Raw genomic sequence first — 72089 nt, 5'->3', positions numbered from 1 at the left:
GACAGATAAATTCACTTAATCAAAATTAAAAATTACACGTTTGCTAACATTAGCAAAATTAAAAATTTTTCAAAAAATGATTTTTTGTTAAATATAACAATTATTTATTAATAATAATGTATAAGTTGTAAATGTTTACTTACAATTTTAATTGTTCAAATTGTAAACTTTCTTGATCACTACAAATTTTATATCGCTGAAATAAATCTGCAAATCCCCAAACACAAGCCCTTATTTGAGTCAATCATTTTAAAGTTTTTTTCTCTTAACTTTTAATTGTTTTAATATCTTATTTGTGTGTGTGTATGTGTGTGTGTGTGTTTATTCACCCATTCAAAAATAATGATCAATGAAAGCAGAAAAAAAGTTGTATAGTCAAAAATATTAACAGAAACAAAATAGGCATAAAATAATCATCGATATAGACTTTTTTCACAATAAAATCATCTTTATTAGCCAGTTAATATGAAAAATAACGTAATTTAAAGTAATTTTTTCCATTATCCTTCCCTAGGTGTATCTGATATTAAACAACAGTAACACAAGTTATCTACAGATTGTTTTTTCATGTTGTATCTAGTTTTCAATATTTATTTTTGTATGATTTTTTATTTTTTAAATATATTAACTGTTTTAGTGATTATCCATTGTATCCTAATATTACTTAGAGTTACCACTTTAAAGTTGGAATGCATCTAGAGTTGTAACTTTTGTGATTTAGTTTATAAAATATATATTTGCTCGTTTCATAAAGCTTTATTTAATATTTTTTTTTTACTTTATTTTAAAGTTGTTACAGAAACATTCTAATTATTCAGTTGAACAAAATGAATTATACATTCTTTCCCAAGGACCTGAATTATAATTACTTTCATATAATTTATAACTTAAGGCTTGTTTTGTGACTTTACACTTGTGCAGTTTGTGCTTTTTGAACCAGGTTTAATTTCTGGTTCAAATCAGTTTCTGATTTGAACCATCAAATCAGTTTGATGGATTACACATTATAAAAATATATAAACCTATTTAAAACAAAGACTGATAGAAAGATACAGTTTTGTCTGATTTAGAATAATAAACATAACAAATAAATAGTAGAACAAATTTTTTTCTTGGAAATAAAAATTTTAGGGTAATTTATTAAAAAAAACTGGAGTATTTACATATGATTTCTGTGAATTATATTTGACCAAGAAACTATAAATTTAATACAGATATGAAAAATGAAATATAATATTCTAAACTAAGCAATAGACTTGGCATTCTGTCATAATTTTATTTAAATACAATGCTGTGTAAATTAATTGGGGCAAAGTAAAAACATCTCTTTTGCAAAAAAATAATGCATGTTTTATAATTTATCTGCAAATACCTTCAAATACCCATTGATCTGGAAGAAAAATGTGCAAACAATTGCACATTTTCTAATTAGCCTACAGTTGTATGAGTTTATTACAATAATCCTGAAAAATATCAGGTTGATTAGAAACTGCTAAATAATTTTCCAATTTGCCGGGCCCATTGCAAAATGCTGTAGGCTCTTTACAATGATCCTGATTTTTCAATTTGCCTACGACATATACACTGGTAAATACATGTACTATTAGTATGAAGTATGTACTCCATTATCAGTCGACCTCTTGAAGACATTTTGGCTTTGACTCCACTAGATTAGTGCACATATTCTTGATTTCATCATCGCGGAACCAAATTAGGCATCATGCATTCTTTTGTTGTACGTTCTTTTTGTTTTTTTTTCTTCGTTTTAGGAGTTAAAAATTGTTTTATCATTGGTCTTTGGCTAGCTTCCAGAAGCCTACGGTGCACAATTGAACTACTAATATCAAAACCATTTGCCAATAAGTCTCTGAGCTTAAATACGGTCTGAGCTTGTTTTCTTTGCATTAATTTTACTATTTCTTATTAAAGATTTTTCAGTTCTTGGAGTAGTTTTCCATTTGCACTCACATTTTCCTGTTCTTTTGGAGATAATTATCCAGATTCTTTGAATATTTTCAGAATTCTTGATACACTTGATTTTCCTACAGTGACTGCAGAAGCGATATCTCTCAGTGCCGTAGAAGTGTAATCTTTAAGAGCAATAATTTTTGCACACTTCCTCGGAATAATATCCATTTTTAAACACACGTGTTACACAGAGCACAAAAATTAACATCCGCCTGAGACATTCAAAGGCTCACAACTGAAGCTAAGATGACTACTTCCACTTTAAAACTAGTCAAACTGCTTTCTTATTGTCAAATTCAAAAGTCACACCACCTAAACTCAGATAAAACCGGTTTAAGGTGGTTTCAGACATAACTGGTAATCGCATAACAATTCAGAGAAAAAAATAGATGTCCTAGTTAATTTGCATAGTATAATAAGTGAAAATTACACCAGAATTAAAAAATAGTAATAATAATGATAATAATAACCGCAAGAAAACAAAATATATGTGCTCAGAAAAAAAATATTTGTAGTAATTTATGGCAAATATTTTATATAATAAAGCTTCAATGTGACTAAGTACCTTAAAGCGAAATTAATAGATGTTGTGTAGATATATTTATATAAAAATTCAAGCAAAGAAGTGTATAGATAGTGTTAATTAAATAATAACAAATATAAATACCAAAAAATGGATCTGTGTATTATAAAAATGCTATATATTATATAAACTATGTAAAGTAGATATTGTGTATAAACTCGTATATATATAATATGATATACCATGTGTGGTACATGTTCAAATAAAGTAAAAAATATTGTTTTTTTGTTTGTTTCCTTCTTCATTTATTAGTTAGAAAAACTATTTTTTTTATAATTTTGTCCAAGACTTATTATATTGAAACAAATTAAAAACTTTTTCATCACTTTCTTCAGTAATTTAAATGAAAAATGAATTTCTCAATTCAAAATATTGTTAATATTAATCATCTCTGATTTTTCAGGAAGACATTTATTTATATTTTAGTGCAGCTCAAACATACAACATGGACACTGTTAAAATTCAGTAAACAATAAAGAATTTATTAAAATAATATCCAATATTTTGAATTATAATTGCCAAGAAAAAATGAAATATCCAAGATTCTTCTTTTTTATAAAATATATTAAATAAGATGAGAACTGTCTGGAATTGAAAAAGATATAATAATGAAACAAATAAGAAGATGTTTGGTAGTTTTTTCAGTAATTTAAGAGAAGAATCTAGTAAGGGCACGCATAATTCTTTGCTATGTTAATTTTAGCTATATTGAAGACACATTATATCAGGAACTACTAACACTTCAGGCTTCAAATTTTTTCAACTTAGAAAAAATCTACTATTAGAATCTTGATATTCTAAGATAACAACTAAAAATTAAAAATTCTAACAATCTAAAATAAGTAGATAGATAGCATCTTGCTATCTATTAATATAATTTATAATATTAATTTTTTTTATGAGGTATTTTTTTACAGGTAATTGTTCACATACAGTATCTTGATAATTCTAAATGTACTAAAAGGTATATATATATATATATAGAATAATGACAAAAGAAGTGTTATCTTCAGTGGTTGTTCCTAAGCTAATGGGTCATAAATATAGTAAAATATGTTTTTTTTGGAAAACGGGATTTAAAGATTACTTAAACAAGTTTTTTACCTGTTTTAAAACTGTCCAGCTTCATAATTTGGGTCATCATTGTTAGTTTCCTAACCTTCTAGCTCTAGCTTTTTATTTCTTCTCAACTGTCTTTTCTGCATTTCTTGAACTGTTTTTTCCACCTTGGTTACCCGTTCCTTGTCAACCTTTACAAACTTTTTATGGTATTAAGACCTTTCTTTTCTTTTACATGTTTAGCCTCCGGAAATTACCGTTCAGGTATTACTTCAGAGGATGATATGTTTGAGTGTAAATGAAGGGGTTGTCTTGTAAAATCTCAGTTTTACCATTCCTGAAATCTCTGGTGGTTAATTGTAACCCAACCACCAAAGAACACCGGTATCCATGATCTAGTATTCAAATCTGTATAAAAGTAACTGCCCTTACTAGGACTTGAATGCTGGAACTCTCGACTACCAAATCAGCTGATTTGGGAAGACGTGTTCACCACTAGACCAACCTGGTGGGTTATGGTATTAAGAGCTGGATTGATTCCAAGATGCTGCAGAATTTCACACTTGCTAATGTTTCTATTATTAAATGTTGACACTGCATCAAGTACTCCAAATTCAACTGTTTCATTTCCTACAAATATATTTTTTAGCAACTGGTTCCAAATTATGTGGTTGAGAGACTCGTAGGAGTTCTACGTCTGTCCATGGAGATATTTTATGAACAAATCTTCATTAGATAAACTTTGAAATATTGGCTTTATAGCTTGAAGAACAAGTAGACATTGGGATACATAGAAGTTTTGTGTGAGTTTTTACTGGTAAATTTGAGCATCGTTTGCATAACTGCTGTGATGCAATTTTTTTTTAAACTCATAAGAAATTTATTTAACATATAGTTATGAATCTTATATCAGATGAAAAGTAAGCTGAGAAGAAATTCCGAAAAACGATTATTTTGACTTCTTACTGGTTACGAGTGCCCTAATGAACCTAAGTCTTACACTATTATCTAGGCAGTTACGGTTGACTCTTAAACTAATTTTTAAACATCATTTATTCGACTTCGAAATGCAACATTTTACTTTGAAAAACCAAGTAACTATGGGATATCGGTAAATTAACAGTTCACAAATCCCCACTGAATTCTATCGCCTAATCTCACAAATTGATTCGCATTAGAATTAGGTAAAATTTTGTTCCTTTGTTAGATTTCATCATAACGTTAAAATTACACTTTTCAATAAATTTTGTGAAATACTGAGTGATCATAAATTACTCAGCGCATTTTAAGTGTTAACAGAAAAATAACAAAACAACGTTCTTACATGTGTATTTTATTTTTGAACTGGGTATTTCCACAATTTGTTTTTAACAATTATTAACTTCAAACAATTTCCACATGAGCCCCTGATGTGGCGCGTAAAATGTATAGACAATACTCAAGTTCACATCCTACAATACAAAGAATATTTGGAGTTATTTTATTATTTACACCTTCGATTTTTCTTTTTAGTTCATTGACGTTGACAACCTTCATTACATAGTCTCTGACAAACCCCAAAGAAAGAAATCGAGGAGTGTCAAGGGATCATAGTGGCGAGGGAATTGGTCCACCACGGCCTATCCAACATTGAGGAAATTTTTCATGTTGGTAGTTTCTAACATGCAGAACCCACTATAGTTGTGCACCATGTTAGGTTGTCTAGCCACGACCATGGAAGTTTTTCCCGTGGAATCCTGGGAATTCTTCTGATTCTCCGCAATAACTCATGGAGGATCTACTGCTGCCGACATCAAATGACACTGACTCCGTTGGTGCGGTCAACAATGTTGCAGTCAAGACTCCATGCACGCCCCATTACAGCGTGTGAGGCGACCAAAGTGCTCGCCCTCTCTTTTAAAGGCCTTCTTTCGAAATTTTTTTCTTCTAACATCTTTACTTCCGGTTTCTTAGATCCCTGAATGGGGATTTTCTCAATCTGAATTTTGATTTGCATTGTTTTTGTCTCAGATTTTCTCTAAGTTTTCTCTTCATTTGGTTTCATGTTAGAACTAGTCGACGACCCAATCCTTTGTAGAAAATAAATTTTTTGTTTCAGTAACATCCGCTACCTTCTGCAGTGGTTTATGGCTCGTTTCTTTGACCGGTTTAGTTTTCAGTTTTTCATTAATGATGCGTTCGACCATCATGACTAATGCTGATGCCAGCTCAGATATCACTTCTCCTGTTTTAAAGGGGGCTGCAAGAACTGCTGAGGTTACAACAATCTGAGCATTGTATGCATTCTTCAGCGATCTACTAATCACAATTTTCTTCACATCGTAGTAGCTGATCTTCTGTACAGTCTTCACTTCCTGGATTTCTACTTGTTTTTTAAAAGCTAGACAATTACGAGACCTTGCTGAGTGGTGTCTGTGGCAATTGACGCACACAGATCGATCCCTGCACGAGTCATCAGGGTGCAACGTCTACCACACACTCAAATTTGTCTCCTTGTACATCGCACTGCTATGTATCCAAATTTCTGGAACCCAAAATGCCGCAACGGAGTTGGGATGAATAGATGAACATCCAATCGATGAAAACCAGCTTTTATCTTCTCCGGACACTTGGGTCGGTTGAACGTCAGGACATGCAACGTGAAAGGTAGAACTCTAACGTTGTGTCATGTGTTCAATCTTCAACATGCAACGACTCCTTATGGATGAACCTTTTCAACAATTTTTTTTTTCTGTGCAGTTTAGTAGGTCCCTGCACACAACAACACCCTTGAAAGTATGTGGGACAACTTCAATATAGATTAGTCCCATATTCTCTGCTTTAAGTAGCCGTGACGACTGTAGATCGTTGACAGTTTAACAAATAATACTTTCATGTTTCCTCCAGCTGGTCATCCATCTGCTTCCGGGATATCTTGATCTATTAAGAAAGGGCTAATATTAGAAAAATCGCTCCCTTTCTCTTGATTACAAGATATTTAGGAATCGATCCACCACTCTTCGTTCGATCCTTCTTTTCCAAAACTATGGACACTTTTTCATCATAAAACTCTACATTTTCCTCCTTTTCGCTTCCGATGAAAGAGGTTCTCCAAGAAGAGGGTTTTACGTGGATCTGTGCCACGAAATTTGCTGGTCAATATATAGCAAGGTGCAAGTGGAGATACGGTGTGGCGTTTACCGGATCATGCCTGGGTTCCCCCTGTCAAACCGGGCCGGAGAGTCCAGGTACTGTCTGATCCACGATACCGACATCCCAGGACTCGCAGCTAATAGTAATAAGAACTCCAACGCCCTTGCCCATGGGACAATCCCTGCCGAAATGATTGAGTCCACTGGGCTGACCAAAACTTCAACAGAGCAAGCTCACAGCAGCCCACCCAAAACTCAGCTCCAGAATTGTTAAGAAGGATGAGGACTTCCCGTCTTCATCCCGCCCAGCGACGACAGAACAGATCACGGTCATACCTCCCTGAAGCACCTGAAAAAAGAAACTAAATTAAACCAAAAGACAAGATAGTAGTAACTATGGTAAATAAAGTACACATACCTTTGACGAAGAAAACTTCGTAACTTCACCCCCAAGGGAACTAGAGGCTCGATGTATAGCTTAAAACCTTACCTAAGGTAATACAAATGTGTCCTGAAAATTTGAAAGCAGTCGGTTCTCGCGTGATGCTGTTGCAAACGCACAGAGAGGACCCGCCACGAACTTTCGTATTTATATATTAGTTTTATAAATTTAAATATTTAATAGTTATAATCTAAATTAATTTAACAACAATAAATACGAAACATTTTTAAATAATAAATACATTCAATTTGAAGGGTATTGGTAATAATGAAGGATTTGTCAGCCAAATTGTTAAATGTAGAAAAAATCTGTTATACTTTAAAAGAACGTATTAAAGCTCATTTTCAACAAAATATGATTCTGGAAAATCATTCAAATTAGTATAGAAGGATATGAACTATACATTGAAGGAATTAAATCACACAGAGTATGAAGGTATAAAAAGAACTTGTGGAACTAATTATCTAAATAAATAATTCATTTTTGATAACTTCGAAAAAATAAATTTGTTAAAATTATAATAAACATACAGAATTCGTCAAAAATATGAAAATCCCTTAATATCTCTAAAACCGTTCTAGATAGAAGACTGTATCTTTCAAGATAATGTACCGGTAAACTAGTTCATCTTTTGACAAGAAATAGAATTTCAACCCGTTCTTGGGGGGCTGCCCAAGAACGGGCAGCGTTAATATAAAATATTTTAAACGGTATAACCCTTTGTGTGATATATCATTTTAAAGGTCTCTTTAAGACAAGAAAAATGGTACAAATAAAAATTTGTTAAGACATCTGTACCCAAAATGGCGGCAGGATAGATTTTGGACGTTTAAAAAATTACATCGATAATTTAAGAAATTGTTAAATAAATTTATAAAACTTTGATGTAATGGATATTATCGAATAAATTTAATGTAAAAAAAAATAAAATAATATTTATTAAGCATTCCGTTTGCTTATTTACTTAAATTCCACTTTAATAAAGGCTGGAAATGTCCTCCTGTTTTTTCATAGTGTACCAGTCGGTTGTAAAAGGATGATGCAGCATTATTTAATGATTCCCTAGTGATATTTTCTGCTGATTCTCAAACTCTGTTTTGTAAATCATTGATACCTTGGAGCTTATTATGATAAACAATACTTTTCAAGAAGCTCAGTAAAAAGTAATTCGATGGTGACAAGTCTGATGATCCCTGGACATTCTATTTGACCCCTTCGGCCGATCCATCTTTCAAAAAAAAAAAAATGCATTTAAAATGTATATGAAGACCGAAATCAGGCGGGGCAATATCTTGTTTAACAACCTTTTGAATGTTTGGATTGATATGGTCGAGAAGCAAAGCCTCATATTTCACTGCGTTTAAATTTCCATCGATAAATGTAGGCCCTGTCAATCGTTCACCAACAATACCTGCCCGTACATTTTGATTGACTGGATACTGTGTATCTCCCTCACGATACCAGTATGGATTTATATCATTCAAGTAACGACAGTTAAGATTTATGGAGCAATAGACTGCAATAGATGAAGGACTTCTGGAGCAATAGATTATAGTCAAGCAGTTTTTGGCCGGATATGGTGGTTAGAGGGCCTATCTTTATAGGTTCACCCTGGCCACTCAGATATCTATCCAGCCTGTGATGTGGAAGAAACTCCGTACCATGCCCTTTTCTGTTGTACGAGGTTTCAAGTCGGGCGGAAGTGCATGATGGACGCCTTGGGTCATGTGGATATGTTCAGGTCTGAGGATTTGCAACAAATAATACTTATGGGAAAGAAGCAGTGGGATGCTATTGCAAATTATAACATAACAGTTATGGAAGTATTAAGAAATACAGAAGAAGCTCGGAGGAGAGGTGAGCAGTGAGGCGGCCTGCAAGGGAATGAAGCACCGGTGGATTCCGGGTTGAACAGGTCTGCAACTGAGTCCCTTGGGGGCCCCTCCGATTGTGAGGGAGGGTCGCCTTGGTGCGGTGAGGCCATGGACACTTCGCTTCCGGTGCCTGAGGGCGTTTCTCACATCTTTCAAGATTATGTCCCTCAGACGTGTTGGTAAGTAGGTGTTTGTAAGTTGTTGAATTATATGCGTGTTTGATGGTGTATGTCTGTGTATGATGGGTGAAAGTTTGGTAATTTGAGTAACGTTTTTGTGCTTGGTGGATATTTTCTCTTTGTTGTCATGATTCATGGTGCTTTGTCGTTGATATGTCATGACTTGTCCTGGCTCTGTAAGAGAGAGAGTGTGTGTGTGTTTTACGTCTATTGTATTAAAGAAAAAAAAATTGTACTGTCCGGTGTATTCTTGGTTGTTATCATTCTCTTGGTAACTGTTGTTATGTGTTGTTTTGTTCTGCGTGTTCTGTGAATGGCTGGTTGATGATTGCCTGTGGAGACCGAATGTGTATGAGTGCCTACTCCCCCTCCTGAAGTAATGATTTATTAGCAGTTTTCCAGGAGGTGGGGGTCGCCAGAGGTGGAGGTTTAGTCGGTAAGACGCAGGTATACATACTCACTTTTTAACATTTTGTGGAACCTCTTAGCAAGTCTGACACAAAAAAAAGTATCGATAATTAAGGTGATTTACGTTGCCGTTTAAAATACCTGGAATCATCACTTAAAAACTACGTTGTTTAATAAGTTAGGATCCGCACAAATACTTTTCATCATAATTTTGCAGAATTTAAGTCTTCCATTGCAGTCATCATCATTAAATTCTTACACCGAACGAATTTTAATGGGTTTCAAATTTTCACCTTTTAATGTTCGAATCACTGAACTTTGGCTAATGTTATCGTGTGCTGTTCAAGTCAAGGAATGAGGATTTTCAATGAATTCTTGCATAATCTCTAAAGATTTGTTATTATTTATTGCAGATTTAAGCCTCCCTAGTTTTCCCCTATTATTAATGCTCCCTGTTTCTTTAAATCGTTTGATGAACCTTTAGAAAGGGGTTAGGATTATTAAACGTTGCATTCGATTCACAAACTTCATTATACTATTTTATCACCAAAGTCCTTCGTCGTTAAAAGTATGACCGTCTCTTGTTCACTAAGTGACATTTTTATTGCAATGTTAGCAAGTAGCACAGTAAAAATTAATTCAGTAAAAAATTTACCAAAAAAAGGTAAAATAACATGTAAATAACAAAAGTGGCTTACAAATGCGGTAAAGGTAGATAAACTCAATTAGCCAACCGATCACAGTTAATTCTCATAAGAGACTAAAAGTGTAGTAATGAAACACTCTAAGGCACTGGTTTTCAAACTAATCCGAGTTGCGGCACCCTTTTTCAATTAAAATTTTTCCATGACACTCTACCCTTCCTTTTTCCTGTTTAACCTCCGGAAATTACCGTTCAACTATTTACTTCAGAGGATGAATGAGGATGATATGTATGAGTGTAAATGAAGTCTAGTCTTGTATAGTCTTAGTTCGACTATTCCTGAGATGAGTGGTTAATTAAAACCCAACCATCAAAGAACACCGGTATCCACGGTCTAGTATTCAAATCCGTATAAAAGTAACTGCCTTTACTACGACTTGAATGCTAGAACTCTTGACTTCCAAATCAGCTGATTTGAGAAGACTCGTTCACCACTAGTCCAACCTGGTGTGTTATGGCGCCCTACCCAAAGTAAAAATATGACTACTTGTAAGTAACAGATAAAAATAAATAAAACTCGTGTATATTCATTATTTTTTTATTTCATTAACACTAAATTAATAATTATAAATGTCTTGGTTCAATTAATTATGAAGCTTTTACAATATTTCGTGGCGCTCCTGTGAAGAGACCGTGGCTCCCAGGGAGCCACAGTTTGGGAATCACTGCTCTAAGCGACATTACAAAACAGTAAAGTAAGCTTCATTTTTGCAACAATGGTAAGAGATCAGCATGATTACGTGACAATATTAAATTTAACTTTTAAAATAAATTTTAATTAGATTAGATTAAATTTTAATTTATTTTCTTATTTGAACTTAGTAATAATTTAAAACGTAGGGCTGATCATTTAGTTATATTTAAGTTGCTAATGACTATTATCATTGGTGCGACTATAAATAAATTATGGGCAAAGTCAACTGGGCGGGTTGTCAACATTTTGGATTTCATAATTTCGTTTTTTATTTTATTTACTATAAATAATAATAATAATAATAATAATAATATAATTGTCAAATATTTAATTTATTGCAATATATCACTTCCCATACCAGAATCTGTGAAATGAAATAGGCTTTTAATTTTCATTACTAGCGCAAATTTTTAACATTTTATTCATTTTTATACTCATACCAATCTTGTTTTCTCTGGCTCTGATTTCAGATTAATCGACTTCAGATTGTTTAACATAAATCTTCTAACTAGAAGTCTTATTTTTTTCTTTTTTTTGGCCTCTGAAACCACATTAAGGTATTACTTCAGAGAATATGTATGAATATAAATGAAGTATAGTCTTGTACAGTCTCAGATCAACCATTCCTGAGATGTGTGGTTAATTGAAGCCCAACCATCAGAGAACACCAGTATCCACGATCTAGTATTCAAATCCATATAAAATTTACTGTCTTTACAAGGATTTGAATAAGTCTTCTAGTTAAAATTTAAATAACCACAAAATCAGATTTAAAAAATGTTTTATCCATAAATTTTTTTGTTAAATTTCAATCTTTAATATCAAAAATAAAAAACTGAGTCATATAAAATCGTCAAGATTTCTAAATTCATAAAACGTAATCTCCTTCAAAAAAATTAAATTAACTTTGAAGTAATCAGATGAACACTACAACACTTTTAATCTGATTATCACTAAAAAAAATTAACAATCAATGTTCCAACATCAAAATACAAAACTAATACCGATGTAGAGTCAACAATTTTAAATTCATAATGCTACCGTCATAAAAAATTGAAATAAAATTAAGAAGTAATCAAATGATTATTAAATGGTAATATTAAATCTTAATCTAGATTTATAATCGCTTGATTGTGGCAACCATTTGGTCTGAAACAAGAAAATTTTGCATAATATATTTCTTTTTAAATCTATTTTCTATATTTTATCATAACTTAACACTATCTTTAAATTTAGTGGAATGAATTTCACTCGAGTACAACTGATTAAAGTTCACTTAGCACAATTTACATAAGCCTTTACATAATTGAATGGTTGTTTTTATTTAATGTATTTAAATATCAAGCAATTATTATGAATAGAACTGTTCAAGAACAGGAATAGCTGATGTAACAAAGCACCAATGGATAATTCCAAAAATAACATAAAGGTGAGTCAAATAAAATTTTTTCTATTTTAAAAAATCATTATTTTAGCAATTTTGATATAAATAAAAATGATCTGACTGATTGTGAATATATAAATGTAACTATGTAATTCCTTTTGAAAAAATATCTTTATCATATCTCCTGCCAAGTCAAAGCATTAAGTATTCACTATAGAAAGGGATACATTAATCTATTGTTTTTCATTGTATATCCCGAATTTTCTTATGGATGTGAAAGATATAAAGTACCTTTAACACAAGAAACACCCCAGTCAGGTTGCTTTATCTGAAAGTAATGATGTTCACTATACATCCATCTATGTAATGAACAAATTGATTGAGTCGTTTGTATCGACTGAACAATACTAGCATTTCAGACTGATATTTTAGCATTTTGCTTAGTAAAGAAGGCAACTGGAAACCACTGGACTCCTCACTTTTCCCTGTAATCCTGGCTTATTTTTATTCTTAAAGATGCTTATGTCATTTTTTGAAATAACTTGAGGCTTATAACAGATTGCTTATAACATTTATACTTATGGCACGTAAAATATAAATTTACATGTCTTTACCCTTAGAAAGTTGTTTGATTCATCCTTTATGCTTTGAATAACAAAAATAAACTGATATGTTAATAAATAAATACTTCAATCAGGTATTTATTCATTATAGATTATAACAGAAAATGGCAGACATACTATTTCATAAATAACCACAAAGAATTCCAGAAAGGATGAAATATATTTGTGTAAATCATGCATCAAAGCAATATTACAAAATATAAAATTAAACAAAAAGTAAAAGTAATAATTATAACCCAAAAAAATAATAATTAAAATGTTTTGTTTTTGGCACCATGCAAAAATTAATTTTGTTTTAATACCAAAAGGACTACAATAATTTTTTTTTTTAAATATTTTGTTAATAAATCTATTTCCAACAAAATCAAATCGCATTGTTTTGAGAACCTTAATAAAATTCTAAGCATGTCATTATTATTAAATATCTATTATGTAGGTATATTCCAATTCCAAGAATAATATCATTTCTTGTGGCTCCCTTAAAAATCCAGAGTGAATTTTTAAGATACTAAAACAGGCTGACAGATTATTGTTAGCACATATGAATATCAATTATGTAGACCAATAATTAGAAACTAAAAATGTTAATTTATTCTTTTGTTTATATTTACAAAGGGCACTAGGAAAGTTTTGCAATAAAATGAAACGGATCATCACAAGCACAAGTTACAAGTTAGCACATGTTTAGACAGGTCCCAATCTGCACTGTAGCTACTCTAATCATTGTTTCAGTGTCATTTGCTTTTTAGTTATGTTAGTGAAAAGAGTTAGTGATATCACTGTGATCAAAAACTGAATACCAGACAATTTTCTATTATACTTTTACACATGGGTTAAGTGTTTTTAACTTTTTAGAGGAAAAGACTCCTACATTTGAAGGGGATTGTCCTCATCGTACAACAATATTTACAACAAATTAATCAAAACTTTTTTTTCTTTATGAGTACTTCTGTGTTGTAGCTACACTGCTTGACCAACAACAATTCTTTAAGTTGTTTATGTATTGTGAGGTTATTTTTTTTTTGGGGGGGGGGGTATTCAGCAGTTTTCATGTTATAAATAATGTTTTATGAAAGCTTATTTAATTTTTTATTACAAAATTATATTTTCGTATATTTTATTCTATGTGTCTTGAATATATAATAATGTACATAACTCCAAGAAAGTGTTCAAAAATTGTTTCTCTTTCTGAGCATAGCAGTATGACGCAACGACAGATAACTTCTGAGTGTGGTGGTAGACTAGGGATAGTGAATGCTATTTTAAAACAATTTAAAGAAACTGGTTCCTTTTCACTTCAAAGGAAAGGCAAATATGGCTGTAAAAGAAAGACTACTTCAACACAGGATGAGTGATTGATGAAAAACAGTAGATTTCATTCAAAAATATCTTCTGTGGACTTAAATTAAGAATTAGCAGTCAGTAGATCAGATTTACACATGCCAACTGTTAGACACCAATCTCTTGTGGCTAGATGCTCATTGGCCAGCTAAAAAGAAGCTTTTAATTCCATCAATGTGTAAAAAAAGGCTCTTGAAGGCGATGTTAACCGGACCAAAGAAGACTGGAAATATGTTATGTTTTCTAATGAGTAACATTTATATGTTTTGAGGCAAAGGGTTTCATACATTAGAAATGCATCAGATCAAAATCCAACAATCAGTTAAACATACCCCCAAAAAAAAATGTTTTGGGATTTTTCACATTTAAAAACCCTTGTTCATTACTTCCAGTAGATGATATGTTGAAAAGTCATGGATATATCAATATTCTGAAGGAAAGGGTTGTGACACAACTTCAAAAATAATTCCCACAAGGCAAACTGGGTGTTCTAAAAGATATGGTGCCATGTCATACTGCCAAATAGTGGAAAATGTTTTAGAAAAACAAAATATTAAAGAGCTCCGATGATAAGGCAACTTTCTAAACCTAAAACCAATTGAAAATCTTTGGGCAATAGTAAAAAGCGACTTCAAAAATTAATTGTAGCACAAAAATTCACCTCACTAAAACAATATCATAATGGTTTCATGATGAAGTCAAAAAAATGTGTAGTACACTTGTTGATTCAATGACAAATTATGTACATGAAGTGATTAAGAATAAGGGAGGACATATTATCTAGATATTCACAAATTGCTTTGATTTTTTTCTAAATAAAGTTATTTTTTATTAAATAATATCTGTGTTCAAATTAACTTGTACACTACTGTAAGTGGTACTGAGAGTTTGAAAGAATTAATTTTGGTATTGAGGATGCTCCAAAGTCAGGTTGATCATCTTTGTCTGTGACTGAGGGAAACATTGTTGTAGAAAATTAGGCAGATAGGCATGTGATCTACCACCAAATAGAGGTGTAGAACCTTCTGAAAATAAAAATTTGTATTTAACATTATTTGTTATAACATTACAACAGGTATGTGTATTATAATGCATATAAATAAGATTTTAAATAAATACAATGAAGAAATACAAGGATTAGAATGTGTGAAAAAAATATTTTAGGTTGTAGCATATAATAGTTGTGTTGAGATTGGTTTTGGTATAGAAGAGAAAGTAATGGAAAAATGTATAACATGATAAAGAGAAGAAGATTGCACATTAAGTTATAATTACTAATAGATAAAAGGAAAGTTTTTTATTTAAACTATAAAAATTTCATAACTAATTGTTAGTAGCTTAGTTAAAAAAACCCGCAAAATAGTGGAATTATTCTGGTAACTTTGGGTAAAAATCTATTTTTTCAATATTAGCCATTTTTTACAATACTTTGAAATAGAAGATTTCTATAAATTTAAAATTCACTTATTGTACATATAGAAATTTTCCAAAAATTACTCCTTTAGATTTTTAAAAAGATTTTATTTTATTTTAAACATTATTATAAAAAAATATATATTGTAATAAAAGTTATTATAAAAATATTTCAAAACAATCTTTATTATTTTTTAGTTAATTTGAATATTATTACGCATTAATATTATTACTGAATAATTTTTCATTTTTAACTTTCATTTTCCAACATGATGTTTTTTAATTCGAAATGTGTATGTCTAACCTGATTAAAACTACTGAAAACATGTTCTAATAATTACTTAACCTAACTTAGTGGTAGTCGCATGATGTTATTTCGGCATGCAATTTCAAGTATATTTACTTAATAAATTATCAAAATGACAGTTGCCGATAAATTAGTTTTAAAAAGAATAGTTGGTGGAAGTGTAATTGAAAGGAGACCAGTTTTTACTCCAGACGAAAAGTTAGTAGCTTATTTTATAAACATTAACGACTATCCAAAATTAACATAACCTAAAATTATATGTTTGTGATATTAAAATTATTATTATAATTTATATATAATATGATTATGTTTTTAATTTTCAGAAATTTATTTGTGTTAGAAAAAGAATGTATTCGTTCATATAGTACGAAATCTGGAGAATGCGTTAAAGAATATTTTACTGTCAATGGAGTAGATGATGTTATGGGGATATCAATTCATAATGATATTCTTTTTGGTATTACCTCATCTGGGTGTTTAACGAAATGGTATTTACAATCGACAGGGAAAGAACAAGTTGTGGTAAGTTCTTATTGTCTGTTTTGTATATATAGCATTAAATATAGAAAATAGGTAGATTATTACATCAAATTTGTGAATAATTTTATTCTTAATTAATCTGACTTCTTAGGCTAATAAGTTGTTTTACATAGAAAATAATTGCCAGTGGCAGTTCTAATTATATTATGATATAACTGAATAAAACGTATAATTGGAACTTTCATACCATATTTCAATAAACATGCATTACTAGAAATCAATTATATTAAATTAAAAAAAAAATACTTCCATTATTATTTCTAATCATTGCATTTAATAAAATTGTTAATAATTAGTAGAATATCAATTTGCACAATTTCATGCAGTGTTCATTTTAAGTTTGCCAATATTGGGATCTTATAAACTAGAATTGCCGAGAAGAACTTTAAATTTAGGGGTTTTCATCGATTCTTAAGTGAATTTAAGATACACTAATAACATGTTTAGAATCTTCCATTTAGCCATTCAGTTTTATTTATCCAACTTTTACAGATTTAATATTTTCAGATATAACATTAATTTTGACGTTATGTATTTTACATTTTTTCTTCTAAACGTAATAGCTACACTTGATTTCCAATTATACCTATGGTAATTGTTACAGTTTCCTCCTGCCTCTAAACTCTTTGATATTGAGATATATTAATCTATCCAAGTATGAACAATATAAAAATATTTATATTAAGTTGAAAATCATAAAACATCCATTAATAATTTTAAAATTACCCTTAGAACATTTAGAATCATCTGGCTGCTGCTGGTACTCAGAATTGTTGTTAACAAAGCATGGATAATGATTTGTAGTCTAGATTGAGTAGACAAAACATGAATTCATCCAGGTGGCTGACTGAATGATGCTTTTGATTATCGTACCTAGTGGTTAACTGTAAGTTGGTTGTAACTTTTGAACCGCAAACAATTAAAAGACCTCCAACAGTCATAAATAATAGTATACTTGTTGCTGTTATAGCATATTATCAGGCAAAATGCACCGTTTGATTATTGCTAACAAAGTTTCATTTCTGTGAGTTGGAACTGGAACATAGAAACACTTTTTACTGCCACGGTCAATACCTCTGAAGTATCTCTGTTATATTTTATATGATCTATTTTTGTTTTTTCTATTTCTACAGTTACTCCTACACCACCAATTGAAAAATACTCCTGTAATACAGTGTACACACAAACTTCACAAAGATATGAACTCCAGTCTATATATATATATATAGTAAATCGTGATGTGGTGGTTTTACTGTAATCCAAAACTGTAATCATAATTTTGTTAAATTATGATGAAAAACATAAAAGTATTTATTTTATTTTGTAAGTTATTTAAATATTTTATTTTGTGAGATTGTTTTGTCACAATTTTTTGTAATTTTTTTGTTTGTGAGAATCAACTGTATTAATTCTTTTGTGACAAAAAATGTCCCTTTTTTTCATTTAATGTCATTTAGTTTCTGTAATCTGGACATTTCTTAGATTTTGGTAAAATACCATGTTCATACAAAAACTTATGCAAGGATTCATTATCTTCTGATAAAACAATAAACTGTGAAAATGTAAACTCACATCCATTGCAACAAAAAGCCTAATTATTTATGACATGATGAAGCCATAAACGTAATTAATTATCCACGAACATTGACTTTCAGACTTCCAATTAACTTGTTATTAGATTATAACAAGTTATAATATATATAAAGACACTGGATCTATCAATCCAGTGTCTTTCTGACTCTCGAGACTTCTTTCCTTATTGTTAGCAAACTATTTCATGGAATTTATCTCAGTTTCAATAGAGATCAGAATAGTAAACAATTACCTTTTCTTTTTTTGCATTGAAACATCTAATTATTATAACGTTTTCAGATACAACATAATTTTGATATTTATATTTTTTCTGCTGAACACAACTTCAGAAGTTCATCCCCAGTTATACCTAATGACAATATGTATTTATAAGTTGAACCTTAAGTCCACAGTGATGTAATTTTACTTTATTTTATTGCTTCATTAGTGTTTTTTTTCCATAATATTTTATTATTGTAGTTAACTTGATCAAGCAGTTACTTGATCAGCTTCAAAATAGTTCATACTCTAATATACTACAGTAAGTTATGCTTAGGGTGAGGAAAGATCTAAATGTCTGAAACCAGGTTTGCACCCGTGCAAGGTCAAAATCTGTGCTGCATTATTACTTTAGTCAATTAGCTATAATTTTGTAAGTTATCAATACCTGTTCACATGCTAATCCTTAGTTAGAGGAAAACTAACTTTACCTCAAGGTTATTTATAGGTGAAGTTAGACTTTTATGGAGAAAGTTAGGGATAAATTACAACATTATGGCAATACTTAAAACAACATCCCATAGGACTGATGGCCAAATTTATCTTTAAACAGAAATATAGTCACTACAGAGAGAAAGATAGACTATACTGCATGTTCTGTGCTATTAGTTTTGTGTATGATCCACCAGATTGGTCTAGTGGTAAACTCATTACACAGATCAGCTTTTAATTTCATAGCTGAGAGTTCTAAAGTTCAAATCCTACTAAAGGCAGTTACTTTTATACAAATTTGAATACTAGATCATGGATACCAGTGTTCTTTGGTAGTTGGGTTTCAATTAACCACATGTCTCAGGAATGGTTGACCTGTGATTGTACAAGACCACACTTCATTTACATTCATATATATCATCCTCATCCATCTTCTGAAGTAATACCTTATGGTGGTTCCTAAACAGAAAAAGGCTAAACAAAAAAAGAGAGTATAGTGGACAAAAAAATCGAATCCATTGTAATTTTGTAAATATGTTAATTTGAATTTGTTCATACTTCTGGTATTTCTTAGTTTTGAAATGTGAAGCAGTTGTCATTATTTAATTTCACCTGTATGTACTTAATAGTAAACTTGTTTTGGATTATTATTATGCAAAAAATAAACAATTCATATCTTATATATTAAAAATGTTACTTCTGAAAACCTACTTCTAAACCGTGTGGGCGTTCTATTGGATGGCTCAGGCTGGTATTGATTTCTGTTCGTTCTGCTCAGAATGACTCCCAGATATGTCATCAAGCATCATTGAACCACAAAAATGAGTCTCCTTGGAGAATACCTAAAAAAATGATCATTTATTACTAAACTGATGAATTTTGAGGTAATCGTGTACAGGAATATCACTTTAAAGGTCTATCAATGCCGGGTGATAATATGTGTGAGCCAAACTGAATAAAAAAAAAATGATCCTGATCCCTCCAGTAGAATATCTGGATCATTGATTCTCAAACTTTTTCGCCCACTGCCCACACTGAGAATCAAAAATTTTCAAGTGCTCCCAAAATTTTTAAACTTACCATCTGTTAAAAATAATAATTACAATTATTGTTTTTAAGAATGAGCTCTTAAAAACAGCAATTGCAATTATTGTTTTTAAATGTGCCATATCCTATTTCTGAGTTGAAACTTACATTTTAAATTAGAACAGTTAAAATGCATATTTAATCATATTTGGAAGAGTTTTTATTAAAATTGGTTTCAAAAAAAAATTACAATTGTATCTATAAAACAATTAACAATTGTTGTATCTATAATATTAACAATTATGTTAATATTATAACAATTTTTGTATCTATAACAATAGTGATAGTACAATAACAATAATGATATTCAATATAACAGTACAATAATTAAAGCAAAGCTTTCAGTTGAAAAATTACACTTACATTAATCTGAAGAATGAATTTGATGTGCTTTAACGAGGTTGTTAATATCAGGCTTGAATTTACTTAAAAACAGCTGTAAGTCGCCATGTTTAGTAACATGCACTGATTTCTCTTTTTAGTTAGCAATGTTGCTACAGCTCTAAATCCATGTTCAGACAAATACAACGATGGGAATGGTATAGAAATCTTGGAATAAATCGATGGTCGATTTGTTCCAAAATTTCTATACCCTGGATTATGGTAATCCAGGGTACAGTTGTGGGATTGGGAGGATTGGCTTTTGCAGCTAAAACTCTTGGTAGCCATTCTTGAATTTTATTTTTATTTCTTCTATGTGAGGTCTTTTAATGTAGTGTTGCACTTTTTGGATTTTGTTCATTTTGTGCTCAGATATTGAAATAATTTTTAATGTTTGAGACTGTAATCTTGGGGGTTAAGCTGAGAGTGGGTGATACATTTTGCAGTTTCATCTTTAAAGATTTCAATACCTCGGCACAAAATAAAGAGAAGCCAAAAACTGCAATATTACATTAAAGACCTTGCAATTAGAAAGCTAGATCAGGTAGATCAAAACCCTTTAATTTCCATATTGCTTAGATTGTGAGATATGCAGCATTTAAGACAAAAATGGCCTTTTCTCTTTAAAGTGGAATATTTTGCTTTAGAAAAATGATAGATATATAAAAAAAAGAAATTAAAACTGAAAACTTAAGCTTTTAAACGAATTTAATGCAGTTTACTGAAAAACATTTATTTTCCCTCGTGCACTCAACCGAACAAAGAAAAGCGTTAAAATTTTTAAAACTTCTTTCACTGATTTTTTAATTTTTTATTTGTCTCTAAGCCTCTTTTAGTTGAAAAGTTAAAGTAGTTTGAATACAATAATTTTTTATCATAAGATGTAGGTGTCCCTTTAATTTTTTATACTAGTGTAGTAGATATTTAATTTTAGTTTGAAATATCAGGCAAACGTAATTTTTGCCATTTCTTTTTAATCAGTGATTGCCTTTCTAGACTGTCTGAATGCCCCCAATTTTCTGTAGACCTTACACCGCTCTCCTGAAAGCCTCCAGCACCCACAAGATGGCATTATCGCCCGCTTTGAGAACGAATGGTCTGGAAGGACTGGAAATAGGTTTAGAGCACATATTTTACTTGTGATAGGGAAATAAAGAGAAAAACAAGGGGGTTGGGGGTGTAAATGGAAGGAATATGTTTTAGCCAATCTTTTTAAATATATAACAAAAAAAAAATTAGCCATAGTCATGTCCAACCCTTGGCAATTCCAATTCCTTGGAATCTTCTCGGCAGGTTTTACAGGTGGTTTCTCATTGCCTTCCCAATGTGGTTAATTGAAACCCAACCACCAAAGAACACCGGTATCCATAGTCTAGTATTCAAATCCATATCGCAAGGACTCAAACCTTAGAACTCTCAATTTCGAAAATCAGCTGATTTTTCAATGACAAGTGTTTACGCCATTGCGTCAAGTTGCGTTTAATCCAATAAATTCAAGGTTATGGTTGAGTCTTGTAGTCATTACAGACTTGGTAAATTTATTTTGCATTTTTGTAAGGCTTATCTTATGTGTACTTTTAATATAGTTTGGTTTGGTTTGTTGTTTTAGTTATCAATTTCTCTCAGGCTCCAGTTTGACTTACTGTTGCAGCATCATATTAGTGTCAGCTTATTTCTATCACGCATTATTTATTGCTGTTTAGTCTTAATATATATATTAATCATAAGGGTTTTTGTTCTTACTAATTTTAATGTTGTCAAAGTTCCTAGAAGTCTAATTTTCTTTGTCTGCGATTACGTCATTTCCTCTACTTGTTCGTATTCAGCAATTTATTTATCAGTCTTACGTAACTCTTTTAATGGTCTGCTTGCTTATAAAATTAATCGTTGTTATGTTCTTTCTTACCCAAACTTCCTGTCTCTGCTAATTTCTTTATCTTACCAATACCAGCACACTACCCCTTGTTGTCAACACACACTCTCTTCGGTCTATTGCCTAGTTTTGTTTTCCCCCTCTTCACACCGGAATGAGCACTGGAATGAGCTTTGTTCATTCCAGTTCAGTATTTCATGTTGTTTAGATGCACGGGCTGGTCCCCGGGCGGACACCAGCTTGCGGTTCTCTCTCATATAATGTGTTAATTCTTTCGTCGTCTTCATACTCTCATAAACATTGTGGTCATTCTCTTGTTCTACTCATCAGTGTTTTCGTGATTTCACAGTTTTCTATGTTCGTTTTGCCTCGTTTATTTGTTAAGTTAATTCTCTAATTCAGTAGATATCGACTAGTATTGTAAGTGGTTCAATTACTACAAACCAGCCAATTTTATCGATTCAGAATTCTCTCCAAACTCATTACTACAAATTTTGAGATACTACGTATTATTCAATTTCTATTCACAAATTGTTACCTCTGTCATTTTTGATTCGCCATTGTAGACTACGCCAAGGATAAACTGTATGTATTTATTTGTACTTTAATTTCACGAGTTCATCTTTTACAAATATTTATGTGTGATTAAAGGCAAGTTCAAATTATTCATCATTTATTATATTAAACAGTTATGTTATTAGTAAAATCAGTGGAATACTTTATTAATTGTACATTATGCATTTGAATTTCAAGTTCGGCTTCTTCTTCTTTTTCCTGTTTAGCCTCCGGTAACTACCATTTAGATAATTCTTCAGAGGATGAGTGAGGATGATATGTATGAGTGTAAATGAAGTGTAGTCTTGTACAGTCTCAGTTCGACCATTCCTGAGATGTGTGTTTAATTGAAACCCAACCTCCAAAGAACACCTGTACCACGATCTAGTATTCAAATCCATGTAAAAATAACTGATTTTACTAGGACTTGAATGCTGGAACTCTCGACTTCCAAATCAGCTGATTTGGGAAGACACATTCACCACTAGACCAACCCGGTGGGTTGACCCAATAAAAACTGGTCATGAAGTACTTCACCTGTCCATGCCACTGCTGTATAGACTCAGGTTTCATTCATGTTATTTAAAATTCACTATTAACGAGAAACAATAATTTTCATTTAAAATAGGACTTTTAAAATTTAAAGATCTTCAACTTTGGTTGGATTTACACTCAGCTCCTGATGATTCAGCAGCTCTGTACTGTTCACACAGCTTCTTTCAGATGTACTCGGCTCTTGATGATTCAGTGGCTTTGTACAGTTCACACAACTTCTTTCGGATGCACTCGGCTCGTGATGATTCAGCGGCTGCATACACAGTATATAAGCAGGCTCTGCATTTCATTCAGGCAGTCTTCTACAAGTCTTCAAGGACTCAGCAACTCTTTCACTCATTACATATATTAATACAATAGATTTACATAAAGATTCACAAGTTAATAATGTGAATGATATTTACAGTTCATAATAAAAATAATTATAATCACAAGTACATAAAGACTTAATTTATTTAAAGAATCAGCACCAATTTCGATATACAGCTGCTCTGTCCACAGTCTGAAAAGAGAGAAGAGCCTTGTGGTCTTAGTTCTCTTGCCAAGTGAGGAATGTGTGTGTCATTCTTCCCTGGCGATGGTCTCCTGATCTTTGCCTGCCTGTCACCTCCTGAAGGAGATTGATGATCAACAGATATTACCTTACAAAGTATGCCATCGGTCATCTTTAATGGCTGTCTCAGAGTCTAACTCTTAACAGCTATTAAGGTTTGTTTATGGTTTATTCCTCTCTCTCCACAAAACTATAACCTTAAATTTAACACCTTTCCACAGAATAAATTAGGATTTGAACAGGTTACCATAACTCAAAACTGATTGCGAATTGACTAGATTACTGATAACACAGTGTAAACTTTGACCTTGCACAGACTTTTCTACTTTGTGAGATCTCAACGCGGGCTCATTTACAACAAATTATGTATATCTATGATTGAACTTGATTCTGAAAATTGCACTTGTTTTTTTTTTTTCAGAAATTACAACTACCTAATGAGGAAAACCTGGTAGTGTTTGATATAAATATTATAGACCATGGAACCAGTGAAAGCAAGATATCTTCTGTTGAAATATGTTTATTTTTATCAAATATTAAAGATGATAATAAATTTATAACTGTTGCTATATATAACATATATAGTTTAAAAATGTTAATGCATTACAAATTAATGTAAGTATTTGTGCGAATGTAATAACAGGTTGTGATATTATTAATTATAATAGTACTTTTTTATTTATTTTTTAATTAAAGATAGTGTCTGTAAGTTTTTATCCATTATTAAGTAATAAAATTTATAAAAAATATAATTAATTACATTATCTAATTTCTTGACAGTAGGTTAACCCATATTTTGAAATGCTTTGATGCAATGGTCGTGAAATGATTTAGGTTTATAGATGCTTCTGAATAAAATATATTTTTTTTTGACTCTCAGGTGTATTTATTTATCGATTTATGAAATGTTATGAAAATGCATCTTCAACAGAAAAGGGTGTCTAAATTATCACTAACTGATTCAGCTTACAATTTTTATGAATTTAAATAAAAACTAAACAAACAGATACTAGGATAGAATATAACTGAAATGTTTTAGTTTTATTTCAGTGTACAATGAATACATAAAGTTTATTTTTTACGGTAATCAATAAAATATTTTGTGTAAAGTCCAACTTTACATTACATGAAAATACTGTTGTACTTTTGCATTGTCTATAATGAAAAATGGCCACCGCCATTTCCTCCTTTCTTTGTTATTCAGTGGTTGCTGACACCATTATCCAATGAATCACGTATAGCGATTGTATTACTTGATGAGATTTGGCCATTGGATTGAAATTTTCATTTTTTTTTTTTTTACCTTAGAATACCTTTTCACATTATTCAGAGATTCTGTGGACTGAAAATTTGTAATTAGAATAACAGGAGAGTTATCATTCCATTTTATAATAAAAATTGAATTGGTGGTATCAAATAGATAATCGTACGTCCCACAAGGTTCCTTACACAAAGAGCGAGAATCTTCATAAGGGCAGTTTTGAATTCTATTTTCATTAACTGTTCCAGTTGCAAAATAGAGCCTTCCTTTTTCAGTAAAGTTAACAATTTATACGAACTAATAAATCTATCGATATAAATTATGTTCTTTCCAGGATTGTCTACTGTGCACAATAAATTTTGAACAACTGAAGCACCTAATCCAAGGCTAGGATCTACTTCTGCATCTTTTCTTTGATAAAAAACTTCTTTTCCTTGAAAAGAGAAACTTTGAAAAGGTATCCTTATGAAGAACATAAACACCACACCTTGTAGCCAAAGTGCCCGGGTTTTCCTTTTGTAAAAATTTTACAAAATGTGTTATCGTCTATTCATCTATTGAAATATGGTGATCATAAACAGCTAATTTTGAGTGTGTTTTAGTCAGTGAAAATAATATTGTACATCGGAGTTTATTATACAAATTATTTATAGGCTATCTCAGAAGGAGCAAAAAATGGTTAAATTTAATGAACAATAATATAAAAAACTTATTACCAACAAAAAGTTTTTTTGCACGTTATTTAATAATATGCAAGATTGTTATTAAAACAGTTTACTTAAAAACAATAAAGAAATAATATATCGTATAATAATAATCCAAAACAAATTACATTGTGTTATCACAACTTCAGCTGTATACAGGTTAAAAACAGACTGAAAAATATGAACGTTGAAATCTTAGATTTTTTCTTACTTTTTTCAATCCTGTTTCTTAAAACTTCTTTCTGTTGCCGGTGTTTTACTGCTTTCTCTTTCTATTATCATCTGAAGCACATGTTAGAACAGTATAATAACTTATGAATATTGTTTGCGAACAATAAGTAACACTATGGTTTGATGAGATGAGAATGCTAGATATGGGTAAATGAAGTTTCTTGTACAGATTCATGTCAACCGTTCCTGAGATGCATGGTCAGTCGAATCCAAACCACTAAAGTATTCTGATATTCACTGTCTAGTATTTCAATCTTATAGTAGTAAATTATAATAGTGAACTTTATTAGAATTTGAACCTCAGAACCTTCAACAAAAAAATCAAATCTGTTAATTCTGCAACAATTTATTTTATCATGAGACCTCCCCAGTGAGTTTTATATCTTAAATAATATAAAATTTTTATAATTTCCAGTATCAATTTTTTTTTTAATTTTCTCTTTCATATTGTTTAATTACAAAGGTTTTGCTTTTTTTCTATACTTATATTTATCTCTTCTTCCCTGATAAGGTGTATTGGCCAGTTTAATTACAGAAAATTCAACCATCAAAACTGAACAACCATGAATACAAAAGAAAAATCCGACAAGATAATTGTTTTTGATGCAACTTAATTTAAAATAGTTATCATTTTATTTAAATATAGGGCGATTCAAAGAAACGGGAAATTAAAAAAATTAAATAACGTTAATGAAAAATTTTTTTAGAAAATGAATTTTATTTCATGTAATTGTACAAATGTTGCCATTTTAGGATACATACATTTTAGTTTATTTTTTAAAGATGTCATCTTGCAGGTGACCTCCTCTTCTACGTAAACACTCACGAAGTCTCTTCGTTAAATTGTTCGTGGTTTGACGTAACATCTTGACTGGAATTTCCACAATTGCTTCTCGGATCTTTGCCGTCAGTTCTTCTGTTGTAGCAGGTCTACTACGGAACACTTTGCTTTTAAGGTGACCCCGCAACAAGTAATCGCAAGCTGAGAGATCAGGCGATCTGGTAGGCCATCTAATGTCACAGTTTCGTGGAATGACACGTTGTCCAAACAATCGGCGTACAGCTGCCATCGATATTCATGCAGTATGCGACGTTGCTCTGTCTTGTTGAAACCAGGCTGTGTTAAGAATCGGTGGAAATCTCTTTTGTTGTTCCACAACAAAGGTTTCAAGCACGGCTACGTAACGAGCCGACGTCACTGTAATCACAAGACCGTTGTCATCCTCAAAAAAATAAGGGCCTATAACACCATAAGTTGACATAGCACACCACATGGTCGCTTTCTGGCTGTGCAACGGACGCTGGTGCAGCTGCGTAGGATTTTCTTGTGCCCGGTATCTGAAATTTTGCTCGTTAACAAATTCACTGAGGTGGAAATGCGCTTTGTCTGACATCCACAGTTCGCGAACAAACTCTTTGTTATCATTTATCTTCTGAAGCGTTACATTACAGAATTGTGCCCGCACAACTGCATCGTTCGGTTTCAGTTCCTGGACGATCTGCAACTTGTATGGATGGAATTGCAAGTCCTTCACTAACATTCTTCGAACGCTTGTACTACGCGATTGTAAAGATCCTGAGAGATGACAGATTGACCGATGTGGACTTTGTGTGACAGCATCTTGTAAAGCTTGAACATTCTGTGGTGTACGGATGGTTCGATCACAGCCTGGAGCTTTCTTTTTCATTGCCAAACTGGTTTCCTCAAAATTAGATATCCGTGTTTTAATTGCATGTGCTGATGGAACACGGTCGTACCGTCTCAGATTAAAATGACGGCGAGATTCTCTACACGCTCCCTCCACACTGTCATTGTTTTTGTAAAATGCTTTGATAACAAATGCACCTTGCACACCACTCCAAGGATCCATGACAACTAAATGGCAGGTTAGGTTAGAGAGGCTGGCGCCACTTATCAAATGGTACCAATCGCCCACGGCTACCAACACAACTTTCAAAATTTCCCATTTCTTTGAATCACCTATATAATATTTTTACATTTGCACGCACTATATTTAATTCACATATGTCTGGGAGTACTAGCAGCAACAGTTGGCACTAACTAAAGGAATGTAATTTCACAACTTACATAAAACTAATTTTGCTTGTACAGTTTGCAGACAGGTGTAGCCACGAGGCTTAATGCACCAGGTACCAAGTTAAATGGCTGATCTTTTGAGATTTCAAGACCCAGCTAGATCGAGTTACATTTGTACGCTTTAAATATTATTCATTTATTTAATTCTGCTGCTCACCTGTAATGTCCCAACATAGCAGATGACTACAACAGCTTTTTTTGAAGTAAAGGTGTGATTTTGCAAAGAGATTTTTTTGCAAATATTATTTTTTAATCATTTACAAATGTTGATAAGAAAAATATGACCCTAATTAGGCGAAATCTTTAGATACTGAGAGTGACCTTGCTCTACAGCCTCACCCCCTTGACCGTTTAAGTTGAAAATTTAATGGCCTCAGTACCTCATATGTAGAAGTAATCTCACTCAAGTTTGGTCAATATTGGTCCAGTAGTTCTGAAGAAGGTGATTAGAGGCCAACATCGAACATATGAACATTAACATTGGAAAATTTCCATCCGGTTTTTTTTGGTTCCTTAATTGTCAAAATGTCAAGATCTACATATACCTAAATTGTGAACCGATTACAATACTTTCCCTTCTAGAGCTATATGTCTGCTATAGTACTCTCAAGACCGGAAAATAAAAATGTGAATGAAAAGTGAAATAACAAGAATACAGTGAAACTCCGGTTGAAGAAAATTTAAGAAGTCTGCTTTGAACTTTTAGATATTCATCATTTTATATTTGGAATACTACCTCTAGTTTTCATAGGTTTTCTTTGGTAAATGAGTTGTTTAAATTAAGTGTTTTCCTCTATCAGGATATACATCTAAGATTTTTAAAGTTACCCTTTTCTCCCACTTTCTTTTTGGAAGTTGATTTTTGTTTTGCGCATCAGAAGTTAGTTTATATGACTTATAATAATCAGTCATTCTTACTGCAGACTAACCATGTAAACAGTGAATTCAAAAGGTTTCTTGACATAATTAAACATTAATTCAATTCAATTGTTTAATCTTAACTAATTGAATAATTAGTAAAGAAATAAGGAAATGAAATCTGAACACAAAAAAATTGAAACAGTCTACGTTACACTTTCATACATTTTTCCAGGTTCTATAGTTTATATTTCTTAATAAGGAACAAAGGCAGCCTCAATTTTATATCGTTGTCTTCTGAACCTCTCCAACTTAGATTTGTAATTTATAAGTGGTTTATTTCTTTTGCTAATAAAAATTGATAATAGTGCATTTATTTTTTTTATCATTACAGAGGAAATCATAATATACATAGTATATCAGTTGGTGGTTCCTATAACGAAATGTTTGTTTGCACAATACATAAAGATATTTTAAGAGTACATAATTATAAAAGCAGTAAACCTTGTAACCTGTAAGTATTTCACTTTTTAATTTAATAGTTTTTTTTAATATTTTTTAGTAATTTATTTGCCTTATATTTAAATAAAGATTGACTTCAAAACTGCTTTTGAAAGTAAAAAATAATATTTTTTTTAAATTTTGACTTTTTGAAGTTGATGATAAATACTATTACTCAACAACTTTGTAGTAGTTACATATTGCAGACTACCATAAGTCAAAATTTCAAGAATTAAAATTGTGATACATATAGGCCTTAAAACATTGTAGGAGACGTGTATGCCGTGTTTGACAGTTCATGGAATAGATATTTATGCAACAAAAAAAATGCTCAGCCATAGATAATGCATGCTATACTGCCAAAGGTCTTACGAAGTTGAAATTTGAACCTTTTCCATACCTTCTTTAATCACCAGATTTGGCACCTGCAATTTTCACTTCTTTTAAGAGGAATATTAAGGGTTTTCATTTCACCACAGAAATGTGTAGCAGTAAATGATCACTACATTAAAAAATAAATTTTTCACTAGTAAATAAAGAGTACTTTTATGCCCCATTTATTTTATTAGCAAGGTATGAAATATGCATTATGTGTCAGCAAACCCTCGCATTAATCTACGTTCTCCAAATCAGTCAATGATTTTTTATTTTCTATTTTTATGTTTCCCTATCTAGTCTAAAAAATTTTTAATCATTTTACCCAGCTATTTTGAATTGTACCTTTATTTCAGTTACATGCAAAAATTAAATATTGTAATTTTAAAAAAAGCAATTGACAACACAGTTGTACGACTTTCCCGTCACACGGGTAAAGCTGCATTCTGGGAAAGTTCTACAACTGTAGGTTGTTTCTGATGCACAGCTTACATGCACAACTTAATTTAAAATTTTGTATAGTTTTATTTAAATACAATGTTTTTTAGTTTATTTAATTCTGTGATTCTAAATAAAGCCCATGCTCATACTTTATTTAATTTGTGTGGGTGTGGCAGTACTAGCAGCGATGGTCGGCACTAACTAAGCTTATATAATTTCACAACTTATATAGAACAAATTTCACTTGTACGGTTGGCAGACGAGTAGCCGTGAGGCATAACAAACTAGGTACCAAGTCAACCTGGTGATAGAATTCAAGACTCAGACAGACCAAGTTACTTTTTTTTACAGTTTAAATATTATTCATTTATTTAATTCTGTATAGCTCACCTGTGACTTTACAATATAGCAAATTACTACAACAGCATTTGTTGGGGTTGGGGTATGATTTTACAAAAAAATTTTTTTGCAGATATTGTTATTTTTTATTTATTAACAAATGTGCGTAAGAAAAATATGACCTTAATTAGGCTAAATTTTGAGATACTGAGGGAGACTTTGCTCTACATCCTCCCCCTTAGTTGAAAATTTAGTGACATCAATGCCCTATATATAAAAGTAATCTGACCAAATTTAGTCATCGGTCCAGTAGTTCTGGAGATATAAAGTGATTTAGAGGCCAGCACTGAACAAAAGTGCATACAAACATTAACATTTGGAAAATTTCCATCGAGTTTTTTGATTTTTTTTGGTTCCTTAAGTGGTGACAAAACTTCAAGATCTGGTAAAAACCACATATGTCCAAATTGGACCAATTACACTACTTCCCTTTCTAGATCTATAGCTCTGATATAGCGCTATCTAGTTGGGAAAGTAAAACTTCTTGTAACATTTTATGGAAAAGATAGAAAAATATAATTTAGTTGTGATATATCTGAATCAAACATATAATTTAGTTTTCTTTTTCAGTAGAAAAATATTACATTTATTATTTATTTTTGGTTAATTGTGTTATATTGTCTCTGTACACAATGTCATCACCGTTTTTCACCTGTTTAAAGGTCCTATAAATTTATGCTAATTTGGGGTTTTTTATAAAAGATAGTATATGCAAAATAGAATGAAATCTGAAAGCAGTTGATCTAAGTTTATTTTATGATTTTTATGAAATAAAATTTTATCAGTTTAAAATTTTTTTCAGATTTTATTCACAGAAAGAATCTGAATTTACTGTTGTGCGTGCTCATCCAACTGAAAATTGTGTTGCAGTAGGTAATACTAATGGCCGTGTATATATTTTTTATAATGTTACAACTGTAGGTCGCAACTATACTCAAACGTTATATGCGTGGCATATTTTGCCAGTGTCTGATATTTCATTTACACCTTCTGGTAAATAATTATATATATATTTTTTATTAACATTTAATTAATTTTTATATAATATATTGTTCCTTACTGGCTTTTTTCTGATATAAAAATGAGTTGATTTGTATAATGCTTCTTAAGAGCTACATTTCTTATATTTTTATTTATTTTAATTGAAGAGTAAGCAATACTTTTTCTCTACAAGCTTTTAGCGCCACTCAAATATGATCTAGCAGTTTGGGAAAACATCATTCAAACAGTCCTGTACAGAAACTATGCCAGTGAGAACATACACCATCGTGTTGCCAAATAAAATGTTTTAGCTCATCATGCAGTTGAGAAAAGACCCATGAATGCAGCATATACAAATAAGAAACTCCTGTTACACTTGTATCAGCAATAAAGAACGGATTGTTGACTGGCTGGTGGGATATTGCACGTAAAACTTTTGATTTTGAGGAATCCCGTTTTCATTATAAGAGTATATGAGAATTTCCTGACTTCCCAGACATTGACATTAGGATGAACTGCTTACTCATAATTAAAAAATATAATTAAGAAAGTCATCTTCTTGCTGCAATATTTCAGTTACGAAGACTGTTCACACAGCGTAGTTGATAGGCTCTAAAACTTGTGTTTCAGCTGTAAACAGTATAATGCTTTCCACTATATTTCAGTCCAGTTTTCCCTAAAATTTTATTCTTTTACATTACCTTTGCCTTCTTTAGATTGTATAAGTACAACATAAATGTGTCTGAAAAATCTAATTGTGTGTATTTTTTGCCATAATATAAGACAGATGAGTTCATTTCACAAAAGTTACTTTTTTCTGCACTAAAATATATTATTGCACTAATAATGCATGCAAATTATAATGACTGTAGATAAAGAGATACCTTTGTTTCTGAAGTTCTTAACTACTCTACTGTATTTGGTGGTTCATCTCCCTTTCATTTGGTTATTTCCTTGCCCTTTAATTAGCAGATAGCTGTATTGTGTGTATTTCATATGGGTAGATGAAATCCTTTTCATTGTTTGATATCAAATAATATATAATTTAAACCAAGTGAATAAAGACTTAAGCTAATCTATTTTAAGTTACGAATGGCTGTCTGTCTGAAAACAAGTCTGTTATTGATTGAAGTCTACGATTCTGTATTCCAAGGAAATATTTTTTTTAATCTACATGATGACTTTTTCTGAAGTAAATATTCCAAAGATATAGTCCCCTAGTTGGATCTCCAGCTGGATATAGCGCAAGGAGATCATCAGAAAATAATATAAAAACCACAGGATTCTTCAAGTTGGATGAATAAGGAAAGTTAAGGTTTAAAATTAGAAAGAAGTTTTTGAAATATTTGCTTGCAGTGTGTAATGTTTTGTGGTAGTGAAACATATAATGTAGAAAGTAAAAGAATAGAGGTCTTTAACATAGCGATGATAGCGGAGGATGTTAAAAATTAATTGGGTGAATAAATTCAAAGTAAATAATTCTTATATAATATTTTTTAAGAGATCTTAAAAAGTAGGAGATGAAAAAATTTATGGCAGAAACTTGGAAGATTTAAAAAGAAGTGGACTACATTAAACGTATTAAGGTGTAGTTAATTTGATAATAAAAGGACATATAGAGAAAGATAAAGATTAGACTGAATGATAAAACAGATAATTGAAGAAATGGATTACCAGATTACCTCTCCTCTAAATGATATATATTTATTTATTTGAGATTCAAAAATCTCAATTGAAACTGTTTAAAAATATGTCGTTAAATAATAAAAATATTAATTAAAAGTTAAAATGATAAATATGTTAAAAAAGAATGAATATATATCACAGTAATAAAATATTGGCTAGCCAAAGTGTTGTTTGATTATATTTTTATTATTTGACATGTTTTTTATATGGAATTTTTAACTTTTAACTTAAAATTTTAATTTTTTTTAAATCTTAAATTTAAAAGGAAAAAAAAATTAATTTTAATTCAATTTTGATTTGAATTGATTTTAAAGTTTATATCCAAAGTTTTAACAAATATTGTTTTATTGCATTTATCAAGATCTTGTTTTGCTAATGTGTATTTATAGTATGTAATTTTACTTGAACAGTTAAAAGATGGATCAACTGAAGATGTAAGAAAATTCTAAAAGTACTCTTGTGATCTACCTAATTTAATTGTTATTTATATATATATATATATATATACACACACACACACACACGTGTAGTTATTTGACTTAATATAATTATTTATTTAACTTCTATGTTTGTAGGTACACAGATGTTTACTGGAGGATCTGAATGTGTATTAGTTAAGTGGACAGTTGGTTCACCTGATATAAAACATTTTTTACCAAGATTATCAGCACCTATTGAACATCTTGTAATCTCACCAAATAATACACAAACTGCCATTTCTTTAAAAGATAACAGTAAGTATTTATAAAGTTTCTATTTTATTTAATCTCTTTTCATTAAATATTTTTTCTAATTACAAGCTATTGCTGACAATTCATTGGTTATTAACAGTAATAGGTATTACTGTATTGGTCAAATAGGAATGTCAAACATCAGGTCATTATTGCTATCAAGATTTTAGAATGTACTGAGATAGCCTGGTACACTTAATAGAACAGAGTATAATAATTCATAGGTCAGTTGATAACTAGCCAGCCATAGTTAAAAAACAGTACTAAATCAGTTATCTTTGACTGCTTTACTTCTTTTTGAAAGATTTTTCAAAAGTTGCTGTGCTAAGGTATCAATGTGATGAACAATGTAAAAAGATGTAACATTCAGTTGTCTCTTTACATAATAATTTAGTTGTATTATAGTAGAAATAAACATTTTTGGTGAAAGTCAATTCATGTATATGAAGTATACCCATGTCCAATAAGGTATAAAATTATCTACCATTCATATTACTATTATTTAGAGATCAAAGAGGAATTTATCATTTTCCTGTATATCATTGTATCAAAGAGTCTATTTTATTAATTTTACAATAAAATGATGTGGTAGAAAATTATAGAGGGATTTGATGTTTCAATTATAATTGTAGTGAGATTCTGTTGTAGTGCTATTTTTTTCAAAATAATTTTCATTGCACATTATACAGTTCCCCATCCTTTTAAATCAATTTTTAAAGAGACCCTGCCATGTTTCATCAGAGATGTGGGCACACTCATCATCTCAAGCCCTCAGGAGGTCATCATCACTCATAAAATGTCTCTCTTTCAGTCTGTTCTTTATCTTAGGGAACAGCATGAAGTCACATGGAGGAATATCATTACTGTAGGGATGTTGTTCTTAATAGTTTTATTCCAGTGGTGGCCAAATTCTTGAAGCAAACTTTGGAGTGGTGCACTTGAGCATTATCATGGTGAAGAAAATATATCTGATCAGTTTAGGCACAACTTCTTGAAAGGTTTAACATATTTAGACAGGCATATCTCCATATATCACATCCCTATAACTGTCTTCTAAGTTTCCAGCATGACTCGCTCTAAAACTTTTTTCACAGTAAAAACTACGGCCACCATTCTCTTATTACTGATCTGGATTTTCAAACAGCCTCGCAAGTCCTCTCATATTTAAACACCCACCTTTGTTCTAAGCCTTGGTCGGGATGTCATAGTACAACCAAGTTTCTCTACCTGTCAATACTGTTCGCATAGGGAGATTGCCCATTTTCAAACGTTTTCAGCATTTAACAGCATCATGAAACAAAACTTTCCATCTGGTCATCAATCAAGTTATGCAGCACCAAAAGGGTACAAAGCTTTCTAATTTGAAGATGGTCTCGCAGAATAGCATGAGCTGCTGGTGCAGTAATGCCTAAGAACATATCTCTATTTGGTGGTAGACTCTGTCTTAAAGTCAGTCTGTCTCAAACATTTTTCATACTGCAGCAATGTTTCCTTCCGTCACAGATGAAGATGATCAACCTTATTTAAGACTGTCAAGATAAAAAATTTCTTCTTTCAAATTCTCGATAGTACCTAAATATCTTTGTATGATGAGGACAATCCTCTTCAAGTTCAAGAGTCATTTCCTTTAAACATTGATCAACACTTAACATATGTGCAAAATTGCTTGGTATTCAGTTTTCAACCACAATGATATCATTTCTTCTTTTCTCTAACAGCTAAAAAACAAATGCCCTCTGAAAAAAGTGATGATAGTGGCTAGAGTGCAAGTTGGGATCTGTCTAAATACACACTAACTTATAACTGCTTGGGATGATCCATTCCATCACATTGCAAAACTTTCTTAGTCCCCTTTGTAAAGTTGTAATGTAAAAATTTTCAGTATATTTGTTTTTTTTTCTTTGTTTTTAGGTATACTTTTAATCAATGCACAATCTAATGTGACATGTACAATACAACAATTCACGTGGGGTTTAATTCCCATTCCTGGTCAAAGACTATTTTCAGCTGGAATTAATCAAGATCCCAATTCTGAATGTCTTGTTTTAAATGGACGCCCTGGACATATACAGTTTTTCTCAATAAAAACAAACAGCTTACTTTATAATGTAAGTTTTAGTTTATAATATCAAATATTATAGTAATCTGTACTTTACATTGAAGAACTAAAAGTGTTAACAGATTCATTTTCCATGTTGATATGTGTTGTTAGTTGCTGCTAACATTCAACAAGTGTGTAATTTGTGATTGAGCAGAGGGATTCGCTGCACATGTAGCAGTCACACTGATTTTGCTGTTAATATCTCACGTAGTTAATTGTTAGTTTTGTAAATAAATATCGGTAACTGCCTTCTATATATGAAGTACAAGAGCATTCAGAATGTTATCTACATAGGGGTTATTATGTAGGCAAGCTACATATTAAGATGTCTTTGATATCTATACGTAGTTCATAATATGTGTGTGCTATGACCTAATTGTGATTGAATTTTTTTTACACGTGTTGATACAGTAGTCCTCCAAAGTTAGTAACCCACTTATGACAATGGATTTGCATTAATTGGAGTGTCTATTAGTCATAAAGTTTCTCACCAAAGAAGAGAAATATCTGAAGAACATCCGTTTTAGGATGGTGATAATGTGTATTCACTATACAAAGTGAAATTCTGATCCAAACAATTTAATGGGGGTAGGGAATCCATCGAAGATGATCCTTGTAGTGGAAGACTTGTGGAAGCAACAACACCTGACATCTGCCAGAAGGTGGACAGATTGGTTATGGAATACAGGCATGTTAGGGTTACAATACTTGATGACCATTTACAAATGGCAAAAGTCAGTTCCCAATGGGTCCCACGAAACCTCACACCACATCAGAAGCAATGTTATGCGTAGTTGAGTGCAGAGAACTTGCAGCAGTGTGAAAGGAATCTTACGGATTTTTTCAGCAGTTTGGTGACTGGTGAAACATGGTTCATTACTGGGATCCTGAGACCAACACAGTGAAAACACAAGTATCCCAACATCAAAAAATTCAAGACCCAGCCATCGGCTGGGAAGATCGTGACCACAATTTTTTGGGATAGTGTGGGAATTTTGTGAATTGAATAATTGGAGCACAAGCAGAGTATCACTGATAATGTCTACGCTGAGTGTCTTCAGAAGCTAAGAGCTGCAATAAAGGAAAAACGGCGAGGGAAGCTAACCAGGGGTGTCTTGCTTTTGCATGACAATGCTCCAATGCACTCATCACATGTTGCAAAGCAAACTGTGAGGGAGTGTGGATTTCAAGAACTTCCTCACCCTCCTTACAGTCTGGATCTGGCCTCCAATGATTTTTTCCTGTTCAGAAACCTGAAGAAAAACCTTCAGGGTAGACATTTTCACGACAATGATGAATTGAAAGCAGCTGTTTCAGAATATTTTGAGAAGCAAGATAAAATTGTTTTTTTACTCTGGCATAACCTCTGTGCAGGCTAAATGAAACAAGTGTGTGGAAGCGCAAGGGACCTATATTGAAAATAAAAATGACTATCTCTCCACCACCACTCTTTCTAAGGTTGGTAGATAACCTTTTGAGTGCCCCACGTATGAATGCTTGATACATATTGTACCATGCTTATTGTTTTCTAATGTAGATATAGGTGTAAACATATAATGTCAGAAATTTTTTGGTAGATAGGGAAGTAACATTCTTGTTAAAATATTGAACAGATAATTTTCCTTGTTTGGATGAATTTACATACTATTTTGTAGAATCAAAATAATGTTTCCAAATTTCTTAGAATAATTGAATCATTATGGTTTCAGAGCTTTACACAAAAATCAAGGAACACATTATGTATCCACTTTTGTTTGGAAAAGACAATTTCAGTTATATGTGCAGAATGAGTTTATCTTACTGTAACTGAAACTATACTTATAGAGATTGTTGACCCTAAACTTGAATAGTTATCGATTAGTTTTTCTTCATTTATTTGCTTGTTATAAAGACAGAAGTATGAATTTGTTACAAAATGTTAAATCAGTTGAAATCAGGAAATTAGGATAATTTATAAATTAATACAATTTCAGAAGAGAAATGGTTAAATTACTTTAAGTCTTAATGGACTTCAGGAGAGGGTAGTGTCGTAAACACAAAACGATTACAAATATTAATGATCTGACAATGGAGAAGCTTAGTAATGCTCTAAAGAGCTGTAGAAATAAGAAAGCGCCAGGGCCTTACAAAACGAATATGGAGCTAATTAAATATGCATCATTGAGATTCATGATGAGATTACTGTATTTTTTTAATAGTTGCTGGAAGTAGTTGGGAAATGTACTGGACTCCTGGATGGAATCCCTGGTAATACCTGTTTTTTAAGAGAGGTAACAGGCGAGATTGTTATTGTTACAGAGTACGCTGATTGCTGGATAGAAAATTTATGCTAAAATAATAATGAATAGATTAAAGGGTATTGCAGAAGTGAAGATAGGAGAGGAACAACATGGATTTCGCATAGGACGATCTTGTACAGACTGTGTATTTTTACTGGGATAGCTGATAGAGAAACACCGTGAATTTAATGTTTAAACATTTGTAGCTTTCATTGACTATACGAAAGCTTTTGATAAGGTATCTCGTTTGAAACTGTGGGAAGTTTTAAAAAGGAAAGGTGTCCCAAAACATTCTATTACGATAATACTAAGTCTCATATTAGTATTAAGTTGGATGATCAGGTTAGTGGAAGAATTCATGAAATAAATCAGATAAGGGTGTCCATTGTCATCTGCGTTATTTAATTTATGCATTGACGATGCTGTTGAAAATTGGCAAAATGTTTTAAGAAGTAATTTTATGATTAATGGTTTAACTCTGGGCACGATGTTGTTTGCAAATGACTAGTTGGTTCTGGCCAATTTGGAGACAAATTTGCAATTGGCAGTGTTTAGGTTAAATTCCATACTAAGCCGATACAATTTGGTGATATTTGCTTAGAAGACAAAGGTGTGGGGCTTCGTTTGTGATGAATCCACGTGTACAAAGATAGTGGTAAATAATAAGATATTAGAACAAGTAACTGCATTTAATTACCTGGGTTTATCATCTGTATTTTTTTAAATCACAAGATGTTGAGAATATGCGATACGTCACCAATTAGGAATCAGCAGTATTGGAAGCATGATTTGCAAAACGTGAACAGCAGTGGATGAATCGTATATACATGATGGATGGAAATACGATTCCAAGGATTATGCGGGATAGAAGGTTGGTATAAGAAAAATAGGATGGCTGAGGAAGAGATGGAGGGTGCAGTTGTGAGACTGAATATTAAGTCTATGGCAATGGAACAGGCTATATGGCCTACTCTTAATGTTCATGATTGTGATGATGATGATGATGATGATTGTGAACACAGAAATTATATGCACTTGAATTTGAAGTACCCTATTTCAAAACAAGACGCATCAAAATATAAATAAATTTATTCTGCATCTGATGATGATTTTGCTGTAAAACAGGTAAAGACAGACAGGGTAACTTTAAGAAGAAACTGTTAGGAGCTTTGTGAACTCTACAAACCCCCACAGAATATCGGTACTCTTTAAGCTTCAGTCATAAGAAGACCTCAATGTTCTGCTCATAAACATGCATCAGCTTTGTGCCTGAGGCAAACAATCATTCATTCAATGAATATTCCCCAGAAGTTAGAATTATATTTATACATTGTGTGGCAGTTAATTTTGGAGAAGATCAGTGATTACTTGATTCATTGGAAATTTTTCATTATTGTACAAAGCGCCATTTCCATGTTAATGGGTATGTCAACATACAGAATTTCCGATATTGGTTCCCTCATAACTCTCAGAATTACATGAGTGGCCTTTAAATAGCTCTCAAGGTTACCGTTTGGTGTGCCATACATGGCATGATGGGCCCGTGTTTCTTTGAAGATGAGGGAAGAAATGCAATGACTGTGATATCAGTTCGAAAACTGAAAATTTGGTATATGAACTCCTAATGAAATGTAGTGTAGTTTTAATTTTTAACAATAAAATAGTTTAAAGACATTCTTTAACGTTGATGACGCTTAATTAATTTTTATTGTTATTATGTGTATTAGATTTCATATAATTCTTGAATTTTCAGTAGGAAGCATGATTTAAGAATAAAGGAAAAAAGATTTTTTATAAAATTTCTGTCAACTTTTAAAGGAAAATCTCATAATTATGATGGGACAGAGAGGTTTAAATTATAATGTTAAAATATTTTAGTAAATAAAAAACATTTAATAGTTAAAATTTCAAAATTGTTCAATTTTTTAAAATTTTTTATATGAACTTAATAAATATTTAATTATTATTTTGTTTTATAGTTGGATATAACTGAAACAAATTATCTTACACAAGAACCAAACTCCAAAGTTTATAATTTTGATATAACACAAGTTGCGTTTAGTCAAGATGGTAAATGGTTAGCAACCGTTGAAATACGAGAAGATGATGAAACTAGTATGGAAATACATTTAAAAATGTGGATGTTTAATAGTAAAGATCAAAGGTTTGATATTTAAATATTTTTAACATAAGCTAAATTTGGTATTTGAATGTTAGGTTATATGTTTGAGCATGCATAATTTTATAAATTTCTGCCCAAATATAGCTAAACTAGTTATATTAAAGGGAAAAGTATGGTGATCATATAATAAATGCTGTATTGAGTTTTTTGAAAAGCTTTGTTTTAGGGTTGAACTAGTTCATTTTGAACAAAAAATATACGTTTGTGTGTATGTGTCACACTGCTTTTGACCCTTTATTTGAGGATTTACCAATCTGAGTTTCTTCAAATTTTCTGCCAAATTTGAAGAAAGCCCCATAAAAAATGCCTCATATATGGGGCATATATATATATATATATATGGGGCATTGATCGTAGAATTTTTTCAAAATTTGTTTAGGAGGGGTTATTGCAAAGAAACAATTTAAATTTTCTTGAGGCATTTAAAAAAAAATTGATTAAAGCAAATTTGTTGCCTACAATGCATATATAAATAATTCAAAAACATTTTTTTCAAAAAGATAACCCCCACCTCTTAAAATTTAAATATATGTTTTTTGCTCTTTTGTTCTATCTACCTCCCTTCAGTTAAAATATTTCTCAAAAACATTTGATCGTTTACAATTTTTTAAAAAAATGTTTATAATTTTTTTAAAAGTATTGTTCCTGTACCTAAATGCAGAAACGTTTTTTGAAAATTTTATTTTTCTTGTTTTAGCTTTTATTGAAGGCGGTATTAGATTTAGAGAGAACTTTATTTAAAGGAATTTTTTAAGCTAAAAGCAAATTTTTAGAAAAGTTTTTCTTAAAATCTATTTCCCTTTTCTAAAAATGCATATTCTATTTAAAAAAAAAGTTTATTTTTTTGTATTTTTCTTCGTCTCTTAAAAGGGTACTAAAATTAAAATAACTTTGGTACCTATATATATTATATTACAGAAGCAAAATGAGAAGTAATTTTTTTCATTACTTTCATAAAAGTTATACTTTATTTTTAAACAATTCTCTTTCAAATTAATTTTTTTTTTTGTTAGGTATCACTTCTTTATAAGTAAACTTTTCTTATATATTCCCTACAGAGTAAGAAGGATGCCCCTACAATCAAAAAAATTATTTATTTAAAATTCAGGAATTTTGAAGCTTAATTCTTATTTTGGCTATCATGACTTGACCATTGCAGCCAGGAAAGTCATGCAATACTTCAAGTATTATATTGATGCAATTATTTAGTCTTTTAAATAAATAAAAGTACATTTGTAATTTAATGTGAAGTGCAGTATTCCATAAGAAGAAATCAGAAGCTTTCTATTTATCTATATATTTCATTATTCATATAAAACATACAGAAGTGAAATCAAATCTTATTGACATGTGACTTACAAAAATAAAGAGGTTATGTGTTAAAAACCTGTGTTTGTTAGTTGTATATTAATTTTTATTCATGATATAACTTTAGCTACTTACCATACTATTTTTATCATTTACTTCATGAACTATTACATGGTTAGTTGCTCTTATAAACTAATTTTTGATTTTTTCAATTTTTTTTTTGAGTGACTGAAAGACAACTATAATATTCGAGTAAACTCTAACTAAACTAAAGACTTATTTTCTGAGTGATGAATTAATTCACCATAGAATCTTGTACGTGGAATTATAAAATGGAAATTTGTAGCATATGTAAAATGCTATGGATGACTGGAATTCAAACTTGGGACCTCTGGATGGAAGGTCGAGATGCTACCACTTCGCCACGGAAATTGTTTTCTATTAAATTTAATATTTAAATAGTGATATAATTATATAAAAATTTATCTTTTTAGGTCCTGTTTTAAGAAAAGTTTCCTTCGCGTATTCGTAAATATCTTTGCCACTCTGAAGGTTGGACTTTTTTCAGTACATGTAATCTTTATTGTTTAGAAATATTGATAAGTTATCATCTGTTTATCAACAATTCAATTTACAAAAATAAAAATTATATTAGTGAAATATATGACCACCCAGTCTTACTCGACAAACAGATTTTTTTTCATAAATATTGATAATTGGGATGTATAAACTAATTAAGTTGTAACCGATTCATATATGTGCAGTAAAAGTGAGTGTATCACTTTTTTTTTACTACTTTCTAGCACAAGAGAACAAGTGCTGCTGCATCATTTGAATTAATGGTTTTCTTATTATACTGTGGTATTTTTCTAGATTAATTATAATTCTTAACGCTTTTTTCCCCTAATCTTGTGAGATTTTAATGTAATGCTCATAAGCTTTTTGATAAATTTATTCAATTTTTTTGTCATGTATGTTGTTGCAAGTTGCAAATCAAAATCTAAATATTTAGTTCTATTTTTAGATAGATAGAAATTTCTTAGTTTGATTTAAAAAAGTAATGGAAAACATTGATAGAGTTACATTATATTAAAAAGATTTTTTTTTAGCTGTACAAAAATCTTTATAGTTTTTTCCTGTTGAACCCTATATATTTCCTGTTGGTCTAGTGGTGAACGCGTCTTCCCAAATCAGCTGATTTGGAAGTCGAGAGTTCCAGCATTCAAGTCCTAGTAAAGTCAGTTATTTTTAGATGGATTGAATACTAGTTCATGGATACCGGTGCTCTTTGGTGGTTGGGTTTCAATTAACCACACATCTCAGGAATGGTCAAACTGAGACTGTACAAGACTATACTTCATTTACACTCATACATATCATCCTCATTCATCCTCTGAAGTATTATCTGAAAGGTAATTACCAGAGGCTAAACAGGAAAAAGAAAGTTTTTTCCTGTTGACTGAATTGTAATTATAAAAACAAGAATTCATTTCTTTATCATCTGGTTCAAATATTGTCAGTAATTCACTTGGTTTTTTTTTTCTTTTATTCATTACTATCTTCTCTAGACCATGCTAAGTACTGATTTATTTCTTTTTCTTCTGACCAGATGTTTGATTCTGCTTTCTTTTTCTTTGTGTAGTCTTGGAACCTCTTGATACTCTGGGGTATTTGTTAATTTATTAATCCCTTTTTGTTAATCTTTTAATCTCCATATGATGCTTTCTTAAACAAAAAGTATATATCACAATGTTAAATCTGTTTCCAGAAACAACTCATTGTTTATTACTAGAAAAAGGCCAGGCCTACGGCCTACGACAAAAATGTTATATAGTTTATGTTTCATTACACATGATTTTGTTAAATGTTTTTACCACTTGTAACAAAATAACGTTCATGAATTTAAATTGCTAATAACAACAAAAACTTTTGTTGTTGTTATGAAAAGCTTCAAAATCCTGCACATTTTTAGCTGTTTCTTGAGTTGTGATCTTTTTAACACAGCTCTAACCCCAATGTTTTCCCCTTTTTATCCCCAAAGATCAGTAAATATATTAAAGGTATATGATTGCTCCGGAGAATGTATTCAACACAACCTTTCATATAACCAAAACAATAATTAATCTTTAAAAAAGAAAAGTTAAGCAATATCCTGCAAATACCCTCATGCCCCATTTATTTACTGTATAGGTTGTACCAATTGGTTTTCAAAATAGAAATGTGAGCACATTTGAGCAAAAAACCAACACACCATGGTTCTTTTTTAGAAATAAGAAAGAACCAGTTTCTGTAAACTCCCATTAATAATATTTGATTGAGTTTACAGTTTAGTTTTAATTTGATAAAGAATACAGTTTTACTATATTCAATACAGTAAAACTCTACCAAATATACCATTTTTAATGATAATAAATGACCATATTTTTATTGATGTGGTGATTCTCAAATATAAATACGTTTAAATTTGTTTTTAAATGTTCTATAAATTTTATCTCTGATGTTACTTTTTATTTATTGCTTATTTTAGATTTAAATTGAACACAGTGTGCAAATTACCACATCAGGATAAAATAAACACCGTTAAATTTCAACCACTTTACTCATGGGATAATGAACATCAGTCAGAATATTGTTTAGTTACTACTGGCGATGATAAAAAATTCAGGGTGTGGATTAGTACTATTAATTACATTGAAAATAATAGTAAGTATTTTTAAATTTAAGTTTCTTATCATTATAGAATAAGCTTAAAAAAATTCAGTGCAATATTTCCAGTGTAGTAAATTTTCATCAACTGACCATTATGAAATGAAGTTTACATATTTTATTGAAAAACAAACAAAAAAACTGTTGGTGTCGATTTCTAATCCGTGGAAGTATACTTTCAGAAATTTATTTCAAAAATGTAATGCAGTTTATTCCTAATAGTACTGCAGTGGCACTGTTGTTAATGGCATTTGTTTTAAAGTACAGTGTAGCCTCAGTAATTGAAAATTCTAAATAATCCAGACATAAAAGAAGTGTTGCTTGTATTAATTGGAATTGTGATATTTTTTCCAACATCTCAAGTTGCTTATCTAATTGATCAACAAATTTATTATGCTAAATTATGAAATTCATAAAACTCATAAAAAATGTTTTAGTTTCAGATTTTTCAGTCTTATTGTCTATTTAAATTTGTTTGTTTAATCTATTTCTGCAGTTTATTACATATTCAATTACATAATATATACAAATTATTTTAACGTTAAATGTGCTAGTAAATTTTTTAATTTCTGTTTTTTCCTGTCCCACATTCTTGACAGAATGTGGGATTCCTCAAGACATTCTGTCAAAGGTCAGATTTAGAAGAATTAACCACATTTTATATGTTTGTAAAGTTAATGTGGTAAAGTTGACGATCTGCAACTTATACGGATGGTATTGCAAGTCCTTCACTAACATTCTTCGAACACTTGAACTATGCAATTGTAAAGATGATGCTGAGAGACGACGGATTGACCGATGTGGACTTCGTGTGACAGCATCTTGTAAAGCTTGAACATTCTGTGGTGTACGGACGGTTTCTCTCACGGCATAGAGGTTCCTTTTTATTGCCGAACCAGTTTCCTCAAAATTAGATATCTATGTTTTAATTGCATGTGCTGGTGGAACACGGTCGTGCCGTCCCAGATTAAAATGACGGCGAAATTCTCTACTCGCTCCCTCCACACTGTCATTGATTTTGTAAAACGTTTTGATAGCAAATGCACATTGCGCACCACTCCAAGGATCCATGACAACTAAATGGCAGGTTAGGTTAGAGAGGCTGGTGCCACTTATCAAGTGGTACCAATCGCCCTCGGCTACCAACATAACTTTCAAAATTTCCCGTTTCTTTGAATCACCTGTATATATTAGTAACTTCTGTTAGTGATATTTCAAGTATCATGCAGGTTATATTTGTCTATAATATGGATGATCTAAAAAAAAAGTGGAAGGTATAAGATTTAAAAGTTTAGCTGGAAATAGAGAGAAAAGAAGATGGACATGTGCAAGGGACTTGCCTAAAGACAGACAATCATATGATGCACTTAACTAAATTGAAAGCTACAACCCTCAGTTTTCATTTTTGGCAGTGGTTGCAATAGTGTTGTACATTAGGCTGTTGAAGCATTCCCACAAAATATCTTAAAATTATTAAATTGCCAAATGGACATCAACTATTGGGTTGCACATGACGTAACTCCATCCTGCTGGAACAATTATTTTCATTTTTAGCTTGTGGGAAATTTTTCAGTTTGCACGCTAAATAATTTTTCACCATGGTTACATAGTGAAAATGGAGAAACCCTCTCTATTTTCTCAAAAAGAGTACTTGATGCCTTGTAATTTGTAGTGGTGGAAATTCAATTTGCCTTTTGTACACTGTTAAGGCTTAACTATAGAGACAATACATGTTTTTGTCAGCCTGAGTGGTGAGGCATTTAATAACTTGTTAAACTTCCCCAGTCTTCGCCTCAATAGTGTATAAAACATTTGTATACCATCTGGTAATTTATTTTTTACAGCTGAAAAGTTTTCTTCAAAATTATGATAATCTACATCTTAATTGCATAAAAATATGGTACAATTAGATGGCATCTTAGGTGGTAATGATACTGAAATTCCCATTTTACGGCTGTCAGATTTTTTTCTATTATTAATATAAAAAAAATTTTAAATGTTATTCTAATATATGAATTGAATAAACCCAGTTAATGAGAATAAGCAATCGATCCAATTTAATTAGGATTACTGGGATTTCCCTGTATGATAACAAACCCAGTTTGTATATAGTAATGTAATATAGTTGTTCTGCGTTATCTTTATACATGTTACCTGTTGTGTTTTCATTTGTATACATGTTATTTAAAACAGAACAAGACAAAAATCAGAAATGCACCTCGGGATCAACAAACTTTCATATAAAATTTCCTACATTTTTTGTTTGTTTTCACAAATAAGTGTTGTTGCTTTCAAAATTACATTGTTACTGTAAATTTTGTAATAGATTATGTATTAAATATTATTAATAAATACGGTGAACTTTTTAATAGTTTTAAGTTCAATTATTAATAAAACCTATCTTTTATTTGATATTTAATGCCAAGTATGGTATTATTTTTATCTTTAATCTGCCTAACTGTTGATCTTGCAAATTGTAGATAGGAAAAAATAATAAATTTGTTAAAGAGTAAATATTATTTCTTTATAATAGAACTGTCTACGTAAAGTAAAATCGTTTTGTGCCATTTTATTATTTTAATTTTCAATTGATGGATCTCAAGTTAATTTGGTGACTGCGTAGTAAATTTTAGCAATTTTTTACCAGTAGTTATTCAACATTGAGATATTTTTAATTAACAGTGTATTTGTTTACGTTACAGAATATTTTACTTGGAAATGTGAAAGAATTGGATTTTATAAAGACTTTATTGCTGGGCCAGCTGGATTTTCGTCTGACGGATCTGTTTTAGCTGTTGGATTTGGTCCTTGTCTTACAATTTGGGATTTAGAAAATCACGCATTAGTTGCTTCGTTGACACGTGATAATGAAACTCTAACGTTAGTATATTTTTATACATATGTATTTTATTTATTTTACAAACAACCAAATATAACATTCTCTATATATATTGTATAATGTTTTCAGTATCTTATTTAGGCATCTTCTGTGAATTATACTGTTGTTCTCACCCTAAAATCAGTTGATGTTATTAATATATATATATATATATTAATTTAATGAAATTAATCTTTTTAAAATTCATATTATTCTCTTTACTGTTAAATTATTTTTTTAAATCTGTTAATACAAAACAGTCTAGTCCAGAATATTCAGACAGATCTAAATACTCAAGATATAACGTACCTTAATTTTGTCAAGAAAGTAATTTGACAGGATCCCACATCCTCAGTCAAGATTGAAATATTTATTAATTAAACTGCAAATTAAAAATAATAAAAATTGTGTTTTAATTTATGATATGAGTGCCGCTATTTATTGTAGTTTTTATAAGCTGTCTCCTTCAAACTCTGTCTGATGATTTATATTGGGTATTCTCTAAATGCAGCTGTTAGGAAGCTACAGGCTGATAATTGTAAAATCAAACATGGTGGCCAACTTCATTATTTCAAATGGAAACCTCATATTTTTATTGCATTTTTGGGTAGAACATATTATTTTAAGACATTTTTATTCTTGGTTATTTTTCTCTAAACTTAGCCATTATAAAGCTGTACAACATCTTTTAAGAATGCAAAATGATGATAATTATTCAGAATTAAGATTGTATTTTATTGCGTTCTTAAGTTTTTAATTGTCAGGTCGTATCTCCATAATGGCTGCGTTTAGAGAAACCATTTTATTATTATAATATTATTTTCTACCCAAAAATGATAAAAACATGCGGTTTCCATTTGAAACAATGAAGTTGGCCACCATATTGAAAAAAAGGGTGAAGATTTAAAAAATGTTAATACTGTATTTTTAATTGAGGGGAAAAATCTAGGGAAAATGGGAATATAATCCCATTTAAAGTTTCTCATAAAACTTATAGTTTACCATTACATTTTAAAATGTGTAAATATTTTTTCTGTAATGTTTATAAAACAATTTTGTTCATAGGTTTGTAGAAGTAGAACAAAGGAATTATAGCCATTTAGTGGTTAGCACAAGTTTGTCGCATCTCATGGTTTGGAACCTGTTAACATTAACAGTTCAATGGATCGTACCATTAAATGTGTGTACCCTTATTGCTGATCCGCTATCTGATTTTATGGCTGCTTTTACTAGTGATAATATGTGTAAGTAGTTTTTTAATAGTTTTTTCTTTTTTGTTTATAAAAATTAGATTATCATTTTTGGAAAATTAAAAAAAAAATTCTTACTAAAATAGATCCAGATAAACATAAAATCAAACAAAACATTTTTTTTTTGCAATTTTAAACTTCACCACAAAAAACTTATTTATCTTTTTGGTCCTTTACATGTATTTCATAGTATTTCTTTTCAGTCTTAGTAGTGTAAGATTATCTGCACACACTAATTCTTCGATTACAATAAACAATCATCATTGTTTAAAGTTATAAAGGTTGTATCCCATGAAGAGACACAAATAAAAACATCAGTTTCAGGTAAACTAGTTTTTTATTCATTACAAAATAGCTAGTAAATATGATTAAAATCAGATGATGATTAGAACTAGAATAATTAAAAACATATAATTAGTCATGTTTATGGCTAATTAATAACTTGTTTTATTTTCCTTGGACAACCCATACATTATCTATTTTTTTAATTATTTTTACCAGCTATTTTGTAATGAATAAAAAATGTGGTTTATCTGAAATCGATGTTTTTATTTGAAAGCCACCATTTTATGTCTATATCCTAGAAGATTGAAATTTACACAGAACATTCTTAGAACCTTGATTAAAAGGTCTGTAAAGTTTCTATAAAATTGGTGGAGGAATGGAAGAGTGATATTAAATCAAAATCCCATCTCTTCGTAAGACACATTGTACATAAAGTTCAGTAACAAATAAACTTCATTTTATATTTTATTAAGTAAAATGAGTTTTTTATTTTTGTAGTATAAGGTTTTTGAATGTAGTTTTCAGTTTTGCCACTCTGGAGTTTTTTTTTTGGATTCTGCTACAAATTTCTATTGTATCTTCATTCAATCTTTATTTATTAGTGTTTCACTGCCTAGCTTGTTACATTCACCAACCATCCATATAAATATACACAAGTCTGTTTCGATATAATCTTTTTTCAGTGTATTTATTAATTCTAGAATTTGTACTACGTTCTATGTTATATACTTTTTCATTCATGAATTTAAATATATATTTAATCATTTTTTTCTTCATTTTTAATGCTTTTTTATTTTTCAAAATAAAAACGAAAATATCTTTGCACAACTTTTCCAATTAATTTTTTTATTGTTTTTATCAAAAAAGCTTATTATTTCTCAATTTTCCAGCTTAATTTACATAATTTTTATTCAGATTTTTCATATTTATTCTCTTTTTCAGCAAGCTTACTTGATTCAAATTTTTCACATGACTTATTTCTTTTGTTTTTTTCTTAAAATTTTTGTCCTACAATGACATTTTTCATTCTTCAACAGTTATTAATTCTGATTTTAAGGAACTATTTCAAAAGCGAGCATATTCCTTAATTTTCAGTTTCTGAATTACTAATATTGTTATGTAAATTATTTTTAGATGTTTATCTTATCTGTTGTTGTAGTAATTATATTTATCTGTCTTATCTTATAATTATATCGCTGGCTGTGTACTAGTTGATGCAGTCAATTATTTCATTCTACACTGTGTGTTTTTCCCGTACTATACGTTATTTTCATATGACATTGTTTTGCTTGGCTTAATCCGTTAGCTACCAGATAAACAACATGCTGTTCATTTTTTTACTAGCCAAATGGATTTTACATTGTCCTAGATTTTTCATAGAGTCAAGTGACAGGGAAAATAAATAATTGGTGTTGTGCAAAGGTGAGTTGTAACAATTCTGACGGCAATACTTAACTGCAATCCAGCAAACTGAAATTGGAAGTTGTTTTTTATTTCTATGGAGTAAGGAATATGCCAAGTTTTGTATCGAAGAATTTGATATGGATATTGCCGCTGCAATAGGTTAGTAGAAAAATTTTGTAACAGAAGTGAGTGCAGATAAATTACTCCATAATTCAGTAACAGTTGGTAGAAGTTGTTAAATCAATTTTTTCAAAGTGAAAATACAATGTGAAGAATATTTCATGCATATCAAACAAATGACTTGTGACGAAGTTTTACAAAGGAGTATATTAGATGAACATAATTTCTGATTGTTGAAAGAGTTACGATGACATAGCTAATCTACAAAGTTATAATTTTACAAATCAGACTGTTAATTATTTGATTAACTTTAAAGATCTAATTACAGAGGTTCATTCAAACATAGAAAAGTTTATAGGCAGCAGCAAAAAAAAAAACAGAATCGCAAGGAATGTGGCACATCAAGGTCTATGCTAGATTATTTATGTGAGTTCATATGACACCAATTTAACATCAACGCAGACAAATTCAATCAAAATTTTCAGGATATCGTTTTGTTTTGTTTGTCACAATGATGAATATAAGACTTATTTATGTTTAGGAAATGTCTTTTTAATTTGTTTTATTTGACCAAATTGAGGGGCGTCTTTGAATGTAGGGATAGTGTAAGCAATGAATTTTATAAATACAGATAATATAGTTAACTAATTCTTTTCCAAATTAAGTAATTCTTTCTCAACATTTCAGCAATATTTTTTTTTTGTAAAATCTTCCAACATTCTGATGTTATTACATTTAACGTTATGATGTAATGTTTTGTTAATAAATAAATAATACTTTTTAATCCTAAACAAATAGAACAATTTGTTTCATTTTGTCTGATCTGTAATTAACATTATTAATAATGATATTTCCATTGTAATTATGATTTAATTTTTATTATTGTTTTTTTTTTGTGTTTTATTTTAGTGTTTGTATTTAAACCATCAAATCCACAGCCATTCTATGAGAGAAAAAATATTTGTAAAGATAATAGTAAAATATTATCTGCTATATTTTTACCACATAGTAAACCGATTACTGGTATGCCTAGTTGGATGCATCATTCTCAGTTATATTTTATTACATCTTCACAAGTAAGTTATTTATAATATTGTTTTCTGTAACAGATGCTGCATGAAAATTAAATTAATCTTAGAAAAAAATGTTGGATTATTTCAAACTTAACTTTTTTGTATCATATATCATTTAAAAAATTAATATATGTAATGTAATTTGTTATTTTTAAATATGATAAGGTTACACAAGATGAAAACTAAGATGGGATTGGTGAAAATGAAGATGACAAGAAAAATAAAATCATACGTATTCACTTTCACATGTGTTAATAACCCAAATGGTCATCCTTGCTGCTAATTTTCTAAATTCTTTTTTCTTTACAATATATTGTCAATGATAAACTTAGATACTTACAAATCAAATAATATGGAATTCAGCAGTCGATGAAATTAGCTCCAAGCTACCTTTATATCAATAGAAAATGCTTAGTACAAGATTTATAAAGCTAGGAGGCAATATTTTGACAGTATTTTTTTAGCTTTTTTATTCATGCAGTAAATACTTATTTAATATTATAAAAAAACCCTAGAAAATAGAGATATTAACTGAAATGACTGTTGATCCAGATCATTCTATGAAAACTTGTTTAATTAATAGAACTGTGCTTAAATTCTTGCCTGAAATATAATCTTATAAAGACTTCAAAAAAGTCAAAACAACTTTCAAGTATTCAAAAAAGCTGGCAAAGTACAGCATGACATTTTTAGCTATTAATAATAAAAATTAAAAAGAGTTGGAGATAAAACAGAATGTATGTTTTTTTAGAGGTGAGGAATAAATTTTAAGAATAAGTTTTCCAAAACATTCATATGTAGATTAAGCTTTACAAATTTGCTTAAGTAAAGTTTTCTGTAAATCTAACACTTCCCTCAATAAAGGGTTAAATAAAAAAACAAAATTTTCAAAAAACATTTCTTCATTTTAGATCCAGGGTTTATATATTTTTTTTAAATTGTTGACATTTCTTGATAGCTCATATTGAATATAAATTAAAAAAAAAAAGAATTAGTATTATTTATACTTGCATTGCAGGTAACAAATTTACTGTAATAAAGTTTTCTTTTAAATGCCACTGAAGAAAAACAAAATTGGTTTTTTTTTGTGATCTCCCACCCCCTTAACAAATTTTGAAAAAAATATTAGTATGATCCATTCCCCATGTATAGAAATATTTGAGCCAAATTTGAAGAAAATTGGTAGTCAATCCTGAGATATAAGACCAAAAGCAGTGTGACAAACACATGTACATACACTCATACATGTATATTTTTTGACCTAGATATACTAGTTGGGATATACTATAGATATATAGATACAAGTTATAGATATACTATAAACAGGAAGTGCAAACTGGTGAAAGAAGAGTGGATTAAAGAAAAGTGTTCAGAAGTGGAAAGAGAAATGAACATTGGTAAAATAGACGGAGCATACAGGAAAGTTAAGGAAAATTTTGGGGTACATAAATTAAAATCTAATAATGTGTTAAACAAAGATGGTACACCAATATATAAGACGAAAGGTAAAGTCGATAGATGGGTGGAATATATTGAAGAGTTATACGGAGGAAATGAATTAGACAATGGTGTTATAGAGGAAGAAGAGGAAGTTGAGGAGGATGAAATGGGAGAAACAATACTGAGATCTGAATTTAAGAGAGCATTAAAAGATTTAAATGGCAGAAAGGCTCCTGGAATAGACGGAATAGCGATAGAATTACTGCGCAGTGCAGGTGAGGAAGCGATTGATAGATTATACAAACTGGTGTGTAATATTTATGAAAAAGGGGAATTTCCGTCAGACTTCAAAAAAAGTGTTATAGTCATGATACCAAAGAAAGCAGGGGCAGATAAATGTAAAGAATACAGAACAATTAGTTTAACTAGTCGTGCATCAAAAATCTTAACTAGAATTCTATACAGAAGAATTGAGAGGAGAGTGGAGGAAGTGTTAGGAGAAGACCAATTTGGTTTCAGGAAAAGTATAGGGACAAAGGGAGCAATTTTAGGCCTCAGATTAATAGTAGAAGGAAGATTAAAGAAAAACAAACCGACATACTTGGTGTTTATAGACCTAGAAAAGGCATTCGATAACGTAGACTGGAATAAAATGTTCAGCATTTTAAAAAAATTAGGGTTCAAATACAGAGATAGAAGAACAATTACTAACATGTACAGGAACCAAACAGCAACAGTAATAATTGAAGAACATAAGAAAGAAGCCGTAATAAGAAAGGGAGTCCGACAAGGATGTTCCCTATCTCCGTTACTTTTTAATCTTTACATGGAACTAGCAGTTAATGATGTTAAAGAACAATTTAGATTCGGAGTAACAGTACAAGGTGAAAAGATAAAGATGCTACGATTTGCTGATGATATAATAATTCTAGCCGAGAGTAAAAAGGATTTAGAAGAAACGATGAACGGCATAGATGAAGTCCTACGCAAGAATTATCGCACGAAAATAAACAAGAACAAAACAAAAGTAATGAAATGTAGTAGAAATAACAAAGATGGACCACTGAATGTGAAAATAGGAGGAGAAAAGATTATGGAGGTAGAAGAATTTTGTTATTTGGGAACTAGAATTACTAAAGATAGACGAAGCAGGAGCGATATAAAATGCCGAATAGCACAAGCGAAACGAGCCTTCAGTAAGAAATATAATTTGTTTACATTAAAAATTAATTTAAATGTCAGGAAAAGATTTTTGAAAGTGTATGTTTGGAATGTCGCTTTATATGGAAGTGAAACTTGGACAATCGGAATAAATGAGAAGAAAAGATTAGAAGCTTTTGAAATGCGGTGCTATAGGAGAATGTTAAAAATCAGATGGGTGGATAAAGTGACAAATGAAGAGGTATTGCGGCAAATAGATGAAGAAAGAAGCATTTGTAAAAATATAGTTAAAAGAAGAGACAGACTTATAGGCCACATACTAAGGCATCCTGGAATAGTCGCTTTAATATTGGAAGGACAGGTAGAAGGAAAAAATTTTGTAGGCAGGCCACGTTTGGAATACGTAAAGCAGATTGTTGGGGATGTAGGATGTAGAGGGTACACTGAAATGAAACGACTAGCACTAGATAGGGAATCTTGGAGAGCTGCATCAAACCAGTGAAATGACTGAAGACAAAAAAAAAATACTAGTTGGATCCTAAAACAAAGATTTGCAAAAAGCAGATTGTTTAGCACAATTAATCTATGTTCTAACTTAGGTTAAGTTCAATTAATCTAAGAGTAATATGTCTAACTTCTACATGCTTTTATGTTTACAAATATATGTTCTACCTTCGTTTATATTAAATAAAAGAAATCCACTTCTGAACTGTATTTGTATAACAGCGCAGTAATTTATTATATGTGAAATTATAGATTCTGTTGACATTTTAACAATTATTATTCTATTTAAAAGAATTTCCCAACAATAATTTATTCATAATAAAATAAAAAGATTTTCTTTTACGAAACATGTTCATGAGTTTTTAAATAATAATATTTTTTTTAAAAACCTGGACTTTTCTACATTTTCATTAAATTTGTACAAACAATTTCTATTAATAGCTTCTATATTGCTAACTTTCCTTTCATTTCTAAGCAATACTGGGATAGTTGCTTTTTTGTAACTATAAAATAGCATATCTAGTTTCTACTGATATTTTATGTATATAAGAGGTTATTATGTACTGATTGGAGAAAATTATTTATTTATTTAAGTTCTATTTAAATCGTATTACTATGTAAATTTGTATCTTTAATTTTGTTATTTACGTATTAGAAAATAAAAGGATAAAAAGATATATGCTGAAAAAAGCTTTTCAACCACTTTTGTAATTAACTTTGCAGAGATGCCTGTTCACTATTTTTTTTTCCTTTAACCTTTTCTTTGTCATAAGTTTATGATTTATGTTTTTCTTCAGTAAAGTATTTTTTGTACTCCTTTAATAGGTCAGGATTTTGTACCAGCTCATTCAAATCCTCATTGAAATTTTATTAAGATTGAAGTTTATTTTGGATGAACATCTCGCATGATGATGAAAACAAAAGTGAAATATTTAAAGATATATTTTACTTTTGATGAATTACTTAGTCAGCTCATTTCCTCAGACTTAAAGATTAAAGAAAAAATTTTGTTGAAAAAAAATTATGTATATATACACAGAGTGTGTCATGAAATTCTCCCAAGACTTTCATAACCTATTCTACGCGTAAAAATAATGGAAAACTTTCATATAAACATATGTTCTAAAATGCTTTGTTTGCGAGTTATAGCTAGTGAAAGATTTCATTCAGATTTCAGCTACCCTGGTGAAATTAGGTCAAACTGAAGTTTTTAGTACATTAATTAAGGGGCAGAATCAGTGATTTATTATGGTTTTTGACCAGAAAAATCAAATAAAATAGATCCCAGAACCTTAACTGTAGTCATTTTTGAGAAATGTGGGGATATAAACCAATTAATTGGGTTTTAAAGCAGATCGTTTCCTGGGTGTAGATGTTAAACCGGCTGTTTTATGATAAGGATAAAACTTGTTTAAATGTCCCCCAAACCATTGAATGCAAAACTTAAATTCACTTGGAAAGATATAATGTATGTGGACTGCGCTAAACTGCATTGATAATAATCTTGTCAGTAACAGCATTGTGTTGGATAGATCATTCGTACCTGGTACGAATACTATGTAGTAAACCTTTTTCCCAAAGATTGTAAAAAATCATGCTAATTGTTCTGGGATGTGGAATCCTGCGATTCGGAAAAGGTATTTCATAATCTACTGCAGTAGCTGTAGCATTACCATTACACACCCAAAATGAATACCATATCAGAGTATTCCTTTGTTATATATAAGTATTGCATTACTTCAATGGCAAACCGTTCACATTCAAACTAAAATTCATAGAAAACTTTCACTAATGACAGCACAGTTCACAGTACCCAATATACTTAAATGTACCTTACAGAATGATTTGAACACTAATACAGTATTGAGCATTGTTGATCAGCTATTATTATTTTATTGCCAACTTTGAAATTACCATTTTTTCAAATAACTTATTGTATTTCTGTCATTAATAAAAACATTATTATCTTAGTAATTTTTATTTTGCAATTTTTTTATTTTTTAACAGTGGATTTTGTTTTTACAAGTTTTTCACATCACCAAAAAAGAATTTGGTTTTTAATATAATATAATAATAATTTATTTTCCAAACCAACAATACACTTTTTAAGACAAACAATACAATATCATTTACAATACACAACAGAGTTACAAATTAGACATAGCTTATGAATTATATAAATATTTCTGTTGACCTACAACAGTTTGTACCCATAAGTTCTAATTGCACTAAAACAGTCAAGAGTAACTGTAGTTTCCTAATTTAAAACTGCGGTGCAATAATTTATGATGAAATAATAATTTTTGTGATTTAACAATAGTTTGGAAAATTATGTACTTCTTGAGGACAAGAGTCCAGTTTTAAGAGTTAACATCAATTTATGATTAAAACATTGAAGAATAATAAAGATATATAAATGAGGACAGAAGTGACTGAGTAGATATTTAACAATTACTAAAAATTATAGAAATATTAAAGAGAAGGAAAATCATTCAGTTTGTCATTAGAAGTTAAAACGTGATTCACAAAATGTTTGATTGCATTAAATAAGTACTGTTTCTCAATAAAATCTGAATTTTTCTAACCTTTCTTCTTTCTATTCAATTTATCTTAACACCATTTTGTTCAGAATTAGATTCTTTGCAAGTTTTTTTTTTAAGTTCTATGTGTTTATTACCTAATTAACAAAGTTGTTTCTCATCAAAACATAAAAAACATAGGACCTTTTACCTCAATTTATTGGTTTTCACTCCAGATTTCTCAAAAAACTATTCCATAGTTTTCTCAAAAACTATGGCTCTGAGACCTATTCTATTCGATTTTGCAGGTCAAAAACCGTAAGAAATCACTAATTCTGCCCTGTAATTAACATCCTAAAAAGTTAAGTACAACCTCATCTCAACAGTGTAGCTGAAATCCAAGTGAAATCTTTCACTAGCCATAACTCGCAAACAAAGCATTTTAGGACATGAATTTTTTCCATTATTTTCACGAGTAGAATAGATTATAAAAGTCCTGGGAGACTTTGGGAATATATATACTGGGTGTACATATATGTACTGGGTGTATATATATTCCCAAAACTACTGCATGAACAAAGAAAGGAACAGACTGAAATTGCTTTGACATCTCTTGATTTATTTAACTAGCTGACCCGGCAGTGCTTTGCTATTCCTAGATTTGAGTGTATAGATATATATATATATATATCGTCTTACATGTTGAACAGAAACACATGCTACCTTGAACAGAAACACATGCTACGTTGAACAGAAACACCCTATTGTCATTGTCAAGTTTTTTTTTTGTTTTTTTTGCTAACCGGCTTGAAAATTAGATTGAGAAGTATATGGGCAACCATCATCATACATTCCTAATCGTACACCGTGTGATTTTTATTTTTATATATCTAGATTAAATGAACACAATTGAAAGTTTGATAAAACATTAAAGATCTGAATGTTATGGAACTTCACAAAATTTAACATTTCACTTCATAAAAGTCAAAATGTAAATAAATCCAATTGTTAAAAAACAGCACTACCTATTGGATTTAATTCAAACTACTCTCTAAACACAGTAGGCTGTTCAAAATACTCCTAACTTTCTTTCTACTGGTCAGATAGCTTTAAATACCTTCTCCGAACAACGCAAACTATTTTTCAAAAAACCGTGTGTAAATTCAGCCCATTAGTTTTTTGGTCTGTAGCAGACACAAATAGGAACATTGCCTTATATATATATATAGATGAAAAGGCAACAAATTTCTTAAAATAATTGTGTTAATGATGACAAAATATTGAACTGTTATAAAACTACTGAAAGTAATCACTAGTCAATGTAGCATAATTATTTGGAAGCTTATTCAAAATCTACAAAGGAAACTGGACCCACAAAAAATGATGGCAACTTTTTTCTAGGACCTCTTACATGTTATCTTCATACTATGTTGCACAGAAACACCCTATTGTCCATTATATTTTTTTTTTGTTTGTTTGGCTAACCGGTTTGAAAATTAGATTGAAAAGTACTTGGGCAACCATCATAATCCCTAATCATACATCCTGTGTATGATTATGATTTTTTTTTTATATTTCTATCATTTTAGAAGTTATGAAGAGAGCAAAGAAGCTATCTTTGAGTTGCTAACATAACTAGCAGTGGATTTCCATAATTATGAAATATATATATATATATATATGCTAACTACCTTACATAATAATTGTTTAAATCTAAATGCCAAATAAATAGCTTTTAGTTATTATATAATTTATTTCAGTGGAATATTGCTTACTTTTTGTGTACAAACTTATTACACACATAAGACTACATTCCCCTTTAAGAAGACTTACAATCTTATGCATTTATAGCCTGTTAAGGTTATTTTTTCACTTCCTGAGGGACTTGGAATTATTACTACCCATTCCTTACTGTTGTATTTTTATATACATGTAAAGTCAAATTCCTAACTGTTCCCCGTGGAAACAGGCAGTGTCATTATACTGAGGCTTCTCTCAGTTTAAACAGTTTGTTTCAATATATGTCATCTTCTGTTTACTCAAAATTTATCACAAATATATTTTTATTTTTCTTCATCTCTACCCTTTTATTATCTGAAAACTAAAATTTCATTCCTACCCTTTTTGAAATTGAACTGGTCTCACATTTTAATCATTTTTACCTCATCTGTATCTATTCATCCATAAAAATACTATGTGTGTGATGTCAATATGACAATTACTCAACAATTTTCTATATGTAATGAATTGCATATAATTTACTTTTTCAGGAATTATTCTCTGTAGAATTAGAAGATAATATAAACAAAAACCAGTTAAAGGAATTTAATACCAATGAAGAGGACATAATAAAAACACCATTTTCTATGTTGAAAGCAAAACAGATGAAAATAATGGAAGATAAAGATTCTGATAAATCTTCATTTAAAAAATCATTAATTGGATTAGGCTCCGAAAAGGCTATTAGAAAGGTAAACTGTTTGTTTTTTTTATCTTGCTACTATATAAAGAGACGTCTTTTTCATTTGTTCGTAATAATTATGAAATCTGAACTAATCATTACAAAATTTTATCTGTAGCTTTCTTATGACTCTTGGAACGTTTGCCATAGTTCAAACCTCACCAGTCTCCTGCTTCATAAATCATAAATAAAAAAGCAATAAATAAATAACCTAGAACTTCTGTTACTAAATTTAATGTTGTTTTCTGTATCGATAGATATTTTCTGTGTCAGTATGGACTTCTTCAGACAGATATTATCTGTTTTACTAAATTTAATGTCGCTGTCTAATCTGGTGGCGACCCACCATGAACTCATTCTCATGCAAGCAAATAACATTATAGATTTTTATATCCTGAACTAAGAAGTTCCATCAGGGTAAGTCATACACATAATTGATATAATAACTTTCAATTTGATATTACTATCTTCACAACAGAAGTCGGTGAAGTCACTGATAGGAAGAACTCTAGGACTATAGAATTTATTATCATAGACAATCTATGCCAAAACATTCTCAAAGACATGAAGAACAATATATATGCTCGGCTCAGAATTGAATTCAACATCGAGCAGTATATTACATCTCAAATCTGTTTTTGATTATCACTGTGAAATTACTATCTGAATTTGAAAGATATTCTAATAGATAACATTATTAAAATATGTAACCGTTTGAATGCCAGAAAATGGAATGATGAAACTCCTGATTTCGTTAAAGATTTGATTTTAGGAACATATCTTTTATCTAAATATTTCATTTTATATACTAAGTTGTGATTTCTAAGTTTTATAAGCATATAATACAGGCATTACCATGATAGGGGATCCTTGTATCTTGTTTTTAAAGGTATTACCATGTTGTTATTTACCACAGTAAAAATTAATATGTGATAATATTGACAAATTCAGCCTCATTATGAAGCAGATTTTATAAAGTTACTATTTTCTAAATTATTTTCTTTTATCACATTCACTGTTAAGCGATATACACATCCCCCCCCCCCCACCATTCTGAAATTCCTTTTTTCATTTGCTAATTCAGAAAACTCTATTGTACCTAGTTAATTTTTTTGGAAAAAACAATTTTCTTTAAGTAAAATATTTGTTCGTACTTGTTACACTTATACACGTTTTTCTATTGTAAGTTTATTTTTCTGAATATAAACAATATATAGTGTGTTCAAAAAGTTCCTTTCTTATTATCTTTTATAGTTGAAGATGAAAAGTTTTTATTTTAGTGACATAAGCCATAATTATTTAATTTATCTACTATTCAATTCCCTGTTTTATGTAATATAAAGATTATTGAGTTCATAAATGTTAAAAGTAGGATATATGTGAAAATTCTTTGTAAAAAGCTTATTTAAAGAAAAAAAATTAATTATATGAAAAAATTTTAAGTACAATTTTATATACTGACTTGGGTTTGCAGCTCTTGATAAGGATATTGAGAAATAGCCCATATAAAAATTCTTACTAATACAATTGATTCTTTAAGCAGTAAAAATAAAATCTTCCATTTTTTTTTTTAGATAAAGCCATTTTTTTGCTACCTGTCAATTTATTGTACAGATATTGCAGTACATTAATCTGTTCCAATAAACCGAGGAACAAATGTGCTCTTCGCTTGAAATATAACCACATATGTAGCACATGCTTTACCAGTTTTCATTTTTTTAATTTTTATCTGTTAATTGGAAATCAACTGTATTTCCATCAGCTTAAGTACCTATATGACCAGTTTGTAATGCAATGCTTTGTGCATGTCAGTCCCATTGTTTTACACTTATCTGGATTCTGCTGGAGTAATCCAGCAGATATATTGAAAAGAAGGTACATTATTAATATGTAATCATTATTTGTTTTATGCATTTTACAGTTACTATCAGTACAAATACATACCACACCTGGAATTAGTAACTTTTGTAATGATTTTTTGACATCATTCATCACTCAATCGTAAGTATCTTTTTTTATGATTACTATATTTTTTTTTTTGCGTAATTTAAAATAAATTTTTAATTTATAGCAGTTAATAGGAGAGGTGAGATTTATTACAGTTAATGTATTATAACAAGTGATAACCAAAATGATTGCCCATCTTTAATTTGATTAATAAATTTTTTATCAATAAAAATTGTTTAATATTCTAAAAATCATACATAACCTTATAAAAAATAAAAATAATTGAAAAAATCTACTTTTTAACATTAGTAAATTTTAAATTTGGTAATATTTTCTAGTTTATTTTTTTATTGACAAATACTATTTTGTTACTCCTGTCCCCGAAGGGGAAGATCCTGCCTTGAGGTGATTCTAGTCACCACGCCATCCACTCCAGACGTAGCCCTGATGGACTTTACCAGAGGTCATCTGAAACCACTGAGTGAATAACATTTCTCACTTAACAACAGCTTGGTCTCCATCAAGATGTCACTGATGTAAATGCCACGAATGACATTTCCATCGGTGTAATAACGTTCTATCAATAAATACAAAACAAAACAAAAAACTAACTACTTAAACAAACAGAACTGAGTAGAAATAAAATATTTAAATTTTGAGCTAAAGCTCTATCAACAAAATAAAATGAACATCACAAAAACAAAATTATGGAGCGCCTATCTTGATGATAAGAGAACTCCCAAGTGGTCCCTAACCACCCTGCTAACTTGAACTCCCCATCCTTCTACAACTCACTGAAGAACCAAATATTTCGTGAAGTTCTCCACAATTGACCATTCAGTTTGGCTTTTCCAGTTAAAATTTAAATCTAAAATAGACCCATATCCCCGAGCTGTCTCACTACCTCTAATCGTTTTTCTTCATACCGATGACAGACATATGGACACAGACCCGAATTGGCTATCTATCTATCCCTAAAAGTAGCATGGCCCAAAAGAAACTGAGTTATATACTTGTTAGGAGTCACTTTGAGGCGCTCTGGAGACTCCTCACATAGGGAAAAGACCATGTGTGTAATGTCCATCAGCTGTTACATCCCATCTAGTCTGCCACAGTTGAAATTCATAATTCTCAGACTTTCTAGTTCTAGCAGAAGTTAGTTGACCCAACTTCTTTGCGAAATAGCATTATTAATGCTCAAGCGCAAGAACATCAATGTGACTCTAATATGCTTTAAAATTAGTATTAAATAAATTAAAATCTTAATCCCAAAAAATGATTTTTTAACTTTTTTTAAAAATCAGGAGCCCTGCATTAAAGGGGGCTTTCTGTGACTTTTATGATTACAAAAATAAGTTTTAGGGATTGATATTTTAGAATTGCAAAAAGAAGTTTGATTTTTCGGGCTCCCTTACTCCAGAGGAAGTAATTGGATAAAATTAATGTTAAAAAGTAGCCCCAAATTAGCAATACTAAATTAAAATTATATATTTTTTATAAATATTGAAAAAATAAAAAGATTCACCCCCATAATTTAAAATAAATTCTAATATGATCTTTTTTTAGGAAGGGGGTAAAAATTAGAACTAGACATTTAGGAATAATGAAATAATCAATACTTTCACATTTTAAACACAACGGTATTTTATACAATGAGTTTCAAAAAAACTTCAAAACAGTTTTTTGTTGCCATAGACTACAGGACTGGAATGAGGGAAAATTTTTATAGTCATTTAAATTAATGTCGAAAATATTAATGTAAAAATCTTCCATTAACTCCTTTTCTGAAGCAAGAAATAGCCAAAAAAAGAAAAAAACAAATTTGTCACTTTTTTGGTGGTGAGGGTGGAATATTTTTAAAAAAAATCTTGGCAATTTCTTATCCTGATAAAAAGGGTTTCAACTTCTGTAAGAAAATTTTTTATGTCATTTTCTTACAAAGTTTGAAGAAAATTCATTTAAGGTGTCTTAAAGTTATTAAAACTTCAAACAGACTAACTATATAAAAATTTACTTATAAAAGCTGTTATTTTAAGTTTAGGGATAACATCTTTTTTTTTTTTCAATTTTAATACAAAAAGTCAGGATCTTTGTTAGGGTGAAAAAAATTTTTTGAAAAAAATGTTTAACTTTGTTAATATAATTTGTAAGCTATAAATAAATAATATTAGACAAAGAATTAAATCATATCATAGTCACACGTTATGACATCATAACTAATACTGAAGAGTGAGCCTTCATGGACAAGTTTAATCATGTCTGTGCAGGTCAAAACATGTAGCTGAAAACACAGCTGTGATGTTTGTATTAAGCACTGAATTTAGGAATGAATTAATTTTGTTCAGTATTATTGCTGTCTTAAGTTTGTTAGCAGTGCAGTGTCATAATGCCTCGAAATTTTGTAAATGATGCGGATGCCTTTTGTTATGTATGTGGTGAGTTTACCGTAAAATAAAATAGAAAAAACATTAAACCTTTAATTAAAAAAAAAGCTTATCATTTGTACTTTCAGTGTAAAATTGATGATCAGGATAAGACATGGTCTCCTCATGTAATATGCACTAATTGTTCTGTATATTTAAGAGGATGGCTGACAGAAAGAACTTTCTCAGTACTTTATTGATGAGAATAATTTGGTTTATTGCACAAATATTCATGAGTTTATGTTGCACTTTAGGACAAGTTCATAAACCGGAGCACTGGCACCTTTTCATAGATTTGTCCAAGTATAGTTTAAAAGTGGCTCTACTATACAACGGTAATAAATATCCTTCAATACCAATCGCTTACGGTATTAATTTGAAAGAGACATATGATGTGATGAAGGACGTTCTTGAAAAAATAAATTATAAAAAACATAGTTGGAACATATGTGGTGATTTGAAAGTTATAACTATTTTGTTAGGCATGAAATTAGGCTCTACTAACTACATGTGTTTTCGTTGCGAATGGGACAGCCAAGCTAGGGATAAACATTATGTTACCAAAGAGTGGAAGAAACAAGACAACTTTACTCCAAATGGGAAAAATATTATTCGTACGCCCTTAGTTGAACCCAAAAAATTATTTTGACCCTTTCTCCATATCAAGCTTGGACTAATAAAAAATTTTGTAAAAGCAATGAAGAAGGATAGGGTCTCAGATTTTGTACATCAGACAGAAATTTCCGAATGTAAGTGAAGGAAAAATTAAAGAAAGAATATTTGTTGGTCCCCAGATGATAATTGGTCAAAGATGATGTATTTAACTTTATGTTAAATAATCTAGAAAATGCAGCTTGGGCTTCATTTAAAGACATTTGCAAAAACTTTTTTCTGCAAACAAATATCCAACAATACCACGATATTGTTAATCAACTTCTTACTTCATACCAAGCTATGGGATATAATATGTCTTTGAAATTTACATTTCCTCCACTCTTATCTCGATTTTTTCCCGGATAACCTCAGAGACGTAAGTGACGAACAAGGTGAATGTTTCCACCAAGACATTTTGGTGATGGAAAGGGAAATTGAATACTAACATGCTAGCCGATTACTGTTGGACATTAATTCAGGATGTGCCTGAGGCTGTTTATAAAAGAAAAACATCAGCGAAATGATTCTAACACAGGTATTGCCATGCAAAATTATAAATTTTACAGATTTTCGCTATATTTTCCCTTAATTTTTTTAAGCGTATTTTATTTAAAACTAAGGGTGATAGAAAAATTGTATTTGCAGATCTGTAATGTACAAAAAAAGCAATTTAAGGAATGGTATCACTCTTAGAGAAATATTTAAAATTTTTTTTTGTTTTATCAGTGTAATTGAAACATCTTTTTATCTTATAGTTTATTTTAAAACTTTTTTATTAATATTTATTGAATATATGGAAAGATATGCTTATAATATTTTTGATGTAACAACACATTTATATGTCTAAACAACAGCACAAAATATATCAGCCTTTTTTTTTGGAGGGGGAATGTTAAGAACAGCACTTCATTTAAAGTATTTACATTCTTATTGTTATATTTTATTTTCATGCATTTTTAAATTTGTTAATTTATTTTCAGATCGAATAAAATGAACGTTAAAAAAAAGAAAAAGAAGAAGAGAAATAAAAAAATCATTAGCGATAATAAAATTAGTGATGATCATTTAAAAAATACACATATTGATGATAAAGATTATGGTAATTTAAGCACTAATTATAATATCAGTAAAATAAATAGTAGTTTTGATAAAAATAGTAAAAAGAAGAAAAAAAATTACGTTAAAAATCTTAATAGAAAAAACACCAGTAATGATAATAATAAATCTCCCATTAAAATTAGAAAAAATAAAACAAAAAGAAAACGAAAGAGATCAAAATCTGAGGAGATAAAACATAAAGAAGGTTTTGTAATAGATGAAGCTGCAGATTTGGGTTTATTGAATCTTTTTAAAAATGAATAGGTTTTCTAATTATAAATTTTTTAAAATATCTATTTAATTTATTGATAATTTTAAATAAATACTATTAGATATTTTTAAGAAATACAATTAAATATTTAATTTACTATTAAATATTTTATATTGTATTTATAATAATGTATAGTGTTTGGTTTATTATTTATATTTTATTAATAAAAAGTTGTTTTTAATTTATTTTCTTTTTACTTAGGGTTTTATTATTTTTGACGTGAAACTATTTGTTCTTCCCGTGCCAGAATGTCTTCCAGTGCAAAATCTTGGTTTTCACCAAAATGCAAAAGTTATTAAAAAAACGTCTGTAGCAAATATAGACAGTTAACTTACACAATTGTGTTTGATAAGTTCATACAAAAATAAAGACAGATTTTGGGAAAAAGTTTTTTTCAAGTGCATTACACTTGCTCAAGTTTTTTTTCTCGATTTTTATACTATAAAGTCCTCAAAATAGATAAATGTTTCAGCAATAATTTCCATCATTTTGCATAAATTTCTTCGCAGCAAGCCACTTCTCTGGCTTCCAAATATAGAAACATATTTGGACACAAATAATAGTCTGAAAGTGATAAATTAGCAAGTAGGGATCTGAAAAAAATTTCATATTGTTTTACTCAAAACAGCAATGTTATACTGCTATAAATTTTTTTTTTCACTTTCGGTTTAAATATTTTCTATCTAAAATTTAATTTTATCTTAACATTGTGTAATTATTATAAAAAAAATAAAAGAGACATAAATTTGGGCCTCACAGCATTTCTGTTTGAATCACAAATTGGTGCTTCAGAAAAATAAATTCAAGGAATGAGACGTAAATGAGTCTTATAATTTACAATACATTAGTTTACAAGGATAAAATAAGAAAAAATATTTTTTTATCATCTGAAATAATGAAATCAAGAATGTAGATTTCACAACGCACATGGAAAAGATGTACAACTTTTTTTTGTCGCTCAACTTATTATTTCATCTATATTAACATAATTCAAAAGTAACTTTAACATGGAAAAAATAAAATATTTCTAATGAATGTACGCGGGTTATTTTTTTTTCAAGGTCTGGTCGGTCACGAAATTAAAACCACAGTGAAAATAAAAAACATTTTATTTGTAACAAGTACTTACATAGTTACGCTATTTCTCTACATAACAATCTGATTTAGACATTTGTCATAGCGTGGTACCAACTTTCCAATACCGTCATCATAGAATGGAGCCACCTGTGTTTTCAGCCATATTTCTACGCTGGTCTGCAGCTCGATGTCTGTGCCAAAATGTTGTCCTCCAAGCCAGAGTTTCATGTGAGCAAAGAGGTGAAAATCATATTGAGCCAAGTCCGGGCTGTATGGTGGGTGATCAAAAACTTCCCAACGAAAGCGCTGCAGGAACTTCTTTGTTACAGCTGCAGTGTGCGGCCGAGCATTGTCGTGGAGAAAGACAATGCCCGGTGACAAAATTTCTCTCCGCTTATTCTGAATTGCCCTTCGTAGACGTTGAAGAGTCACGCAGTATGAGGCTCCAGTGACGGTCGTACCACGTTCCATGAATTCCACCAAGAGAACTCCATTCCGGTCCCAGAAAAGAGTAGCCTTACACTTTCTGTTGGAAAAGGTTCGCTTGAACTTCTTTGATTTACTGGGAGAATATAAAGTCATTGACTTAAGTTTTTTACACCAAAATTTTTGTTTTTTATGTTTAAAATGATGTCACAACCCTACTATTCTCATAAAAATGCTTAGGAATTTGGTGGTCGCATATAAAAAAAAATAGTTTTTGAGAAAGCAACATTCACTATTTTCATTTTTTTATGTTTTACCGTTGAAAAGTTATTTAAGAGCTACCATATTTTGTTTAACAACGAAATATTACATAATCTAATATAATGTGGTATGTGTTCGTTTAAAGTCATGTTTTATTTCCACAGAATTTTTATAACTTGTAACAAACATAAATAACTCTACAAAAATTAAGCTTTACACATTTTAAAAAGTAAATAAAAAAATATTTTTTATTAACAGGTATAATAAAATAAATTTATTTAATTTTTACCTGATGTGATGCATCATTTTAATTAGACACAAAAAACGAAAAATATATATTCAGTATCATAATACATACAATTAATAAATTATTTATATAACATTTTATTATACTTAATAAATAAAATATTGTATTTTAACTAAACATACATTAAAAAATAATTTTTGAATTGCAGCTCTCATACATAAATATATCATAGTAAAATGGTAGCATCTTTGCATTTTATCCAGAAGATTTTGAGTTGAAATTTCAATCAGGAAACTAACAATTAGGCTATAAATTTTTTTGTGTTTTCTTATGAGAAAGTAATGCCTGTGATCGTAAATACGATAGTCATATTTAATGCTTATTTTTAAACAAGTATTTTATAACATCTGTTTTGTTGCAGACTGTGATTCGATTCATGTTCTTAATACTAAAATTCTCATTTATTTTTTAATTTACATATTGTTGAAGTTGATGTTTCAGTTAATCATCCAATTGTCTACAGTTTTTGTTAAGAGTACTCTTTAATAAGTTTTTACAAATGTACAAAGGGCACTAGGAAAGTTTTGCAGTTTGACAGAATGGATCATCATAGACAGTTACAAGTTAGTTGTGTTTAGACGGTCCCAACCTACACTATAGCCGCTGTATTTACTGTCTCAGTGTCATTTGCTTTTTAGTTATTTTAGTGAAAAGAGTTAGTGATGTCATCATGGTCGAAAACTGGGAAATTTTGCATGTTGGTGTCATTCAGTGTTTAGAGGAAATGATTCCTCTGCTTGGAGAGGTTTATCCTCATCGTACAACAATAATTAGGCGATGCTGAGAGTTTAAAAGAGTAAATTTTGGCTTCAAGGTCAAATGACTGTCTTTGTCTGTGACTGAGGAAAACATTGCTGCAGTACAAAAAATGCTTAAGACATGTAGGTGTGTGGCCTACTACCAAATTGAGGTGTCCTTGTGCATTAATAAACTAACAGTTTGTGCTATTCTGCAAGATCACCTTCAAGTTAAAAGCTTTATACTCTTTGGGTCCGCATAACTTAACATTACGCTATCAGATGGTATGTTGTTTTCATGGTGTCAGGAAATGCTGAAAAAGTTTCAAAATGGGAAATTTTCCTTTCTGAACAGTATTGTGACAGGTACGAAACTTGGATGTATTATTATGACGTCCCGACCAAGGCTAAGAAAAGTATTGGTTTTCGAAGATCAGGATATCCCATGGCTGTTTGAAAATCCAGATCAGTAAACAATAGATAATGATGCCATATTTTTTAGTGCAAGTCAACTTTTATAGCAAGTTATGTCAGAAACTCAAAGACAATGACAGGGAAATGGTATACCAACGAATGCCTGCCAAAAATGTTAAAGTGGCAGTTTGGAAGCTGCATCCAAACTGAAGGATGGAAACATGGTTTCTTCACCACGGATAATGCTCCAAGTATTTGGCCACCATCAAAATGGAATTGTTTGAATACCCCTATAGCCTTGCTCCATGTCAGCTTCTCATGCTGTTCTCCCAGGTGAAAAACAGACTGAAAAGGAGACATTTTACAAGCAATGATGACTTCCTAAGGGCTTGGTACAATGAGTGTGCCCAGATCTCTGACATAACATAGGTTTCTCTGAAAACTGATTTCAAAAGATGGAGAAGTGTTGTATAATGTTCGGTAGAAATTATTTTTAAAAATTATAAAAAATAGTCATATTCCTAGTATCCTTTGTATGTGCCGATTTATATATTTACTAATGATAGCCAGTAGTACCTCCTGCAGTGGAAAAATACAGAACTCTTTGAAGGAGACACTTAGGCATTCCTTGTAATTAACACTTGCTCATTAAAGAATTACTTCTAAAATACTTTCTGTACAGAATATAACCTAAAATTTAAATCATACAAAAAAAATTTCACCCAAAAATATTCAGAGCCCCTTTTAATTTTTGTACTATTAATTTTTTTTAATTACAGTGAAAGATCTCATTGAAAATTATATTTTAAAGTATTGCCTAGATTTATTTAAAACTAAATATTTTGATAAAAATCAAGAAATTCTTGCCTAATAAGTAGACAATTTGAGATAATCAAACATTTTAATTTAAATTATTTTTTTTTTGTCTTCAGTCATTTGACTGGTTTGATGCAGCTCTCCAAGATTCCCTATCTAGTGCTAGTCATTTCATTTCGGTATACCCCCCACATCTTACACCCCTAACAATTTGATTTACATATTCCAAACGTGGCCTGCCTACACAATTTTTTCCTTCTATCTGTCCTGTCAATATTAAAGCGACTATTCCAAGGTGCCTTAGTATGTGGTCTATAAATCTGTCTCTTCTTTTAACTATATTTTTCCAAATGCTTCTTTCTTCATCTATTTGCCGCAACACCTCTTCATTTGTCACTTTAACCACACATCTGATTTTTAACATTCTCCTATAGCACCACATTTTAAAAGCTTCTAATATTTTCTTCCCCGATACTCCGATCGTCCAAGTTTCACTTCCATATAAAGCGACGCTCCAAACATATACTTTCAAAAATCTTTTCCTGACCTTTAAATTAATTTTTGAAGTAAACAAATTATATTTCTGACTGAAGGCTCATTTCGCTTGTGCTATTCGGCATTTTATATCGCTCCTCCTTCGTCCATCTTTAGTAATTCTACTTCCCAAATAACAAAATTCTTCTTCCTCTGTAATCTTTTCTCCTCCTATTTTCACATTCAGTGGTCCATCTTTGTTATTTCTACTACATTTCATTACTTTTGTTTTGTTCTTGTTTATTTTCACACGATAGTTCTTGCGTAGGACTTCATCTATGCCATTCATTGTTTCTTCTAAATCCTTTTTACTCTCGGCTAGAATTACTATATCATCAGCAAATCGTAGCATCTTTATCTTTTCACCTTGTACTGTTACTCCAAATCTAAATTGTTCTTTAATATCATTAATTGCAAGTTCCATGTAAAGATTAAAACGCAACGGGGATAGGGAACATCCTTGTCAGACTCCCTTTCTTATTACGGCTTCTTTCTTATGTTCTTCAATTATTACTGTTGCTGTTTGGTTCCTGTAAATGTTAACAATCGTTCTTCTATCTCTGTATTTGAACCCTAATTTTTTTAAAAGGCTGAACATTTTATTCCAGTCTACGTTATCAAATGCCTTTTCAAGATCTATAAATGCCAACTATGTTGGTTTGTTTTTCTTTAATCTTTCTTCTACTATTAATCTGAGGCCTAAAATTTCTTCCCTTGTCACTATGCTTTTCCTAAAACCAAATTGGTCTTCTCCTAACACTTCATCAACTCTCCTCTCAATTCTTCTGTATAGAATTCTAGTTAAGATTTTTGATGCAGGACTAGTTTAACTAATTGTTCTATATTCTTCACACTTATTTGCCCCTGCTTTCTTTGGTATCATAACTATAACACTTTTTTTGAAGTTGACGGAAATTCCCCTTTATCATAAATATTACACACCAGTTTGTATAATCTATCAATCGCTTCCTCATCTGCACTGCGCAGTAATTCTACAGGTATTCCGTCTATTCCAGGAGCCTTTCTGCCATTCAAACCTTTTAATGCCCTCTTAAATTCAGATCTTAGTATTGTTTCTCCCATTTCTTCCTCTTCTTCCTCTAAAACACCATTTTCTAATTCATTTTCTCTGTATAACTCTTCAATATATTCCACCCACCTATTGACTTTACCTTTCGTATTATAAATCGGTGTACCATCTTTTTTAACACATTATTAGATTTTAATTTATGTACCCCAAAAGTTTCCTTAA

The 72089-nt window shown here is 30.3% G+C and overlaps 1 protein-coding gene across 1 annotated transcript; it reads left to right on the top strand.

The window, feature by feature from the left end:
* Positions 1-16135: 16135 nt before the first annotated feature.
* l(2)05287 (WD repeat-containing protein l(2)05287) lies at positions 16136-66446 on the top strand. The gene is made up of 15 exons (XM_075381358.1): positions 16136-16307; positions 16433-16631; positions 24357-24550; positions 29482-29601; positions 31606-31796; positions 34046-34204; positions 36113-36309; positions 40561-40745; positions 44599-44774; positions 47480-47657; positions 48721-48899; positions 51624-51790; positions 59682-59882; positions 61794-61873; positions 65877-66446. Exons 1-15 carry the CDS (start codon positions 16222-16224, stop codon positions 66256-66258), a joined length of 2694 nt encoding a protein of 897 aa, XP_075237473.1. The 5' UTR covers positions 16136-16221; the 3' UTR covers positions 66259-66446.
* Positions 66447-72089: the final 5643 nt, after the last annotated feature.

The sequence above is a fragment of the Lycorma delicatula genome, chromosome 13, assembly GCF_047948215.1.
Source record: "Lycorma delicatula isolate Av1 chromosome 13, ASM4794821v1, whole genome shotgun sequence".
Lineage (NCBI taxonomy): Eukaryota > Metazoa > Arthropoda > Insecta > Hemiptera > Fulgoridae > Lycorma > Lycorma delicatula.
The sequence above is the reverse complement of the archived record's forward strand: the minus strand, read 5'-3'. Positions and strand labels throughout refer to the sequence as shown.